This window comes from Rhododendron vialii, chromosome 4a (assembly GCF_030253575.1).
Source record: "Rhododendron vialii isolate Sample 1 chromosome 4a, ASM3025357v1".
Taxonomy (NCBI): Eukaryota; Viridiplantae; Streptophyta; class Magnoliopsida; order Ericales; family Ericaceae; genus Rhododendron; species Rhododendron vialii.
Genome location: NC_080560.1, coordinates 33574877 through 33646965, shown reverse-complemented (window position 1 = coordinate 33646965; position 72089 = coordinate 33574877). Strand labels below are relative to the sequence as shown.

At 38.2% G+C, this 72089-nt stretch overlaps 3 protein-coding genes across 4 annotated transcripts in view; 1 reads left to right on the top strand and 2 right to left on the bottom strand.

The window, feature by feature from the left end:
• LOC131324815 (uncharacterized) overlaps positions 1-3552 on the bottom strand; it is a 5295-nt gene extending 1743 nt beyond the window's left edge. The window contains exons 1-2 of the mRNA XM_058356951.1: positions 3187-3552; positions 1-1265 (exon numbers count right to left, since the gene is read on the bottom strand). The exon at positions 1-1265 is cut by the window's left edge and continues 1743 nt beyond it. Coding sequence (XP_058212934.1) covers positions 1-1254 — 1254 coding nt within the window. The 5' untranslated portion in view covers positions 1255-1265; positions 3187-3552. The remainder of the gene's footprint in view (positions 1266-3186) is intronic.
• A 10920-nt stretch (positions 3553-14472) lies between these two features.
• On the top strand, positions 14473-17264 carry LOC131324814 (uncharacterized). Of its 2 annotated transcripts, XM_058356950.1 has the most exons (4): positions 14473-14691; positions 15368-15961; positions 16127-16829; positions 16913-17078. In XM_058356950.1, exons 2-4 carry the CDS (start codon positions 15381-15383, stop codon positions 16916-16918), a joined length of 1290 nt encoding a protein of 429 aa, XP_058212933.1. In that variant the 5' UTR covers positions 14473-14691; positions 15368-15380; the 3' UTR covers positions 16919-17078. The 2 variants fall into 2 exon arrangements, with proteins under 2 accessions (XP_058212933.1, XP_058212931.1); XM_058356948.1 differs by having other exon boundaries at positions 16127-17264.
• Positions 17265-35981: 18717 nt separating this feature from the next.
• LOC131324813 (uncharacterized) lies at positions 35982-67097 on the bottom strand. Its single transcript, XM_058356947.1, has 18 exons — positions 66688-67097; positions 65957-66186; positions 62551-62686; positions 59981-60132; positions 58585-58668; positions 58429-58491; positions 54451-54582; positions 54154-54360; positions 47952-48071; positions 47246-47295; positions 45851-46013; positions 45570-45707; positions 44529-44651; positions 44342-44440; positions 43474-43563; positions 43293-43374; positions 36739-36869; positions 35982-36468 (listed from the first exon to the last, which is right to left on the bottom strand). Exons 2-18 carry the CDS (start codon positions 66077-66079, stop codon positions 36337-36339), a joined length of 2025 nt encoding a protein of 674 aa, XP_058212930.1. The 5' UTR covers positions 66080-66186; positions 66688-67097; the 3' UTR covers positions 35982-36336.
• Between the last annotated feature and the right edge of the window lie 4992 nt (positions 67098-72089).

Below are 72089 nucleotides of genomic sequence, written 5' to 3'. Positions count from 1 at the left end.
CTCCCTGTTTAGAAGTGGATGGACATGGACAACAGTCTTGTGTAGGTACCCATTTAGCTTGTCCTGATAATCGTTCCCCAACACGGATCCAAGCATTCTTCTGATCGGCTTTTGATGATCATACTTCTCTTTGATGCAAAAACCAAGCAGATTGAACTGCGCCATCGTTTTAGACCAGTACTTTTTCTCGCGGAAAAGACACGGGAATCTTTGCCTCAACCGGGTCGCCCACCTGCTTTTGTTCTCCTTCACTATCCAAAGCATCGTCCAATCGAAGGAAAAATACAGCACGATGACTGCATAAATCTCCAACGTGAGAGCTCCTCCTAGTAGTACCCCTGTGATGGCAATATCAACCACGTCCCACTTCTCTTGATGATCTTCCCTCATGAAAATAAGCCGGACGGATAATCCTAGCGACACAATCACTGTGCACGTAAAGCTGATGCTGCGCAGAATCCACCCGGCCTTGCTATAATTTATGACTGCCTTTGTGTATAACAGATCATACATGAGCCCCATTTCGACCTCCAACGCATTCCAGAAGAGTTGAATGTCGCGGTAACGATCTAGAAACTGGGCCAAAGGGAAACCATTCTCACTTATGCTGTAATACTCCATATAAGACTTAAATTCCTTGAGAAATTTATGGGCAATATATAAAACGCGCATGTATTCACCCTCCGTTGTATTATAATCGCCAAGATAACCAATCGTATTATAATCTCCAAGATAACCATAGGGTACAATGTCTCCGGATTTATCACCGCTCACCGACTTGAGAATCCACGTTCTCTCCCCATACTTGATGATTCCAGCCACCAACGCCGGAAATGACATAAACGAGAACCAGGAATGTTTCCAGGACATCATAATAACATAAACTGCCATGAAAAGTTGAACCCCCAGCCCCAAAAGGTGTCTCAACCACAACTGATTATCTTCCAAAGAGTAAGCAGTGATGGTGTCGGGACCACCGAGGTGTAGCAAAAGCAAGGGGGCCCAGATTGCCCTCAATAATCCATTGTCATTGTTTACTTGGGCTTTCGAAAGATGGCCAAGGGCATAAGTTGCCACCCAATCCGCCATCAAATAGGCTAACCAAATGAGGACACTGAACCACATTGATGATATGTACTTTCTACGGTTGCCAAAAATGGAAAGAATGAATTGTAAAATGAGACTGATGAGAACCAGAATCCGAATATCCCACAAGTCCCAAAGTCTCTGCACCTGTGCTAGAATCGGATCCATCACGCCCTTGTCTTCAACATATGGAGAAAAGTTATAAAAGAGTATGAAAAAAGAAAGGAATAAAAACTTAACGAACAAACAAAATGTGAGTTCAAATTACTTGATTTTGTAATTACATAACTAAGGTGTTTTGGAAGTTTGATCTTCATGAATATATGGACGAAACTAAACAAACTACATCCTTCTCCCAAATTAATATAAATTTTAGAGTTTATGCTAATTAAGGTGATTAATTTTTGGATATGGCCACATGGGTAATGCTCGGGCGACCAAGAATTCTTGTTAATTAAGAAACATTAAAAACTTCCCCGAAAACTCAAGATACACTTAGATCAGAACAACTTTATTTATGCATCACATTTGCGTATCATTCGATGTAGTTCCCCTGATGATATTAATATTTACTCTCTTTATATGTTATATTCCACTTTCAGTCTCCGTAATTTATCATATTTGTAGAAGAAAAATGTACACCAAAGGATAACAAAAAGTAAATGAGAGCAGAATTAGTTCCTTGCTTGGAATATATATTTTTGAAAAGTAAAAGAAAACAAATTACTTGTTTAGAAGAGAATAAGTCCTTTGCTTGGAATCGGGTTTGAATACAAAAGTTGGTTCCTTGAGAAAGAAACCTTCGAGTGGATTTTGCCTAACATGCATGGTTACCTTTTGGTTATTCTTCAAAACAGAAGAGTAGATGTGAATCTCGTGATAAAGGCTTTTAGGTTTTTTTTCTTTATTTTTTTGTCAGTCGACTCTATAACTTCTAGATTATACTAACCAAATTGGGGTGACTTAAATAAACAATGTGGGACAAATCTAATAAGTATCAAACAAACGTATGTGATACGCTCGATATAAAGTCCACTCCGATACTTAAAATTGGGTAATCAAATGGGGCCTAAAAGAATAAGCTTATTATCTAATGGTTTCATTTTCCATATTTCCTAGTTGATTGGCCATATAGTAAAAAGTTACTACCCCTTCTTTTCCTTCCTATTTTCTCCCCTGTTAAAAAAAAAAACACTGAAAGAAGCCATTTATCATCCAAAGGATCCACTCGGTCCTTTGTCAAGGGTGGTCACTTGAACACTCCAAAAAAATTCTTTTAATCGAATACAAGTACGGAGTAACATTTTTAGTATTATGTTAGTTTAGCCCTTCTTGAATACCCTGTCCAAAAATATAGACCAAGTAAACCATTGACAACCATATGCACACAAAACTTCAATTTCCCAACTGCCCAATTTAATCAACGAGCAATGCAGCTAGACTTGGCCCATGTCCATTTATTAGTTTTACCACCTTCTTTTGCTCCTCACCTCACACACAAGAATGGCCCACTAATAAATCAAGCTTATCACCTAATCATGTTTACCACTTCACAACAAAAATAAGGCCACAAATCAATCTAATATGAGAAAATCTTCTTTACGGCTGTTCCATAAAGAAGAAGTTACGGAGCTCAATCGTGACTGTCCAAAGTGTTTTTGGACAATCCGGATTGAAAACCAATTATGACCGATAATAATTGATTGTGATTACCTTTTCCCCGGAAAAGTTTTATTAAAATCTGGACCGTCCAAAACCCATATGGACGCACTCCGTGAAAAAGACACTCCCATCTAATATATACAGCCCAAGTAATAGATAAATTTTTGTGTATATATAGTTGTGGCTTTCGGAGGTAGTAGAGATTTCTGAACACCCTTCTAAAAGTTTCTGTAGCCGCCACTGTCGTCCCATTCCCTTGTATTTTCTTGGTGTAGCTTCACACACAACGATAGTCAGACACACTATTTTTCTGATGTGTCCACTTTTAAAACTTTTACATGCTTGAAAATTTTGTATGGAGATATGATTTGCAAAAGATGTAATGACTAAATTCTAATGAAGAAATGTGGTATTCAAGAATTATGGTAAATTGTATACCTTCAGCAGGAGTAGGTAAATTGCAGGAAACGCCTATAAGGCCGGCGATTCTCAGCAAGAAACGCGGTTCCGCGTTTCAGAGGAAGGAAGCTGAAGGAAATGCGTTCCTCAAAGAGATGTGAACATCGGCCCAAAAACAAATCTAAAAGTCTTCGCCTACGATTTTTTGGGGTCACCATCGTCTTTCTTGCAGTTGCCGTTGCCGTTGCCGTTGCCATCGTCGGTGCGAGTTTTGGAGCCGCGATGGATCACTTCCGACTTCAAGCGCAGGTTTCAGATCAAAAAAAAAAATGTCATGAGGATCATGCTTGTGGAAGAGATGACTGATGACAAATGGGAGGACCTGCCCTCTTGCGGGGGGGGGGGGGGGGGGGGGGGCGTAGAAGATAGAGGAGCGGCACTACAACATACTGTAGTAGTAAAAGAGAGGAACTGGTAGACTAAAAAATGACTAATAGAAGAGTACCTGGGAAAATTTCAATATCGAGCCAGTGCCACGTGATGTCCACTCGGTGCATCCGAGTCGTACATCGCGTTTTTGGATAACTCGAATTTGAAGAGGAAAAAGAGAGAGAGAGAGAGAAAATATTGAGGTGAGAGGAGAGAAAGGTTTTCAATCCGTGCTGTCCAAAAGTATATTGGACGGCCCACTCACCCCCGAAAAATTTCTCGAAGACCTGGTAGACTTTCGTCTTGCACGTTTTTCTTTGAAATTGATCTGCTATGTTTATTGGTGAGTGAAAAGAGTATTGGTTAATTACTATTGGGCAAATTTTTGTAGTCATCCCTGTAGTTTTACGGTTGTCTCACTTTCGTCCCTCTAGTTTCAAAGTGCTCTAATTTCGTCCCTGTAGTTTGTTTTACGTTCCAAATTGGTAAAATCGTTAACACCGTTAACGAAACTAACGGAAAAAAAAAGTGTTCCAATTTTCAATCCGTTTGAACCGGTGCAAATATATTATTTTTCTGATCATTTTATCTTAAATGGTCATAATGGATTTTTGACTCTAAAGCCCTGAAACTAAATAAGGAGTCTTCGGGTATTCGTTGAAAGGCCTTAGAGCTAAAAATTCATTACGACCATTTAGGATAAAATGATCAGAAAAATAAGATCTTCGTACCGGTTCAAACAGATTAAAAATTGGAACACTTTTTTTTTTCCGTTAGTTTCGTTAACAGTGTTAACGATTTTATCAATTTGGAACGTAAAACAAACTACATGGACGAAATTAGAGCACTTTGAAACTAGAGGAACGAAAGTGAGACAACCGTAAAACTATAGGGACGAGTATGAAAATTTGCCCCTATTTATATTACTTGACTTATGTAATGGAAAAAAGAAGGTTATGTTATAAGACTAGTACAAAATAAATAAGATTGCAGAAACTAAATTAAGAGGTGGACACAAATATATAGAGAGGTAAATTTTACGTAGGCACCTGATCTTTCACACAAATCACACATGAACACCTGATCTTTCTTAAATTTCATATAAACACCTAAGCTTTTTAAAAACTCATCAATTCAACACATGTCATCACCCCTCCGTCTAAAACCAAACGGAATGGTTGAGTTGGATGTACACATGGGCGTATAGTGGGACCATGGATACATGACCTGGCAGGGACTCGGGGGGCCTGTGGTGACTTGGGTCACCATAGGGTTGTAGTGACTCAAAACGCCACCGTTTCGTTTTGGGGCTGCAAGGGAAAAGACAAAAGGTCTTGTTTGGTGGAAAGCCAAGCAAAAAAAATTAAGTGCTTCAATTTTTTATTTGTTTGAATCAGTGCAAATATCTTATTTTTTTGATTATTTTATCCTAAAGAATCATAATTAATTTTTAACTCTAAAGCTCTTGTTAGTCAGCCCAAAGTCGTAGAATCAAATACTCTTAGAGCTAACTAACGATAGCTTTAGAGTCAAAAATTAATTATGACCCTTTAGAATAAAATGATCAGAGAAATAAGATCTTCGTACCGGTTTAAACGGATTGAAAATTGGAGCACTTAATTTTTTAACCATATTTTTTAATATATAAACGGTCTATACATGGTTAAAAAATTAATTGCTCCAATTTTCAATTCGTTTAAACCAATGTGAAGATCTTATTTCTCTAATCATTTTATTCTAAAGGGTCATAATTAATTTTTGACTCTAAGGCTCTCGTTAATTAGCCCTAAGAGATATTTGATTCTACGACTTTCTTAGGGTTGACTAACGAGAGCTTTACAATCAAAAATTAATTATAGTTCTTTAGGATAGAATGATTAGAAAATAAGATCTTGACACTGGTTCAAACGAATTAAAAATTAGAGCACTTAACGTTTTTTACTTGGCTTTCCACCAAACAGATCCTTTTGCCTTTTCCCTTGCAGCCCCAAAACGGTAACATTCACTACAACCCACAGGCCCCCAATCTTACAGAGGAGGGATTATTGGCGCATAAAATGAAAAAGCCCTAGTGCTAACATCTTTTAGGGTTAGAGAAGTAGGGTTAAATCGCCCCATTCGAAGAGTGAAACTGAGAGAGCAACAAATTCAGGGCTTTTGAGACTCTTCAAGCAATCAAACAAATATAGGGTTTCCCTATGCAAATTGAAACGATTTGAGGCCAGATTGAAAAATGGTGTGGTGTTTGAGGGATGGAAATGGTGGAGGCCCCCACTACGGTACCTTATTCTTCCTCCTCTTTGTCGACTTGTTCTTTATAAAACTGTAGAAGTATGACCACATTGCATTGAAGTTTTACACCTACAAACAAGAATCTTTTTCTTTCTCTTCTTTATTTCTTGCCCACTTTTTCTTTCCTGGAAGTTTTCAACTTTTCTAAGAATATTCTATCTATGACATATGCACTTTAGTTTAATCAATTGATTTGGATTTTATTTGTTTAATATTGCACTTTAGTTTAATCAATTTAATAGTTTTTACTGAGTAGATTAGAATTTTTCTTGAACAGGTTCCTCTACTGAATTCACAATTAAAATGTACCATGGTGGTACTTTGGGGTACACAGGCAGGACAAAATATGTGGGGGGAAGTGTAGGATTTGTTGACTATTGTGACTCTAATGAACTGTCTATAATTGAACTTTGTAGTATGGTGGGTGAATTTGGTCAAACATTTAGCGCCATTAACTTTTCAGAAATGCTATGTATACCGATGGAATTGTAGGGATATCGTACCGACCGGCGGCGCGGGGCCGTCTCCGGCCACCGGACGGCCGATCCGAGCCGTCCAAAAATTTTAAAAAAAAAAACCGAGGGGACCACGCGGGAATCAACGGCATCCGATGTGTGTAGGGTGCTTGATCTAAACACCTTATTTTTTGTGTATAAATATACACAAAAAATAAGGTGTTTAGATCAAGCACCCTACACACATCGGATGCCGTTGATTCCCGCGTGGTCCCCTCGGTTTTTTTTTTAAAATTTTTGGACGGCTCGGATCGGCCGTCCGGTGGCCGGAGACGGCCCCGCGCCGCCGGTCGGTACGATATCCCTACAATTCCATCGGTATACATAGCAGTTCTCGAAACTTTTACATTAGGGTTAATGGTTTCATAAAGCTTCAAACGGACTCAAATGTAATGGCCCTACATACTCTGTTGGATAAAGATAGGGTGGTGAAAGTTTATTCTGTTGAGGAAAAATTAAGTGAAGTTTATGTGGGAACCTAAGAGAGCCAAGTAGGCAGACCTATTAATGCCTATGCCACAACCCAAATGCATTGGGGCACCCAATAGGGATGTGCCACAAACCAATACCATGGGGACATGATAAGCACTCGAGAATGTAATGTAGGGTGCGCTAGTGTTTAGTTTTAATTTAATTTAATTACTAATTAGTTATTATTAACGTTGTTTGCTTGTAGAGTGTTCTAGTCTGTTTTGTAGGTGAATCGCCAAACAGGGGAGTTTTCGAGGCATAAGGCATGTCATTGCCCGAGCAGAGCCAGATTTGCCCGAGCAGAAGTTGATTTGCCCGAGCAAGAAACTGATTTGCCCGAGCAAGAGGCAGACAGCCAAGGCAGAGGCAGGCAGCCAAGCATCGAGTTATTGACCTCGGCATCGATGTCAAGGGAGAAGTTCCATCGATGCCGAGCCCCTTAGTGGTCCAGCCCCTTAATCACCTCGGCATCGATGGGATGTATTGTTTTACATCGATGCCGAGCCCCTTAGTGAAGCACTCTAAGGCCGTTGCCATCAATGCCGAAGGACTTAAGGGCGAATTTCCAGAGCATCTGGGGAATATTCCAGGCACGGACCCCCGAAGTATAAAAGCTTATGTCATTATTTTGTACAAACAGGTAGATAGATTCAAGCAGTGCAATTTCTAGATCTAGATTAGATTTCATTGCAATTCAAATTGTTATTAAGTGTTCTTCATTTTTCAGTTTTAAATACTTTAATTTCTGCCTTTAGTTGTTAGTTTTTGATATTGTTGCTTTAATTAAAGTTGTTTATTTTCTCCCGATCTATCTTAGTCTCTAATTTTCTTCTAGTCTTGTTATTTTATTATGTTAAGTAGATTTTTGCTTGCTTTTATCTCTCTAGATATGGGTGAGTAGTTTTAAGGGTTAGGTCATGGGGTGATTAGCACCTCATGGCTTGGGCGAAAATTGCATTTTGCACCCAATAGAGCTTTAAACTTTGATTTGAAAATTGATGTGGAGTTTGGGTTTGTTTGACAAATTACCGAGGTGTTAACCTCTTTGATCATGTGTAGGTGGGAGCATCGCCTACCCACCACACATGATGCTTAGAGCTCTGTCGCTCGAGGTATTTGCCAAATGAATTCTAGAGCTAGCTTGGTTCTCAAATCATTTTATCTTCCAATTTGATAACTTTAATCAAGTATCTTAAATTGTGTAATTGGGTGAAGAGTGTGATTTAGCTTGAGTCTTGAGTGTTATTGATTCCTAGACCTAGCCTATCTTTTCTCTAGTTAATTCGTTTTTAATTTAGCCCTTTTATTTTCACCGTTTAAAGTAAAACAAAGTTGGCTGTCTAAAAGCCGAAAGCCCTTACTTGCATCTACAAATCCGACCAAGCCATATAATTATTCCCTTGGGTACGATCCCGAATTTCCGGTTTATTATGCTTCAACCGATGTGTTAAACCCTACGCTTGGGGTATTATTCCACATTATCTCGGAGTATTGCGAAGCAGGACAGCCCAAAAGGGTAAGGCCAAACCTATTAGTGTTTGGAATCAGGGTAAGGGTCGACAAACCAATGTCCATGATCCTATGGTGGAGGTGCAAGTGGATGAAGAGGATGATAGTGATGATTATGATGTAGACTCAAACAGTTCTGATAAAGATGACGTATTTCATGATAGTGATTATGGGTTGACTAATGATGATGAAATGTTTGACAAAAATATTGACAAAGATGTAGAATTTGTTGGGTTGCAGAGTAGTGTGAGGTTAGATGATCATTATGCTGCAATAGTAGAGGAAATGGCTGACTTAGAAGGTGGTTTAGATGATCCTCTGATGAAACTCATTAGCTTCTCTAACTCCTCAGATGAGGAAGGTGGGTGTAGAAAGAAAGGCAAAAGGTATACAGTCTTTAATGAGAAGACTGACATGGCCAATCCTAGGTTCATGGTTGGCATGGAGTTCAAAACCCATGAGGTGTTGAGGGATGCAATTAAGGAGCACTCAATCAAAATAGAAAATATGATTAAATTTAAGAAATGTGATAGGCAAAAGGTGAATGCAGTTTATCAAACAGGTAGGATAGAGACTCGTGATGATAACGTATTATAAAACTAGCGCAAAATAAATAAAATTGCAGAAACTAAATTAAGAGGTGGACACAAATATATAGAAGGATAGTTTCTCCAGGAACTATCAAGAGCAAAGTAAATCTTCAAGACCTATTATATTATACTCAGTGTTTCTCTTTTCTGCTTTCTGCCTTTTCTTTCTCATTGATATTCATACATTTCATATCTCTCCTATTACATCTACATTTATAGGAAAATGAGGGAGAGGATGATTAATGAGAAAGAGACCCCATAGAATTAACTCTATTCCCTAACTAACAACATGTACTACTATTCCACCCATTTCCTTTAATGTGATCAGCCAACTTAGCAAGACTTTTTTGACAAGTTATAACTAAATGTAATATTTTTTGTGGGAATGTGTGTGGACTACAATTGGATTTTTTTTAAATATTTTGCAATCTAAGTGGTAGAATTAATGTTCCTTTTTAATATTTAACTATATAAACAAATAAAAATAATTATTATTTTAATAAAAAATTACTAAACGCTCTTGACGGCGCTCTCACACTCCTTGATCATCTGCTCCCCGCTCCCACTTCGTGCAACTAAGGTAAAACCAATGGTGTTTGTAGGATATCTTCAGCCAGTAGTACTTGTAATGAAGATTATATAACATGGTAATCAAGTGTTAATGTCAATATTAGCTTATGGGGAAGAAATTAGTGTTCATTTTTTTTTTTTTGGTTATAAATTATTTTCTTCCCATAAGCAAATATTAGAGAAAGGAAAGTTGAAGAGAAAATATATGAAAAATTTAATATTGAAGGGAAAATAGATTTAAAAAAATCCTTTCTCTTGTAGGAGAGGAAATAAAAAAATCAAGTTTAATTTTTCATCTATTTTCCCTTCAAGTTTCCCTCCAATTTCTCTCTTGATTATTACCCCTCTTTATTTTCACAACTTCCAAACTAACCTTTAATACAAGTAGTAAATATTGACGATAGAAAGAATGTAGAAGTTGAGAGATTATTCACTGCACTTGGGCACCATGTGGCAGTGGCCCAGGTCTCTCACCACCACACATTGTTCTAGGGTTCTTGCTCTTAATCTCAAACCTCATAGAAATGTGTGGTTGAGGAGAAGCCTGAGGCATTGCAGTTTATCTCCGCAAGTGTTTGAAGCAGTAAGTGGTGTAGGGTGAAGTATTCAGATTCAAGGTATGTGGATGAGTAATCTCGTTTCACTAACTGAAATAAGTACTTATTTTTTAAATTAAAGCTGATGTAGATCACAGCCTTCCATGAGTGGTTGAGAAGATCACAGCCGTTCCTGTAGGGCACTTTGGAGTGCAGATCACAGCCGTCCATAAGTGTTTTCAACGGTCCAAATTTAAAACAAAATTTTTCAAGAAAGATCTTCCCCAAAAAAAAATATTTTAAATTCGAACCATTAAAAACACTCGTGAACGACTAACATCTGTCCTGCAGGCCCTATAGTGCACCTCTACAGAATTTCCTTATCCGCGGGACGGGGCCTAAGCAAAACTACTCCTGTGAATCCAGAAGTATGCCTTACCTGCACATTGAGGTTTTGATCGATATTCTGACAACGAAGAAATGTGTGGGCATATATTCCGAAGTACAAAAAAAGAGAGAAAGAAATGTATGGGTGGGCATTGGTAATGTTCCTTTTGTGGTTGTGGTGGAGAATCTGATTTCTGCTTTTGAGAGAATGATGGTTTTTCACGGTAATCGATAGGAAGGAATCATTAGCAATTGTTGAGTTGAATTGAACAGGGTTGAAGAGTGGAATTTTGTTTATCCTTCTTTCTATTGGTAGAAATGGTATGAAATTTATCACAAAATAATATTATGATTACCATGCAATACACTTTTTTGGTAAGTATGATATCACTTTGTGATAAGATTCATACCATTTCAACTAACAGGAAGGAAGATAATGTTTACATTCCCTCTTTCAAAGAGGGTGAACAAAACTCAAGAAATATTCGTTTATTAAAGAATTTTTTACTTTACTTACCCAAAAAATAAATTATAGTGTGTTTTGTCATTGTGACGCTTGTGTCTATAATCAGGGCCGGCCCAGGACATTTGAGTTCCTAAGGCCTGTTCTAAGAATAATGTCCCTAAACGCTTAATAATTTTTACAGAAAAAATAAATAAATAGTTAGAGAAAGCCAAAACTATAGTATTAAATCCCCTTGACACACACACACACACACATCAAAATTTGAAATTTCCCTTCAAAACAATTTTAATTCTAATTCTAATACTTGCTACCCACGTGTTGCTTTCACATACAATCACTCTGTGAGCAAGTGGAACATGTGGAGTAGAGGGTTTTATAGGTGAGCACTTTGCCAATTAAGCATTTGCTCTGTTGATATGGGACAAACAAGTTGCAAAACAAAGCTTCTCACTTATAGCCCTACATCGCCAGTTGAAGGCAAAGAATCTTTTATAAGTAGAAAATCCTACTCCCTCAGTATCAATGCTCAAGAGACTGGGCCTTGCTTCTGAAACTTGCACTAGATCTTTCCTAAAAAAAGTCCTACTCAATTCAAATACTAAAAAAAAATTAGAGTACCCCGAAAATTGGGCATCTTAGGGATGCCCAAAGCTCATGCCTTGTAGGCCTTATGCCTGGGCCCGCAGTGTCTATAATAGTACTTGAAATTTCTCAAATATACTTTCTGGTCTCGTTAATAATTTTTCAAAAGAAATATTTGTCTATTAAAGAATTTTTTACTTTACTTACCCAAAAAAACTTAAAAATTTTACTTTCTCATATACTTTACCAGCATTGTACTTGTTCAATGCACGAGATAGAAAAATAATTTGTGCGAGCTCGACAATTTATAGTGAGAACCACACAAATATGTGACGGTGAGATGAGTTGTACCACCACATGGAAATGTCACTGGGGTATTGAGTAATTTTTTTTTCAATTACCATTTTAAAATTTAGGCCCCGTTCCACTAATAATATAAGTATTTATTTTTTACCCAATAAAAACCCATGTTCTACTAATTTTTTACTTTTTTTATTTCTACATTTCAAAATTTATACCATTTTTTGATAGCTTATATATTTCAATTTATAATGAATTTCATGATTTTGCGAACTTTGTATAATATAACTAATTGAGATCTATTAAATAAAATCAATATTGCATATTTTTTGAAATCCATATTGAAATATTTAAGCAATCAAAAATGACACACCGAACAAATACTTATTTCTTAAGAACCCTTAGTGGAACAAAGGTTCTCATTTTCCCTTCCAAAAATCCAAAATAAGTACTCATTTTCACAATTTTGTTGTTCACACAGACAAAAAGACACAGATTACGCATAGATTTTTTGTGGGGCCCACTACGGGTCCTACACAAAAAATTTGAGCCGTTCATTAGATGTAAAATATTTTTTCAAGGATCTCCGCGAAAAATCAACTCAATTCGATGTCTATAGGTACTCGATCCATTCATCTAACTTTTCATTCGGATTTTAGGATGATGAAAAGTTAGATGATTGGATTGAGCACCTATAGATATCGGATTGAGCTGATTTTTCGTGAGGGCCCTTGAAAAAATATTTTACATTTAATGAACGGCTCGAATCGTTTTTCTGAGATCCGTGATGGGCCCCAAAAAAAATCGGTGCACTGTCATTTTTTATATGTGTCAACAGACTTACTGTATTTTTTAAGAGGTGGAGCTTAAAAGAAAATTTAAAAATTATAAATAGGGGTTTGGAGTCTTGAGAGGCACAAACACATTTGTATAGAATATGTATTGATTGACATGATTGATTGATTGTTCTATCATACGTGAATGGTTCTTAATTATAATTCCTGATGCATTTGTCTAATTTCTCAAAAATAAAGGGCGCTGCTATTCGCAACCCTCTATTTTTTCTTATAACCCGTTAAAAATTTTCAATTATACTCGACAGTAAGTTACCGAAATTGAGATATATTTTCAGCATCCAATTACCGAAATACAATATTTTTTTCAACAGCTATTTACCGAAAATGTATGTTCGGCAGTTGTTTACCGAAAGTTGAACATATTTTCGACATGTAGTTACCGAAATATAATCTTGTTTTCAACAGCAATTTATCGAAATGTTATTTATGATTTTCAACAACCATTTACCGAAATGTAATGGGCTACGGGAGAAAATAAAGGGCTGCGAATAGTGGCGTCCAAAAAAAATTCTATTTGAGGATTTCTCATTCTCCAATTTTCCATTTCACAAAGTACTACGAACAGAGACCATTATATAAACACATACACAACTGAATAGGAAATCAAATCTGTTGAGAACACATTAGAGGAAAGTTTTTGGTCTTATTCTAATCGGAGGATTATTCAATTGATTTGCATCATGACAAAGGACGGTAATAAAAAAGAGATGCCATGTCAATATTATTTTCCTTAGGACAAATGTCATATCTATTTTGGGTAATTTTCAATTTGTATAATTTTAGTTTGTTGTCCGTTAGGCTCAGTTTGGATGCTCGTAATCTTTTGTAAGAATAGAAGTTTGATTATTAAGAATCAAATTCCTAGTAATTCGATACCCGGAGTAATTCTATTCCAATGTTTGGATTAATTAAGTAATCTTCCCTAGGAATCATTTATTTTGGAAATATCCTAAAGTCAAACCTTTCTTTTTTATATTGATCGAACCAAGAATCCAAGATTCCCAGAGGGGGTGGGAGGGATCAGATTTCTCCTGTATTGAGGAATGTGATTCCTCCTGAATTGAGAGATTAGTAATCTCATTCTCATCCTTCACAAACATAAGAATGTTAGAATTTCAGAATCACATTCTCATTCCCTCCATACCTATCATCCTAACACAGCCTTACGGTAATCATGCACCAAATTTTGATAAATAAAAAAAAAGAGAAGAAAATATGAGAAAATCATCCATTAAATATGGATGATCTAGATTTATTAATCATGCACCAAATTTTAATCCAAAAAAAGAGAAGAAAATATGAGAAAATCATGTATCAAATATGGATGATCTAGATTTATAGAAACTCTTAGCACACGTTAATTGGATGATTTGAAAACGAAGAGCTAAGATTTTATACTATGAACATAAGATTTAAAAAGCGATGCTCTATAAATATAAATATGGGACGGTTCAAGGGACACCCAAAAAAATACATAAAAAAATACCTCATCGTTCCCGATCAAGCCGCTCAATGTGATTAGAACTTGATTTTCAGGATACTTGCGGGAAATCAGCAAAAAAAAATGACTAGGAAGGGTTTGATCCGAACAGTTTTTTATTGAACGGTTCAAATAAAAACTGCTCAAATCAAGCATTTTTTAGTCATTGTTTTTGCTAATTTCTCGCTGGCACCCTTAAAATCACATTCTACACACATTGAACGGTTCGGATCATAAAAATTTGATCGAGAACCATGAGATTGAGATTTGGGGTATTTTTTTAGGTGTCACTTGAACCGTTCCGATATATAAATATGTGGATGTTAGTATAAGGTTTTATCATTTTGGAGAGAAGAGAGAGAGAGAGACGACGATAATTGCAATTCAATTAAGAAAGACAATGATAATTATTGAATTACAAAGTATCCATTGCTGGGTATTCAAATTTGATCTCCTTCCATACCGCACAAGCAGCAGATAGTTCATTACTCCATTGGCCAGCCTCACTGCAGCTCTGCCACACCACCACCGGCCACTCCGACAACCACCCTCCATCTCCGGTGAGCTTCAATATCCTCCTTCCTTTCATTTCTCTCTAGCCTTTCATCACCTATCATCATCATCATCACCATGAAACAGCACCACCGCCCATGGGAGGTCTTACCACCAAACCACCAGCACCTATATCACCACTGATCGGCCACCATCGGACCTCCCCCACTAGCCCAAAACGTCACACACACAAACTCTGTTTTGGGGCAGATTAATTCACCAATTTTATCGTAACTTGGCTTCGAATTGGTTCTCGGACATAAAAAGAAGTTTGTAGATCTTTTTGTTCTCTTAAATTTAGACACAAGAATCACCCGAAAAGGTTAACAATCGAGTGAGTTATGGCCATCCAAAGTAGGCCCGAAAACCAGCCTTTGCCCAGAATTTGTTTTTGGAACAGCCACTTGAGATCAACTATGTTATTAATCCCTTTGGTATTTTGTCCTCTTTTTTTCACTGTGACTACCCTTGTGTATTACCTAAATTTGGGCACTGGAATCACTCAAAAAGGTGGAGAAATCAATTTATGGTGAATTGTTTGAAGTTTGGCTGTCCCGAACACATTTTTCATTTGAAACAGCCTTCTTGTTTCATTTTCTGGTACTAATAATGAGCGCATTTTCATTCCTCCTTTTAATTGGAAAGGAATGTTGGCAATGACATCACTTTCAAATTAATTTACAGTTGAGACAAGAAAATGACAATCCCGCCGGATATTCTATTTAGAGGATGTGCAGCAAACTTCCCTCAACCTGTCAGTGAAGAAGATCGTCGTACAATTGATTGTTTGGTAGAAACTGTTCATCAAGTAAATTGCCCCCCTCTGCGTCACATCGTGTACAGAAGCGGCACCGGAGAACAAGACATCCTCCGCCATGTCTTTCGCTGGGATCTTACCCCTTATCAGGAGGTCTTTCGGAATGGATTCCAAGCAAGGCGTCCTCAACAAGGCACTCCCTACGAGGTCTTCTACAATCTGGAACACTACGTCCATCATGATGGCGGCAGGCCTCTCGATCACCGTCTGCCCGCCACCCACGCTTTCATTAGCACCACGCTTAACACCGATTGGCATCCCAGCCTCGACAATGTGACTGACACTGAGATTGAAGTATATCGATACGAGATATATGCTCCCGGTGGCATTTGGATTGCTCAGACTCTTGGTGATACTTGCGAGTACCCTGCCCAAGACGAGGTTTGCTTTGTTGTTGGCATTGCCCCTCAATACATTCGGGCTGCCCAATGCTTCAGGCTTACTGTTACTGCTGGCACGAGGTTACCCTATACATTAAAACTTCAATATTTCTTCGTATCCGTTTTAATTGACCACAATTTTTTTTTTTTGGATAAGTTTAGCATTGTGTTTGTGAGATAACAGATTCATATATTATAATGTAAAAATTGAGGGCTTACGTTGCAACAATTGTGCGATGCATGCAGGTCTACAAGACGGGTGAGAGTAGATAATATAATGGTACTAAATGGGAACTTCAATCCACAATCACATCCATCAAGGTTGCTCAACATTCATAGGCCAATATTTGATTACAAGGATCCGGCAATCAATAGGAAGGCGCATCTAACCATTCGCATTTACCGACCCCCTGCCCTTTTCGAACGAGAGAACCAACAAGTGCCCATCGACTCTACCACCACCAATTGGTATGCTGGCGATGTGGCTAACTATGAGAGCTACATAAATGCTGCATTCCGTTCGTCTCGTACAAATGAAGCATATCTATTCATGATGAACGAGTATGTGCTATTGAACTATGCTCCAGGCACGACAGATGACAAGGTGGTGAAGGGACCGCTTTTTATTTGCGATGGTTATCGATCCCTCACAGGCATGGCCTTTGCAGAACATGGAATAGACTCTGCTTTTGGTTCTCATTATGGGGATGAGGCGTTCATCTTCTCTGGGAATCTTTGTGCACAGATTAACTACGCACCAGGCACAACAAATGACAAGATAATCAAAGGACCGATGACCATCACTGCGATGTTCCCCTTGTTCAAAGGGACAGTGTTCGAAAGCGGCGTTGATGCCGCATTTGAGGCAACAAACAAAGGAGAAGCTTACCTCTTCAAAGACAACCAATATGCTCTTATAAACTACAGTTCTGATTCCAAACTCATTGAGGTCCGTTGCATCACTCAAGGCTTTCCTAGTTTGAAAAACACCATCTTTGAAAGTGGAATTGATGCAGCCTTTGCTTCGCATAGGACTAATGAGGCATACATCTACAAAGGAGATTCTTATGCACTCATCAACTTTGCTCCTGGCACCATTGACGACTACATCATTGGTGGCGTGAGGAAAATCCTTCCCAATTGGCCCTCTTTAGCTAACGTCTTGCCTCGCAAAAACCGTGGTCTAGACGATCATTATCACACTAAGCCGGACCCGACTTGTTTGAAACCACCTCAAAAGCTTTCTTGTTGTTCCCCTTGTACAATTCTGTAAACGCTTGGCTCGCTACAGAGAAGCCACAAAAATAAAACGTGAGGTTGGCTTGTCCCGGTTCTCGTTGTCGTGGTATTGGCAGTGGAATTGAAGGTTTTGTTTAGCTCAGGATGAGCCTGAAACAACACGATCCGCAGCCAATAATAAATAGTGTATGTACAAAATTACCTTAACCAATAATATATAGTATATGCACAAAATCTCAGAAATTAGAATAAATAGTGCGGTAAAAAAAACATAACCTCTATTCTAAAAAAATTAACTACGAGGAGAAATGAGAACTCAAAAATATATACAATTTTTTTTTACAAATTTTTTTTTTTTTTTTGTAAGTTATCGTATTGCGTAGTAGACTGTTTTGAGAATGGAGGGAGTAAAATTTTACAGTTGTCCTAGACGAGTTCTCATATTTTGTGTCAACATTTAACCAATATATTAATGTACTAAAACCCATTTGAAAGAAATTGTAGCGAGTATGTTGGGACTGACCTTCTCGAAAATATGTTGTGTCTTTAGAATAACATGATGAGATTTTTTATTGTAGTCTTAAATTCAAAAGAATATTATTCAAATTAATTGAGTTTTGCAACGTACTTGAATTTTCTTAGAGATTTTGTCCATAATTCTATAGTTCACTAAACAAAAATAGATAAATAAAGTAGTTATTATCATGAATACGAAATTCACACATTTAGACCTTCAATAATAAAGATGGAGAGAGAACACAGAGTATAATACTTACCCCTATAGATTTTTCTATCTCTTTCTTTTTTCATTTTTTTATTATTATTGTGAGCTTTATTTGAGATAATGTGTTAAGTGTTAGGTATTTAAATATGAATTATCTGGATTGATGGGCTGTAATTGAATTGTAATTGAGTGTTTAATTGGTTTTGGACAGAATGTTCAATTCTTTTTGGGTTAGGTGTTCGAGACTATTAGGATTGGGTATTCATTGACATTTGAGTCGGGTGTTCATTGATATTTGGGTTAGGTGTTCAAAATAAGGTTTAGCCCAAAATTTTTACATGTATTCTAAGTAAAACAAAAGTTTTTGGGTTTTCAGTTGACCATTGAACCGTCGAGGTAGAGCCGCCTCTGATTACCCTTGTAATTTGAGTTGAAGGATATAGTCGTCATTTTGCCTTGTTTGGAAGATCTAAAAGAACGTAGGATGGCAAGCCAAGCCACACCATAAAATTACCGATTTGTCCTCCTAGTTTGTCAATGGAGTTATGGGGGTTGGGGGTACTTTAGGCATTTCAATTTTAGGTCCTTTGCTTAGTCAAGAAGAAAATTAAGGAGGTACAAAAAAATCTTTTTTTCCCTAATTTAAGGGATATTATTTTTTATAGGTACAAAAAAAAAAAAAAAAACTTTCTTTTCCCTAATTTAAGGCAAGCCAAGCTACCATGTTAAAAGATAAAATTACCCTTGAAGATTTCATCTTTCAAATATCTTTTGGATGTCTTGAGTTGAGATTATTTTAGGTCCTACTTTGCTTAGTCAAGAAGAAAAAGCTTTTCGAGGGTATTTTAGATATTTTGGGTCCTCCTTTTGGGGGTATTTTAGGTCTTACTTTGCATAATCAAGAAGAAAATGCTTTTTCGATGGTATTTAAGGTCCTCTTTTGCTTAGTCAAGAAGAAAAGGCTTTTCAGAGGTATTTTAGGTCCTACTTTGCTTAGTCAAGAAGAAAAGGCTTTTCATGGGTATTTTAGGTCCTTTTCTTTGTTAAGAAGAAAAAGCTTTATACATCTTCTCAATCTAACCATAAGAAAGAAAGAAATCCCCCCCCCCCCTCCCTCTCTCTCTCTCTCTCTCTCTCTCTCTCGTATATTCTTACACGCGAAAAAATACGCACGTGGTCAGATTCTCTTGGATTTCATAATCCTAGACTATGATTTTGTTAGAACTTCTTCAAATCGTAAGTATTTTGAGTGGTCTCTTCTTTCTTGGGTTTTCTAATTATTTTACTTTTATGGTTCTGTCTTTTTCAGCATCAATGCTTGATAATTTGTTGTGTGCTCTCAACAAACCGAGCTCCAATTTTATACGATATTTGGAGAAAGGCTCTCTTGCAGTAAGGTTTTATTGTTATTTTTCAAAACACACAAACGAAAAAGCCCCATTATTTGCACAATTTTAGAATCTAATCCATGACATTATCTTGATTATTGTTGCTATTGTTTGAGAAGGAATTTATATTTTAATCCAAATACCTATTTCTTTGATCTATGTTTAGGCAATGTTTAATTTGTCCTGATGGAATCAGAAAATATTGTTCCTTATAATCCTTTTTTCGAACAAGGTTGAGCTATTTGTGACTCTCTTCAGTTTTAGTGCATATATTGGATTAAATTACTTACATGATCTATGAAATTACAATCCTTAGTTAATTATTTGAGTCTACAAAATTAAAAATATTTTGGTAATCCAAAATAGTGTTCTTTATGTTATTTTTTCCATACAATAACTCCTTTTGCATTGCTTATAAAATCCTATCTTCTTCTTCTTTTTTTCTTCTTTTTTGCAAAAATGACCTTTAATTCAATTACTCTTACGACTTCTTTATTTCCATAACTAAATCTTAATTTGAACTATCTTACATATATGAACAATTACACCAATGAGCACATAACACCGTGCAAAGCACGCGAAATTACACTAATACTATTATAAGAGAATTCATTTTGGCACTCCCATGGCCTGATAGCTCCATTCTCTAAGGGGAAGATGAAGATCCGTGCCAAGTAACTTCGTATATGTATATGTTTAGGTTTGAATATTCAGATTGATTGTTTAATTAGAACTCATTTCAGTATTATGGAATGATTTTAATTCTTTCAATCTAGCTATTTCGTATTTTTATCCACGGTTCAAATACAAAGTTATACAATGGTATTCTTTGATTGAGCTTGGGTGATTGAGATGGATTATGCTTGTAAGACGGATCGCGCCGTTAGACAGCTAGACCACGTTAATGAGATGGTATGTGCTATCGAAAGGTATTGCAAACTCTAACGACGGTCTTTAATGACTTGAATGCATGTTAAACCTAGTTTGGGCATGTCATTGTTACGTTGTCCAAGTGAATTCGAAATCCTAGATCATTTTTCTTTTGGTTTCCAAATCTTTAATTAGTACTTGCTTTCTTAATTTAATTAGTTCCTAAAACTCAAACCAATCAAATCTTTTTCCTTCGAATTAATTTAGAAATTGATCAAAATTATAGTAACTCAACCAATCTGTTCCTGCAGATTGATACTCGGTCTTAACTACTGTTTCACAGATTAATAGTCAACTCCAAAGTATTATAAATTTATTTTTGATGCAATACGACACGATCTAGAACAAATATATAAGACTCTCAACTCACGATGGTGACATAAAGTTAAAAAAAACTATCACAATTCACGATGTTAAATGGTGCCATAGTTCACCCGTTAGCTGGACCGTAAAAGAAAAATGTTAGCCTCGAGACAATACTCATGGAAACCAGAGGAAAAATAAATTGTTCCCGTTCTGTCCTTGGTCAACTGTGGCTCTTCCTCTTTACAATGCGTCCTTCAACCAAAATGCTGACACTAGTAGTTAGCGGATTTAAAAAGATACAGAATTACATGGCTGCCCTTGGATTTGTTTACGTGTCCAACCAAGTTCCACAACCTGAAAAGCATGGATACAAATACGTGATATGGATACGACACGATACCGATACGGCGGTACGAGAAAACCTAAAAAAGTAGCATACGGATACGGCTAGGATATGCCTTACGAAAGTATATATTTTTATTGCATTAAAAAAAGTATATTTTTACTACCATTGGGGATTTGCACGGGGTTATGCCGCTTTCCTGCTGGTTTTTTCTTTTCGTGCTTTGCTTGTTGTTGGTGTTGTTTGCTAGCTGTAGGCTTATTGGATTTTGGTGCGTTCTTGGGGGGGGGGGGGGGGCTTTTTTTTTTGTTGGCATCTTGCCAACTTTCTTTTCTCGGGTTTTGGCTTAGCTCTTTTGTTTAATCATCAGTTGATATGCCTTATCATTTTATGTTGTACTTTGTCCTCAAGCTAATAAAATCTTTTGTTGATAAAAAAAATATTGATACAAAAGCTGAAGAATTTTCAAGAGGTCGTATAAATATTGCATTTTAACATCACGTCTATATTGGGCATAGCGAAAGTATTGTCACGCCCTCGATTTTTAACATAATAATAACAATAACCTTTAAAAGGAAAACCACCGCGGTATACTTATAATAACCCAAAAAGACTTTCTCATATTCATTTACTGAGCACAATCAAGTTCAAAGATTACAACAATGGCACTCTGGCCCCAAAGTTTCAAAGTTTAGTCAAAAGATAAGCTAAGTGATTACCATACTTCTAAACCAAGGATTTGAATGAAAATTACAAGTTACGACTTCCCAAAAGAGTTTACAAAAGATGTCAAGTTGTTTCCTCAATGTTAACTTTCGAAGGGATGAGATGATATGCACGCCAAGTACTCCATGCTAATGCCCTTGAGTTGTACCTAAAAAAAATGATATGGTTGAGCAAAACACGTGCCCAAGAGGAAAATTTCTACAAACTTTATATGCAAATGAGAAGATTTGAACGTAAAAGAGTGAGGTCGGAGACAATGAAAGAGAATGCAACTAACGCAACATCATGAAGGGATATCAGGATTCAAGGGGCACTTCACTTGTCATTAATCGATCTATTAGCCATCTATTACGTGTCCTTATTGATCAACTCTATCTCGCACACTTCTACGGTTAATGACTTACATTCCGGGTCTTAAGGACCCTATACATCTCTTGTTGATCTCCAATAAGAGCTCAAGTAGCTCTTCCTCCATTAATATACCGCATAGTGAACTTAAGAGATTTTCCGGGTTTTAGGGCCCCATATACTCACAATACATTTTCGGGTGCTCGTAACCCCGTACATCCGTTCTACATTCCGGATGCTCATGACCCCGTACATCCGATTCAAGTTCTGGGTATCAAGACCCCGTATGCCGATTATAACTCATTTGTATTGCTTTGCATCATATGTGTTTCCAATGTTCTAATTGCACAATTGTAGATAAAGAGAGATTGATATTAAGTAAGCGGTCCACATACCAATTCATATTTCCATTTTGTTTATAAACTCGTTATCTCAACTCACTCTTTGTACTACATGACATCAAGTGTCAAGTTCTCATATTACGTTTCATGATTTGTCCATCCTCCTATCTAACATTCAACCCTATCGATCAACACCCATATTTAGCTTAAACGAGCTCACTCCGTCTATCTTAACATCTCACAATATCACTAATAGCTAGATGAACAAGACACTGACAAAGCATAAGGACGATAATTCATTCCATATAATGCTCTTTTTCGACGCAACAAGAGTCAACGAATAAGGATGTCCAAAGAATCATTGGGATGCAAACAACTATGTTTAGAAGTGGTTTAGGATAGCTAAAAGTGTGTTAGAAATGAGTTGAATGAGCTCGGAAACCAAGGCATTGAAGTCGAAGCATAATTCAACAAAACTGTTTCTAAACCAAAGGTATTGATAGGTATCGATACCTTTGGTTTACATATCATTCCAGATGGAAGGGTATCGATACCTTGAAGAATGGTATCGATACCAGAGTGCTACCTGGGTTTTTAAATACAATGGTATCGATACATTTTATGAAGGTATCAATACCAGCTCATTTCGAGCAGATTTTCTGCAGATTTCTTCTCGAAGCAAACACAACTCAAACAACAATCCAAGGCACGAATCATGTACAAAATCAACTCAAGAACATATAAAGAGAGAGAGAAATCCCTACCTCGAAGGTTAAAGCCAAAATCAAAAGATCACCCAAGTCCTAGAACTTCAAACTCTGAACCGAGCCAAATACGAATCACCGAGCTCCTATCAACGCGATTCAAGCTCTAATACGCACAAGGGTGGAAGATTGGAAGGTGTTTTGTATGGGTTTTATGTTGGTTTGATGGAATTTGAGTGAGAGAGATGTAGAGAGGGAGAGCTGAGAGAGGGGTGAGAAGTCGGGAGAGATGAGAGAGTGTGAGATTTCGGATTTTTAATCCCCTACACTTACACACACACACACCTATATATACTAGCACACACATAAATTTACACTTACACCCCTCTCCTAACAATCTTCCCACATTAAACACAAATCATATTGTAACGCCCCGAATTTTGGGTACGTTAAATAAACATTTTTATTGATAAAACCAAATGGAGCCTGGCTCTTATTACATCATAATTCTCATAAGAGTACTTTTAATACACAAGGGAGGGTATCTAAGGTTCCTAACTACAGCTCCACCTGCTCCTCCATTCTTGCCAGCTCTTCAGCTCCAAAAGCTTCTACGGTGAACTGTTCGTCTTGAACATCTACAAGGTCTGACACATTATACCAGCGTCGCCACCAATATAATATATCAGGGTCACCAAAGGTAACGCCATGAGCTACAAAAGCTCAGCAGAACAATCCCATACCCGTTAACTCATAACTTACAAACAACAGGTTATACAATCATCGATTTCCACATGATACATGTATACACAGCTAACAATGACACATCCATATTCGTTAATCAACTATCGTTGGTGTCCAAGATTTTCTGAGTTTCTCCCACGCGACTCATCGTGGACCGTGTCAACATTTTCACCTACCAATCTATCTTTCAAAATCATTTGTTTAACACACTCAACCTCGGTTCCGCCGTTTCGGATTCCCGAGTATCCTCACAATGGTTCCGCCATCCCAGGTTCCCATTGGCACACAAAACTTGCATTGGCTCCTCTCCGCGGATAACCAAGCCACATTACCAATGAGGCTACCACGTCCGGCCACATTGGCAATCTTTACAATGGGCTACCAAGTCCGGCCACATTACGAGTTTTCATACACACAACGGGCTACCAAGTCCGGCCACGTTGCGGTTTTCACAATCCACACGATGGGCTACCACGTCCGGCCACATCGCGGGTTTCCATATACACAATGGGCTACCAAGTCCGGCCACATTGCGGTTTCAAAACACATCTCATCATTATCCACACCCTAGGTGTCATGTTTCTACTTTCCCGATTTTTGTGTCTTGTATTCATGCATAGACTCCGCGGTAGGACAAAAGTAAGCATGAAACATTCTAACAAGATCATCCAACTCAATACTACTTATCATACTCAATTACCACTTATAGCATAACGCCACATGTACGGACGCCCTTGGAGTGAAATCACTTATGCTTTATCACACCACAAGTAATACAAGCAATTCATATATGCATGCTCATAATCATCTCAAAGATCAAAATACAAATACTTCTAAACAAACGATAAGTTCTATCTTTCGAAATCCGTTAAGGATAATCTACTTTCTATAATATGGTTCTATACGTAGAGTTAGGGGACAAGGGGTTCTACCTTACTTCTTGGCGGTAGGGCGGCTACGGAAAGTACGTCGGTGATCGAGCGGAGTAACTCCCTACGGTATGCCTTCGGGAGCTTCGAAAGAGAATGGTTTCTCTCGAAACTTCTTCTTGACTAACACTACTCTACTTTATGGATCGAAGGGTGGTCGGGTGGCGGTTTAGTGGCGGCTTAGGATGAGTTTCTTGAAGAACACAAGAAGAACTCAAGAACAAAGAAAAAACAAAGGAATTCTAGAGAGAGAAGTTGTAGAATGGGAGGTGTGAGTTGAATGGCATGGGAATGGCTCTATTTATAGCAAAAACTTTGGCCCTCTCTCCTCTCTCAAGGCCGGCCCCCCCTCTCTCTCCATACCTCAAATTTTGACACTTGTCAAGCACTCATGGAAGATCAAAGCCTAACCCTAGGCTTGCATGGCTAAGATTTGTACCAAGGATGAGATTTTGGAAGATTTGTTGGCACTACAACAAAAAAGGTCTATGACGACGAAAAAAATTCGTCCCCAAAAAGAAGCCAAATTCATCGCTAAAGCTTTTGGCGAAGAAAAATTTCGTCACCCCATTTCATTGTCTTTTGTTTCATGCAAAAAGGGTTGGCCCCTTCGACGACGAATTTTTTCATCGTCAAATGTACATTTCGCCAATGAAATTTATTTTCGTCGCCAAAAACACCCAAACTCAAAAAAAAAATCCACTTTGTTGTTGCACAGACTCGAACTCGAGACCCACGGGTCCTTGAACAATGATTCCAACCACTCGGCCAACCAACACTTTGTTGATAGTTATGCAAAATCAAATATATATAGACATTTTTTGAGAATTTCCAAATTAACCAATGTGTGAAATATATGTAATATACATAGAAAATAGAATTATTCATTTAAATAAATTTATTTTTTTTCTAAATTTTTTTAAGAATTGGTGACGAAAAATTAATTTCGTCGTCAAATTGTACCAATCAGCGACGAAAAATTAATTTCCTCGTCAAATTGTACTAATTGCCGACGAAAAATTAATTTCCTCGCAAAAATGCCCCATTTGACGGGGAAATTTTTTTTCGTCGCCAATAGGTATTGTTTGGCGACGAAATTCAATTTTCTCACGAAAAAAGTCCCATTTAACGACGAAATCTGATTTCCTCACCAAAAAGTACCATTTGGCGACAAATTTTGGATTTCGTCGCCAGTTTTCGTCGCGATAGACCGTTTTTGTTGTAGTGTGGAAGGAAAGGAGACAATGGTACAAGATTTGGGTATTTAAACAATCCTAGAAGTACAATGGGAGATAGATTTTGGCTAGGAAGAAGATTCACCCAAGCATTTGAAAAGATGAAGAAAGATCATGGAAGGTACAACCAAATCCCTTCTTCTTTCTTCCTTCCTCTCTCTCCCTCCCTCTCTCTCTCTCTCTCTCTCTCTCTCTCTCTCTCTCTCTCTCTCTCTCTCTCTCTCTCTCTCTCTCTCTCTCTCTCTCTCTCTCTCTCTCTCTCTCGGGTCTCTCTCTCTCTCCCCTCTCTCTCTCCCGGCCTCTCCTCTCTCTCTCTTGCAAAGGTACAGACACACACACACACACACACACACACACACACACACACATATATATATATTACAAGAAGAATAAGAAAGTACCAAGGTACTAGATTTTCAAAATCCAAAATCCCATTAAAGAAATCCAATTAGGCACATGTCCCATTAAATAAATAAACTAGTGTACTAATGTACTCTAGGAAGATCAACTCCCCAATAAATTAATCCAATTGGGTACAAAACTCCAATATAAAATAATAAAAGAGTACTTAGAAATCTTAGGTTCTTTATTTCCAAGGTACATACACACATTATAATATTGGTACTACAACTAGTTTATTAAACCCTTGTACTAGATGAAAGATTATCCCTTTTACCCATTGGGTAATAAATCCTCTAACTTTTATTGTCCAATGGACAATAGTAACTAGGAAACTTTTATTTTAAAATAATCAAAGTCCTTTAAAGCATGTGACAAAAGCCCTATATTTAAATATAGGTGTGGTACCAAGTACCCCAATTAAATAAAAAAGCTAGTATTCTCCTCATTAGATTATAATAGAGTACAAGTACTAGATTAATCAATAAAATACTTTGGAAAATCTATGGTTTAGATATACCCCAATATTTTAATGCATAAAGTACATAGGAAATCAACCCTTGAATATAAAACAGGATCCTTGTACTTAGTAGTAAGATTTGGGCTATTACCCAATGGATAATAATTTTCCTAGCGGGTAAAGACCAATGGATAAAAGAAGTACAAGTACTTTTATACTTAAAATAAGATTTTTTAAAAGACTACATGTCCTATATGTACTTTAAACAAAATATAATAATGAAAAGGTTATTAACCAATGGACAAAAGTTACACTAACTTCTATTGACCAATGGGTAAAGGCAAAAGGTTCAAAAGGTTCATCTAGTAACTATGTGAGTTTGGTTGCTCGGTTCCTCCAAATAGTCGGTTAGAAACTAACTAAATTGGTCAAGTAGGGTTTCTAGTTGAGACCAAAATCTAACTACGACGAAAATTAACAAGAAATCATATAGCCACTTAAGAGAAAATAAGTAATTCAAATAAAATTTAAATATTTAACGAAATTTTTACTGATCAAACATCGGGGTTGTTACACATATAAACCCATAAAAATTCCACATTTATTCAATATTCTAATATTAATAAAACTTTTAAATAGTTTTCGAAAATACGGGTCTCTACAAGTATGGATACTAATATGGAACACACATACGTATGTACGATAAAACAAACAAGGGTTTGTCAATTTTATATATAAAAAAAAAAAAAAGAAGAAGAAGAAGAAGATGATACTACTTTGGTCTCGTTATTATCTTCTTCTCCTAGAAGTAAACAAAGTATTGAAAAACTATTTGTATATTTATTTTTAATAATTGTACTATAATGTTCCCCATACCCACTTTTAAGGTACAATGGAGGTGAAGCATGAGAGGTTTGAGACGCATTCTCCATCTCAAAGTGTATCAGAAAGTCTATGCAAAGTTACACCACCAATCATGATTTACAGGCACTAAAATCAATTACTCGTCTCATGACCACAAGGAAGGACAATATTAAAATGGCTTATCTATTTTTTGGTCCCTATTAAATGGAAGTGGGGACCCTGTTGTCGACAACATGTGTAAAATTAGCTCAATTTGATATCTATAATTGCTTTTTCAACACTCGTTGGGACCCTACGAATTCTGAAAAAAACTTTTACCGATATCGGATTGAGCTAATTTTTGTATGAACCAATAAAAAGATACTTTAAGAATAATGAGCAAATTTGAATCATCATTGTGGGACCCAAAATGGGCCCCACAAAAATTAACCAATCAATAAATCTTAATCTAAGATTGAATAGTCCGTGAATAGTAATTTTAAAGAAGGAAGAGAGGAAGGGTTAGAGAAGGATAGACCTAGTGTCACGGACGGCCAACTTTCGTGTTACTAGAAGCTCTTAGAAATTGGTGGAGGCTCCGAGAAGATTCTAGAAGGCTCTGACAAGGTCTGGAATAGCCTAAAAGAGTCAGGAGAATTTCGGAAGAGTCCGAAACGTGCAAGATGGAGCTAGAGAAATCCGGAAGAGTCCGGAACATCCAAGAAAAAGCTAGATGTAACCAGAGTATTCCAGAGAGTTCTGGAATAGAGTGAAACTTGCTAGAGTTATGTAGGACATTCTACTTGTACTATACTTGTGTGGAATGTTCTAAGATTTGGTAGAATGGAGGAGCTCTAGATGTTTCCTACAAGGTCCTTGGAGCCTATAAATAGGTGGAGGGTCTCATTTCCATCCATAGAGAATTGGAGAGCAAGTGTGAGCTTGAGAGTACTTGAGAGAGAGAGAGTAGCCTTACAGTGTAGTGATGGCAACAGGGCAGATATTGCAATATTCGATTCCGAACTCTGAACCCTCCACTCATCCTTGAATCTGCCCCGATCTTCGACAAATATTTTTTTTGGCCCTCCATCCCCATCCCAAATGGGAAACGAAGATCTAATCGGATATCCGGAGATTCAAATTTTGAAAAAAAATATTAATAGAAACTTACCCAAATTGAAAAGAACAAAATGCCAAAGTTTTCTTCCGTTTTACAAAGTTTGATATCTTTCCTGTCCGCGACCGGCTCGGAATTCACAACATCGGCGCAAACCAATGGCTCGACAAGGTAGACGCAGACACCAAATAGGACCCACGCCGCTGGTTGCATTGTGGGGTGGATTGTGAATTTTTGTAGGGGTGTGCAAAGAAATGGCATTAAGAGTAAAGTCTTGGTAATCTCTCTACATATAAAGGAGGAGGTCCAAGATATCCATGTTAAAGGATGACGATATTGTTTGGCTTGATAATCCTGATCTTATTAAAGAGCATATGCGAAAATACTTTGTCAATTCATTCAGAGGACAAGATAGTAACCTTGGTTGCTACCAAGTTAACAATCCTCATCCCACCCTGTCTAGAGAGGACAATGACAGACTTTGCTTGCCAGTATCCCCTGTTGAAATATGGAACACTGTTAAAAGTATACCTTCATATAAGGCCCTTTGGCCAAATGGTATCCAAGTCATCTTCTATCATAAGTTCTGGCATATTGTAGGCCTTGAGGTGTGCAGGTTTGTTATCAATTGTTTTAATTTCAAAACCATACCAGATGACATGAACAAAACCCTTATGGGCGCTGCTATTCGCAGCCCTTTATTTTCTCCTATAGCCTACTATATTTCGGTAAATGGTTGTTGAAAATCATACATAACATTTCGGCAAATAGTTGTTGAAAACAATATTATATTTCGGTAACTACATGTCGAAAATATGTTCAACTTTCGGTAAACAATTGCCGAACATACATTTTCAGTAAATAGCTGTTGAAAAAAATATTATATTTCGGTAATTGAATGCTGAAAATATATCTCAATTTCGGTAACTAACTGTCGAGTATAATTGGAAATTTTTAACGGGCTACGGGAGAAAATAAAGGGCTACGAATAGCAACGCCCAACCCTTATTGCTTCGATCCCCAAAACTGACAACCCTATTAACATTAAAATGTTTAGACCTATTAGCCTTTGTAATGTGGGGTACAAAATCATTACTAAGATCATTGTAGCCAGGTTTAGACCTATGCTCAATAAAATTATAAGCCCCTTCCAAAGCAGTTTCATTTCTGGAAGAACCACTAGCGTTTACGTAATTATCACTCAAGACGTTCAGCATACTCTTAGGAGTAAAAAAGGGGGAATGGTCTTTAAAATTGATTTAGAAAAAGCGTATGATAAAGTTTCCTGGAAGTTCATCTTTGATACTCTTAATTTTTTCAACTTTAATGCTTCTTGGGTGTCCATTATCATGAGCTATGTTACCTCTGTGAAAACTGCTATCCTTTGGAATGGGGAAATCTTGGATTAATTTACTCCAGATCTTGGCTTACGTCAAGGAGATCCTCTATCTCCTTATCTCTTTGTTTTGTGCATGGAGAGAATGTCTTTAATGATTAGAAACAAAGCTGAGGAAGGAGGTTGGAAAGGGATTAAAGTTTCTATTAACACTAGCCCCTTAACCCATCTTTTCTTTGTTGATGACCTGATCCTTTTTGGTCAAGACAATATGAGCACTATTAAAGCTATGATGGATGTGTTAAATGATTTTTGCTTGAATTCTGGCCAAACCATCAATCTTAGCAAATCCAAAGTTTTTTGTCCCCCAATGTTTGTAGAAATAAGGCTAAGAGAATTAGTGATTATTGTGGGATCCAACTTACTAACAACCTGGGTAAGTACTTGAGGGTTCCTCTTTTCCATAAAAGAGCTAGCAAACAAGATTTTAACCATATCATTGAAAAGTCCAGAGTAGGCTTGTTGGTTGGGTGTCTAACACCCTTATGCTTTCTGGCAAGGCTACCTTGGTCCAATCCGTTTCCTCTACTATCCTCAGTTACTCTATGCAAACCATGCTTCTTCCTGATTCAGTGTGTGATAAGACTGGACAAGCTGAACAAAGGCTTCTTGTGGGGTGACACCCCTGAGAAAAAAGAAAATTCATTTGGTTAAGTGGGATAAAGTTTGTAAAAGCAAAGAGTGTGGTGGTCTGGGCATCAAAAAGGCCAGAAAGCAATACCTACCCCTGCTGTCTAAGCTTGGTTGGACGGTGTCTAACCAAGATGAAACCTTGTGGGCTAATATCCTCAGGGATAAGTGTCTAAGGAACCACACCATCTCCTCCTGGTCTAGAAGTAGATCAGCTTCTTATGTTTGGAGGAGTATTGTGGATACTAAACAAGTCCTTGAGCAAGGGGTGAAATGGATTATGAGGAATGGCAAGAATGTGAGCATTTGGCATGACTGGTGGTGTGGGGATAAACCCCTAGCCCTATCTCACCCTGGAGACCATACCAATAACAATCACAAAGTGGAGAACTTGATTGTTAATGGTAACTGGTGTCTAGAGGATATTGCTCAATATGTGGATGACGCTACTCTGAAAAGTATAAGGACTATCACACCTCCTATGTACACCCAAAGTTTTGACCACCCAAGTTGGGTGGGAACTGAAAATGGAGCTTTCTCCATCTCTGCTGCCTATAATGTTATTAATATGGGAGACACGGATTTGAAGGGTTGGAACTGGTTTTGGAAACTAACACCACCTGCTAAATTCAAAACTTTCATCTGGTTATCCTTCACAACAAACTTTCAACCAATCAACTCCGTGCCAAAATAGGCATTACAACCTTGGATCTTTGTCCAAGATGTAATTATTCCTCTGAAACCATTCAACATCTATTCAGGGAATGTGACAAAGCTAAGCAGCTTTGGAACCATATCCCATCCAACCACCTATTGAAAGGAAATTTGAGCACCTCCCTTTCCGAGTGAATTTCCATAAACCTGAAATCCAAGAGAATCTCTCAAGAAGGAAATAATTTACCTTGGCACACTGTTTTTATCACCACTTATGGCAGATTTGGAAGGACAGAAATAAAAAAATAAAAAAAAGTCTTGACAATATTGATATACCGCCTTCTGTTATTGCCAAGTTAATTATTTCATATGCTTACGAGATTGTGGAGGCCTTCAAAATCTCCCCTTCTAGGTGATAGTTCCATCTCTTGTATTAATGCATGGACTAAACCAATTGCAGGTATCATTAAACTTAATATAGATGGATGCTCGTATGAAGGTCAATAGAAAAGGTCGCTTTGGAGTCATATTCAGAGACAGCAACGAGGACTGGATTTTGGATTTCTACGGTAAACTTACCTTTGACTCCAGCTTGAAACTAAAGTATGGAGCATCTACAAGGGACTAGAGATAATCTTGGAGAAAAAATTATTTAGTGTGAGAATTGAATTCGATTCTCTTAATGCGGTGAATTTGATCAAAGAGGGCAACCCAGGGAATCACCCACTCAGTGTGGTCATCAATGAAGCTCACTACCTTATGAACCGCACCAACACTTCGATTGATCATATCTACAGATCGGCAAACCAGTATGGGGACCACCTTGCTCGAGTTGGGGCAGAACAAGTTGAAGATTTAGTAGTTGAAACCCAGATGCCTATCTCTCTTATGGAGTTTGTTATAAGAGATAGCCTTCCACTAAGGCAGGTACTGGATGGATTTGAGAGGCTTTCATGTTAAGTCTAGCCTTTGAATCCTTCTCGTCTGGTTTGTATGCTTACTATGTATGACACTATGTGCTCGCGCATGATGCAGAACTCTTCTTAGCGTTTTTTTATGAATTTCCGTTTGACCCAAAAAAAAAAAAAAAACAAACAAACAAACCGTGAAGCCCCCCCCTAAGTGTTTCCCACATTTTTCTCCTCCAAAAACACCCCTCAAAAAGACTCCAAATCACTCACCCAACTCAATTGAAAACCACGCTGCCTCCTCCGCCTCCGCCGTCACTGCTGCCCCCTTTCCGAACCGACGCCCACATTCAAAACCAACCAACTCCCAACCTCAACCTCCCACGCCTCCAAAACGAAACCGTCACTACAATTCCACACCAACCATTACTCCTACTCACAAAACCGTCACTTCAATTCCACACCAACCATCACTCCTACTTTCCACCGGCTTCTGCATTCCACACAGTAAGAATTTCTCTAAATGTCTACTTACGCTGCCGAATTCTAAACCCACGTAGATTTTGTAACAAAAAAAATACTCAGTGCACGTAAGATGTTTGATGAATTACTCCTATTGCCCTTCCATTCATTCCACTAGTTGATAAACTCGAGTCCCCCTTTGTCTTGTTGGTGGGTCTCATATTGTTCTTCCCTTTTTGTTAGTAATTAAATCCATCTTAACTTTGTAGTTCGGCAAATGTGTACTCGATCTCTAAGAAATGACATGTTGAAAAAACTAATATACAAAGCAGGGAATGAATAAAAGAAAATGACCAAAAACTGAGTCTAGTTAGTTAAAGAAGTTAAATGAGCTTAGTTAAGCTGTTAAGTGCTGTTAATAGTTAAGTATGCCTGGGGTTTTCCTCGCTGGGTGTTCCAGCATACTTAGTTTAGCCTTCTCTTTTGTTGCGTTTCGGTTGGGTTGAGTTTGTAAAGCTTTTTTTGGTGTTTTGCTCTTTTGTTTTCCCCTACTAGTTTTAATGCCCGTGCTTCGCATGTTTCGACATGCTCATTTGATGAATTGGTATCAGGAAGTGTTTTTGGCTTTCGTAGTGATGATAGTAGAAAAATAGCAAGAGGTTATTGAAGCACAAATTCATTTTTTTGCTTCTAAAACTATGGCAAAAACTATGGTACTCTGATCTAGCTGCAGTGAATGTTACAAGTATATTCTTTTTCAGTGGCAATGCTGGTGGATGAAGGCCAAATTGTGTGGTCAATGGAGGACAATCCTAACAAATCTAGCCCACAATTTCAAGTGTTCTTTCAACAATCTAATTGAAGCACATACATTTCGGGAGCTGGACATCTAGCATATGCTACTTAAGCAATAGGAATGTAAGTACAGCTTAAAAACCAAACTCCACCAGAGTCATATCCTATGGGAGTCCTGTATCCATTTCTACCCAAAGCCTCGTATCACCCAAGTGTAACGAGCAAGTAAAATAAGAAAACACTTGGGAATTCCAGGAACAACCATCAGATTGTTGGGATGTAGGTTATTGGTTGTGATGTCGATTCCCCGTTTCCTTTTAATCTTTGTAACTCTGTTTCTAAGATTAGTAAAATTCTTTTTACAATGAAACTCTCTCTAGTCATAAATAAACCGGGCCTAATGTACACAGTGCGTAAGATAATGTGTGAGACTGAAAGTGCAACCCAAAGTCTTCGCTCGGAGCCATTAGAACAACAGATTATACAAGCTTGAACTAAAGCATGTTTCCTCCATTTTTGGACCCTCCTGGTGGAAAATATTTCAGGAGACAAATTGTGGCTTACTTTCTAAAATATCTCTTACCTGTGACATTTGAGGCCTAGGATGAGGACCTCGTCGAATGGTACACACAGACCAATTTGCAATCTCCCCACACTGGTACACGCAGACGCAGACCAATTAAGAATATCTCAAACCGAGATTATAACCAATTTACTGAAGAACAAAATCCTAACTAACAAAACAGTGGATTGGGTTCTCTCTCACAAGATGGTTTTAAGTGGTGTGATTCAATCCCTCTAAGAAATGGTGAATATACAAGTGTAAGTTCACACACACACAATACAAAATCTACAGTGACAACTCTATCTAAAGTCTGAAGAAGAAACTCGAATGTCAGACTTTGTATTTTAACGTGTGCCTTTGAATGCTTGTAATACTTGGTGTATTTATCTCTTAGGTAAGATCTTTGATGAAGACTACTCTTTTTATAGCCCAAGGCAAATCACAATGCATCTTCTCTGTCATATATATCCAAAAAGCAGCTCAACGTTCATAATAATGAATGCTTTGTTTCTCTTTTACGGTTTAACGTTATAATCATGTTCACAAAAGTCAATATGCCAAATAGATATGTACACAACATATATCAGATCATATGCAATGTCAAAGAATCAATTAATAGCCCAAAAATAACGTTAATAGTAATAGAGATGGGCCTATATTCACTTCACCGTAGAGTTTCTTCCTCAGACTTTATAGAGAGAGTTTTCACTGTAGATTTTATATACTCTCTATGTGTGAGCTTACACTTGGGATTCACCCTTTCTTAGAGAGATTGAATCGCACCACTTAAACCCACCTTAGGAGAGAGAATCCAATCCACTGTGTTGTCAGTTAGAATTTTATTCTTCTATAATTTGGGTATATTCTGGGTTTGAGACATAGTAAACTAATCTACGTGTACCAGAGTAGTTGTTGTATAATTAGGGTGTTGGCTCTTGTGAAATCATAAGTACTGAGAACATTGTGGATACTAGTGAAGTACTAAGCATTTAGTCGAACCACTATAAAAATTCTCTATCTCATCTCTTATTTATTTTCAGTACTTCATTATTTTAATTATTCGCTTGCAAAAGAAAATTTGTTTATCACAGGATTTAAACCTATTCACCCCCTCTAGGTTGTTTTATCAACTAGATCTTACTTCTCTTTTCAGCAATGAATTTTACATCAATTAGACTAGCATGTGATAGAATCGTATCGTACTTTTTCACTTTCATTACGGATGAGCAAGAGAAATGCGTACTAGAAGCAGAAGTGGTTGCAGGAAGCGGTGCTAGGTGGAGGAACTACGGGTGGTGGTGATTGTGTGCATTAGTTCTTGGAGGTTGATGGTCTCTGAGTTTTAGTGGGATTATTCTAAGATCATTCCAACATTTCCAAGGTAGGCTTGGTTTACTTGAAACAAAAACATGGGTTTGTACAGGGACACATTTGGTATACATTGACAAAACTCCCCATTGGGAAAAAAAATAAAAAAATAAAAATGGGGTGTTCTTCGATTTCCTTGGCATGCAAGTTTTTGTCCAGAATTCAATTCGGCTTTTCAGCTAATAATAAATGAGAAATGCTAAGTGCAAAGAAAATAGGCAAAGAAAATACCCTTAAAGTGTACACGAATGTCTCAGATGCACTGTACAGTGAATCTAAGTCGTTCATATACACTTTAAGCGTCCTTTCTTTGCCAATTTTCTTTGTCCCTAGCACTCCTATTGCCTTTCACTTCTTTCCAATCGCTCTTCACAAAGGTTACCCGTATGCAGCATCGCTTGATAGCAGATGTTAACACCTAACTGAATGAAGAATAAAATTGATCCAATAGGTATAAAACCTTCTACTTTCTTGGTTACAAGAATTAGTCTTCGAATGAAAGGAACCGAACCAAACCGAATTCTACAGAGACATCGCCGAAGTCCAGTTTTGGTGGAATTTTCACACCTTCATGTGTAAGCAAAACAAATTATACAAATCAGGATGTACAACCAAGTAAAAGAAGGAAAATTTGACAACGGTAATGTACATTATGATCCTAGTTCTATCAGAAAGTCAAGTCCCAGGCCCGATGTCAAAGACTGTTAATGATAAGAGGCTATTGTCAAAGGTAGCTAATTACACGCTACTCTCGGTGACCCTTCACGCTAATATACCTTTGAAATACTCTACTTTAGACAAGATTAAAAAAAAATGGGAAAAACATCGAGCGATTACTTTCAGCCGTAAGCAGTAAAGGGTACACCTCGTTGGGGGTTGTTCTTGACTTCCTTCTTCACTCCTCACCTACGTCGTGCTGAATTTGCTTTGCTATCACTACGTATCCTATCAGCATACATGGGAAGCCGAATAATCTCATGAATCTCAGTCAACAATACTTCCTCTGTGATATTGTCCCGTATGCTTCGCAACACCTATTTCAAACCAGAGCACTTGATTCAGTTCAAATACTGCTACAATCATTCAGGAAACAGACCAGAACACGATGGCAATGGTCAATGAGGAACAACCATGAGTATGTTCTCTTTGCTTTTTGGCTTTTTAGTTTTGGTTTGTACTTTGTAACCTCTATGTTGGAACTCTAGTTAACTTGGATGTTTTCTGGTTTAATGTTCGTATATAAAGCTGAAGTGTTAATTTTTCCACAACATAAAAAAAAAAAACTGATGGCAGTGAGGAAAAACCTTCTTGTAGGTATTGAAATCGTTTGGAGTTGCTTTATCTACCCTGATTCGCATGCAGATCCATACATTTTCCTCTTTTTCCCAAGAACACTCGATGATCTTCCCTGAGTACGAGGCCGGATCCGAATCATCTGCAAGTCAGGAACTACATAAATCAAGGGAAACATTTGACAAAATAGACCCTAAAGGCAAACAAAAAAAAAAAGAATGCTTGTGGAAATGAAGCGATCAAGCTCCAAATAATCCATATAGAATCAATATCCCAAAAATTATATTGCAAACCTAATTGTAAATGTAGGTTTTGAAGTCCTGAAGTGGTTTTGCTAAAAAAGTCATCAAATAAACAAAGCAACCGAACTGTAAATCAGATTCAGGCAGACATCTAAAAGGAAGAGCTCCTTTCCCCTAAAATTAGCAGGTGTGCAGAACATAATTCCTAAAATGCTTTTAGGAATGCTTTACAAACGTGTTTCAACCACGAACTACAAGTAAAATTACAATCATCTTAAAAGAAACTCCCACTGCAAGTACGCATGATGAGCCAACAAGGAAGATAATCCAGTCATATTTCCAATATGAGATTAAATTCTCTACACCGCCGGTGTAAACATTTGTTTCCTCCAAATCAATTATATTTCACGTCGGCATGTTTTATTGATTGGAACCATTGTTTTGCAACGTGGCGCAATATAATTGATTTGGAGGAAACAAATGTTTACACCGGCGGTGGATTTATACGTTTGTTGATTAACTATTATAACACACTCTTGGATTCCTCTCCAACAAAATAACCCGCAACACTACACAGGCCACGCATTTCCAAAGAAACCTAGCTTTAAAAAAGTAATCAAGGGGATGCTGATGACCGAACAACTAAAAGGCAAGGCCAAAAGAGGGGAATATGAAAAACACTTAAGTCCACAAGGAGGCAAAGTGGCAAGACTCGACAAAATTAGCAATTTGATCCAAGCTAGGGAAACTACACCAATGTCCCAAGTGTATAAGTACAAAGAAAGAGTTATTCTACTAGTGCAACAGAGTCTAAGACTCTAATGTTGTGTTAGGATGAGTTTTTGAGAAATTTTGTAGGGTTATGAGTGGAGAAAGAAATGAGAGTAATGATTAGAGTAGAGGTAATGATTGGAGAGAGATAGAGAGAAATGAAAATATTGGAGATAGGGGTGAGTAATGATTGGAATTAGGGGTAACGAGTGTTTTTTGAGTTGAGAATTTTTTTCAAAAAGCAATCCAAACAAAGCATAAATACCCTGAAAAGACCTCCTATTGTGTTCCAGTTGAAGCATCCACACCAAACAAAGAGAAGCCAACAACCAAGCCTTATGGCCTTTCTTCCCGACCCTAACCCACTACCTTGCACAGCACACCTACAACATCCCTCAGAAACACCCAGCGTATCGTGAAAGAAACAAGAACAAGTCAACAAATCGTATCATCAGCAAACTCGAGTTGTGTAAATGAAAAACGAGCCCTTCCAACCAGAAGAAACCAGAAAACCCTCCTCCCAGGCTTATCAACAGTATCCACACTAATTTGTTAAGAGTCCAAATCCATCAAAGAGTCCAAATCCATCAAAAGGCCTTCCCTTGATTCCTCGTGATACAGCCAGCAAGATAGAATGAAAGACGGAACCCGGACAAAAAAACAAATATGTCAATAAGTCAACTAATTGCAGTTATTCCAACATTATTTTTTGTCGGCAGCAACACCACATTCAAGAAACTAGGAAAAACTAGAGGCTATTGGCACCATATGCCACGGGCGGACTTCTGAGTTAATGAACAAAATCTAATGGAAGAGAGCTATCTTATTAGAGCTGTTAGAATAAGAGTTTAGACTTAGTCCCACATTGGTTGGTTACGTTATGTAATTAGCTCTCACATATAATATAAATAAAGCTCTCTTGTGTTAGGGTTGATTAACACCCTAAAAACACTTTTCTCTTTCTCAATCTACATGGTATCAAAGCGTAACCCACCATAGAGCATAACCCTAACCTAACATCATCACCCACCACTCTAGCAGCCGTGAACAGTAACCACGCAGCCGTGAACAGTGTTTTCTGCAAACCCTAGCCACAAATCCGTCATCTTTACATCCGTCATCTTTACATCTCAGAACCCAAACCCAGTCACTGGCGACCCTCGCCGGCCGTCGCCCAGTCAACGGCGACCATCGCCGGCCATCGCCGGCCACTGGTGACCCTCCGGCGACTCTCGCCCGACTCCAGCGACCCTTGTCTGTGCCAGATCTGTAGTCCTATGACCCCAAAAACCCTTGAAATCCCTCGAAATTACTGAACCAGTCTCCGTTGGTGCTCAAAAATCATTAAAATCCCTTACCCAATGCTCGAAAATCATTACAAGTCCTTACCCAATGGAAATCAGTCTCTGTTGGTGTTCGAAAAGTCTTCTTGTCTACCACCCAGCATCACCGAACATCGTCGGACATCAGTCTGCCTGCTACAAGTGTTTTGATGACCTATTTGTGGCTTTACAGTGACCTGTGTCTTTCTGGTTCTCAGTTCATAACTTTTGTGACGGTTTCCTCACTTCGGTAAAGTGTTTCTATGCCTGGTTCTTGTCGGATTGATATAGTCTATGGTTTATGGGTTGTTGTTTTGACGTGGATAGTATAATCACTTGCATAAGTTGGTATATGTTGGCGATGTTCCGGATCTGTCGTGTTTGGTACTTAGTTGGTTGTTGACGCTGTTGGTTGAGTATTGGTTCTTAATTAGTTATTTTTTGTTGATTCTTATTGATAGTTGCCTAGTCATTATACGGTAAAATGTTTGCAGAGGAGATTACTTTGTCGATGACATCTATCCTACGTCTGCTGCCCTTCGGTCATCAATATCACCATATCAACAACATTGTCGTCTGGGTCATCCTTCTCTTTCAAATTTGAAGCGTCTAGTTCCATCATGTAGCAATATTAAGGATTTGCAATGTGAGGTCTGTGAGTTTAGTAAACACCGTCGAGTGTCTTTTTATCCTAGGATTGAGCGTCGTGTGTCACGTCCTTTTCAATTAGTCCATTCGGATATTTGGGGTCCTATTCATGTTCCCACTATCGCTGGTTTTCAGTATTATGTTATTTTTGTAGACGATTTCTCTCGTGTTACATATCTTTATCTTATGAAAACGAGATTAGAATTGTCTTCTGTTTTTAAGACATTTTATAACGATATAAAGACTCAGTTTGATACTTGCATTCGTATACTTCGTTCAGATAATGCACGCGAATATTTTCATAATGCTCTTTCTCGCTTTTTTGATGATCATGGGATACTTCATTAGTCTTCTTGCGCTCGAACTCCACAACAAAATGGGGTTGCTGAACGTAAGATCAAACACATATCTGAGATTATGCGTGCCATGTTAATACAGATGCAGGTCCCTAAATCTTATTGGAGTGATGCTGTTCTTACAGCCTGTTACTTGATTAACCGTATGCCCTCCACTGTTCTTAGTAGTCAGATACCTCACCAAGTTTTATTTCCTAGTCGCCCTCTCCACTCATTACCCCCTCGGGTATTCGGGTGCACATGTTATGTTCATGCGCTTGATCCTGACCGAGACAACTTGACCCCCGGTCGATCCGGTGTGTCTTTCTTGGTTATTCACGCACTCAAAAAGGGTATAAGTGTTACTCACCCTCTCTTCGTCGTCACTTTGTGTGTGCTGATGTCACCTTTAATGAGTCATTGCCTTTCTTCTCGGGTACACCTGAGTCTAAGTATGTTCTTTCTGAATCTGAGTATGTTATTCCTGTAGATGTTTCTCCTATTCCTGTAGATGTTTCTCCTATTCCTATGCCACCCATGCAGGTATATGTTCGTCGGCAACATGTATTAATAGCCCCACCGGTGCCACCACTGCACCTCCTCCGTCCCAAGATCCGGTTCCTCCATCACCACCACCACCATCACCTCCTATCGCTCTTCGTAAAGGTATTCGGTCTTGCACTTCTCATCCTATTGCTCGGTTTGTTTCCTATGATCATCTGTCTCCGTCTCTTCGTGCTTTTACAACTTCTGTTTTGTCCATTTCTGTTCCTAACACTGTTCAGGAGGCCTTATCTATTTCTGAGTGGCGGACAGCTATGAAGGTTGAGATGTCTGCTCTTCATGATAATGGCACTTGGGACTTGGTTCCTCTTCCGCCAGGGAAGTCTCCCGTTGGATGTCGGTGGGTATTTACAGTAAAGTATAATCCGGATGGCACAGTCGAACGGTAGAAGGCCCGTCTTGTGGCTAAAGGCTATACCCAGACGTATGGCGTTGATTATGCAGAGACTCTCTCCGGTGGCCAAAATTACCTATGTTCGGGTTCTTATTTCTATGGCCGCTAATCTTGGTTGGCCCTTATTCCAGTTGGATGTCAAGAATGCGTTTCTACATGGTGATATGCTCGAGGAGGTATATATGGAGCAACCTCCTGGATTTGTTGCTCAAGGGGAGCGTTCTCAGGTGTGTCACCTTCGCAAAGCTCTTTATGGTCTTAAGCAGTCACCTCGCGCTTGGTTTGGCAGGTTTAGTGACGCTGTGTTGCAGTTTGGTATGCGTCGCTCTCATCTGATCATTCGGTCTTTTCTATTCAGTCCGATCGGGGAAAAGTAGTGTTGATTGTGTATGTGGATGATATCATTATTACTGGGGATGATCAGAAAGGTATTGATGAGCTAAAACACTTTCTACAACGTCAGTTCCACACCAAAGATTTGGGTAAACTGCGATATTTCTTGGGTATTGCGGTAGCAAGATCCAAGAAGGGGATTAGTCTATCCCAAAGAAAGTATACGCTGGATATTCTAGAAGAGACTGGTTTATTGGGAGCAAAACCTGTGGAGATTCCTATGGATCCAAACGTCAAACTGTGTGTTGATCAGGGGGAGATATTTCCTCATCCAGACCGTTATTGTCGCTTGGTAGGCAAATTGAATTATCTCACCAATACAAGGCCTGATATCTCATTTGCTGTCAGTATGATAAGTCAGTTCATGTCAGCCCCTCGTCTTCCCCATTGGGAAGCTTGTCTTCGTGTTGTGAAGTATCTTAAGGCTAATCCTGGACGTGGTCTATTCTATTGTTCAAATGGTCATTTGCGTGTTGAGGCCTTTACCGATGCTGATTGGGCAGGATCACCACCAAATAGACGGTCAACAACTGGATACTGTACTTTTGTTGGTGGAAATCTAGTTACCTGGAAGAGCAAGAAACAAACTGTTGTTGCTCGGTCCAGTGCTGAAGCAGAATATCGTGCCATGGCTCATACTACATGCGAGGTTGTATGGTTGAAAGCTTTGCTCGAGGAGTTGGGGTTTGGCGTACAATTACCTATTCCTATGTATTGTGATAATCAGGCAGCAATACATATCGCTTCGAATCCGGTATTTCATGAGAGAACCAAACATATTGAAGTAGATTGTCATATTGTTCGGGAGAAGATAGATAGTGGCGTGTTGGCTACCCCTTTCTTGTCTACAGGAGCTCAGTTAGCAGATATCTTTCACCAAACCGTTATTTAAACCACGTTTAGAGTTATTATGTAACAAGCTGGGATTTTGTGATATATATTCTCCAGCTATATTCTCCAGCTTGAGGGGGAGTGTTAGAATAAGAGTTTAGACTTAGTCACACATTGGTTGGTTACGTAATGTAATTAGCTCACATAATATAAATAAAGCTCTCTTGTGTTAGGGTTGATTAACACCCTAAAAACACTTTTCTCTTTCTCAATCAACAAGAGCCTCCAGCTCCTAAGACTGATTCTCAAGCAACATCGCTGAGAAGTGCAATCTTCTACAGCAACTGAACTCAATTAAATTTCAAATTTATTTTAACTGGACTATTCTTTGGTTGTACTCTTCTACCAAGACAAGTAAAGAACGCATATTTGTATACTATTAGAAAAGCAACAAAAAGTTATAAGAAATTTTCTCCAATTCAAAATTTCCAACAGTGTAACAGTGCTAAATGCAGGTCTTTTGTTCACACGAAACAAGGTTAACACACACACACACACACACACACACACACACACATGGGGGCGGTTCCGGGGACACAAGTTTCGACACAAACTATAAACAGAGCCCCACAGTAATAATCAGAGCCGGTTAATTAGTCTAAAACAAGTTTTTAAGAGTTCCCATAAAAAATCAACTCATTCGGATATCGGTAAGGGCTTGATCGATTCATTTAGTTATTATCCTATCAAATTTAGGGACAAGCCCCTACCAATATCCGAATGAGTTGATTTTTAACGGGAACTCTTGATAACATGTTTTAAAAAAATTTGTTTATAACGACTCCGATCATTTGCATGGGACTCCAAAATGGGTCCCACACAAGGTAGTTTATAATTTGTGTCAAAACTTGTGTCCCCGGAAATGCGCCTAATAGATGTACTATATGTATAAATATATTCATATGTATGTATGTATGCACGCACGCATATCAAATAGTGTGTGTATGTATGTATGTATGTGTACACACACATATCAAATAGAGAAGAAGTCCACCAAATACCAACCATTAAAAACAACCCTATTCCCTTCCATTAGCTTCTTCTTTCCTCGTTCATGCAAAAAAAGTAGCTGGCGATCATCAACCATCTGTTGATAGAAGCAGGCATAGACAGTGAATTGTAGTGGAAGGAAATTGGGATAAATAGGCTACTAAAAGATGTCGTTCTAAGAGGTTGAGTGGGCAACCTCGAATAGAAAATCAACCGAGTTCATATTAGCATATTTCCACTTCAAGAGGCCCTCATGTGTTCGGGGAACATAAGGATCATCCCAGCCCTGAAACACAAAAGTACTTGGTTGCTGAGAAAAAGCGTAATGAGTAAACCAAAGATGTGTTCCCAGAACTATATAGGTTTGCACTACATAGACAAAACACACCCCCATAACCAAACAAGCTTCTTAGAAAATCTAAGACCCGAATACCAGCCGAGAGCAGCAGCATATCCAAGTTACATATTCAGTTCAATCACTCACTACTGAGACCCTCAAAGGAATCATTGCATTGACAACACATTTTGTACGCAAACAGAAACTTTGTTAAATAAATAAGGTCCACCAACACGGAACCTCAGACTTCATGGTGGAGCAGATGCATAGACCTAGGGACGGAACCAGAATTTCGTAGACGCGGGGGCCGAACTATGAACAATAAAATTTGAAATTTCAAGGTTTGGTAATCTAATAGTTTGTTTCGTTTAGGTTTTGATGGAGGTTTTTTGGATAATGAGTGGAGAGAGATAGAAAGATAAATGAGATTAATAATTGAAGAAAAAACTTATGGGAGACCATGCACAGAGAGAGATTGGGTTTGGGACCCAAAACGAACACATTCTTAAAGCATTTAAACGTTTAGATAACATCCTATACAAAATACAATATCTAGGTGTTCTTAACAAACGGAAAACAACTAATATTAATATCGAAATTTAAAATAATAAAAAAAACCGAAACAACGCAAGGGCCATGGCCCCCATAAGCCCCAACTTGGTTCCTTCCAATAAAAACTAATATATTTGGAAAGTTTATTCATGTATGCAACATAAATTTTCAGCACCTGAAAAATGAGACCATCTGCTTCATGTGAAAGCTTTGGAATGAACTCCTTCAAAAGTTTGGTAACAGTAGAGAGCAACCAAAAATCCTTCCTCCTCACCTGATAAACTTCTCAAGCAAATCAGTAACGAGTCGCAATTGAGAAATCAAATTGGTTGTAGCTAATTATCTGAGACTTCAGAACATACCCTAAACGGTTCTAAATCATATCTATAATATGGATTTCTACTCTGGTATACATGTTGTCGTTCATAGTTCCGTGGATCAATCACTTCTTTCTCCAGCATTTTCCACCTTTCATAAAAGGGCCGCTGCAAATATTTGCAGTTATCACAGAGTTACCAACCAGAACAGTAGAAGAATCGAAGAGGAAGATCCTCTTAAACCAATAATCCTAAAAATATAATAATAATTCCCAGAAATGGTTTTAGTTTTCTTCTAACAAATCTTCCAAAATTTGAACGACCACGGAAAGAGCATGCACAAAGCTTTTGAAAAATTCTCCAACTCAACAATCATGGTCTACAAATTGCCAGTCAACGATGGCTTCCACCGTGATAAATATTAAATTAGAGCCGGTTTTCTCTCTGACAAGTTAGCCAGTATATCATCTCACACTTTCACATATGACCCACCTTCATTTTCAATGTCAGCAAAAAGAGTAACATTTTGCCAGTACATTATGTCATAATGAATGCAAATGGACACACAATTAACGGCAGTGATTGTCAAAGTTAAAGCGCACTAGGGCTTCCACCTCTCTCTGATCGGCCTATTGATGGGGATCGCATAAGACCCAGATCACCCGCGCGTACAAGAGGCATGGAAGAAAGAATCAATAACTATTGGTCTTTGATTTATTTTAATTTTAGGAAGAGAATATGTTATCTAGGAATTTATTGCTTATTTTTATTTTGGAAACATGTTTATTTCAAATTTGGAAACATTGTGACTAGCCTATAAATACTAGGCTTGTTACCTTCATAAGGTACTTTTGATATTGAGAATAAAGATTGAGTAAAGAATTAGGGTTTTCTTTTCTTTGGCTTCTTTTCCTTTATCTTGTGGGTTCAATCTCGCCGGCCGTCCGGCATCACCTACCCACCAGAGCCTCATCAGAAAGAAACTTAGTTAGGTAACTACAGCAATACGACTTGTAAAGCATCGTTGGATCCTTGATTGGGTCCATTTAGGAGCAGGTTCTAGGAGCAGGTTCTTGGTTTTCTAACCTCAACGATGGAGACTTGATTAATTGCCATCATATCGTAGATCAGGTATCTTCTTTCCTGTTTCTGTGAGTCTGGCAAAGTATCAATTACCATCTCCCCATCAAGTAATGTATAGTGGTGAGTCTTCTCAGCTAAAGCCTTGCAGGAAAAATCAGAAAATTACGTCAGATTGCAGGTCATCATAGCTGAGAATACAACTGAAGAGGTTTTAAAGCAACAAATTTCCATGAAAGCAAAGTATAATTTTCTTTTCCCAAGAACTAAAGCAGACTATCACGTACATCATTAGTGCTTTTGCAAGGAAATCTCATCTGAACCCTTCGGAAATTAAAATTTCTATCGATCAAGAAACAACCATCCATTGTGATTAGCATCATATATCGTGTTCCATCTGCTTTCCAGGTGGCATAATAATAACGTTGCCTTAACAACTGCAAATTGTCCCTGCAAGCCAAAAACATTGGTCGCATGAATATAACCCATGAGCGCATATTCAAGAATAAATGCTCCATAGGAAGGATCCCACATCACTATCCATGATTCAAATTGCATCAGTAACCCAACTAAAACATGGTATTTTACAGGCTAACATATCTAGACCAATTATCAAACTTAGCAAAGGCCTTCACAGATGTGCATGGTACATGTCACACAATCATATAAAATTCCGGGTGAACTTTCTTTACAGAATGGAGGCGTTAGTGACCATAATACCACACATTGTTTTTACAATAGTTCAAATAGCCAAGCGAAAACCTTTGACATAAAGCACCTCGAGCCCCACAGAGTGAATGGATGATAGGACTTTAGAGCTATCTAACACACAAAGTTCTTGAGCGGCCTTTTAACTGGCCTCAACAAGCAAAAAATGATGAAGACAATATGATGTACATCCACCAGTACGCATCCCCATTCAAGTATACATTCCAGGACATGTATATCGGAAGAGAAAATTGCACGCACATGTCAAGGATCAGAGAACTCCTAGGCTAAGACCTGTGATGTAAGGCATGGAATTTCCGAGTGGATTTCCACAACTGATACAACTATCTACAGCAGTATTTACCTGAAGCACATGAAATATACACATTCCAATCCACTTTAAGGAGACCATACTCGGCCGGAGAATGTCATATAACACTTTAGAGAAAAGTACATTTTCCCCACTATTTGCTCCAGTAGCATGGTATCACTATCATCAATACAAGGTGCTTATCACTTATCAGACCGGATGCACCATCACACATAATCAAAGCGAAGCTCTATTTAACATAGAAATACGAAAATTGGGGAATTCAAATTTATTGACGAAACCAAATGCAGTTAACAGAATAACTGTCCCCTCAGATTCAGTAACAAACAACCATGAACTGAAAAAACAAGACCAATAGTTCTTATCTTTATATACATGTTGTATGTGAGTATGACTTACAGCAAGAGTGATGCCACAAGCTGGCAACACTATTTTAACGACGTTTAGTGGCTAGATTAAACTGCTAATGTCGAAAAACAGTCAAAGCCACCAGAACTTCACGTGACAAGGATGTATCTTAAAGAAAGTTCAATTGAAATAAAGATCATCATATACTACTGAACTTCGACACAACCACAGCTAATATGAAATGAAACACTCATCCCCCATCACCATTACTGATACAGACAAGATCAAGTTGAACCTGTTAAGTGAAACTGGGTGCGACCCTGGGAATTGCGAGTTTCCTCTTACCTAAAAAAAGAAAAAGACAAAAGTATCACACACATGACAAGAAACTTGCATTTCATCTTTACACAATTAAAAAGAACTAGAATATAACTTTGATTCGAATGTAGTATGCAGAGCTTGCATGCATCTGTTTCATACTGTTTCCATTTTTCATCATTTTTGTGTTCCTTGAAATAGTAACAGTACCTGTTTCAAAAAAAGAAATAGTAACAGTACAAAGTCTTGAAACTCTCATTTATAACATCTTTGTTTCCTATTTTTCTTTTTCTTTTTAAAAACCCGAAGAAACTGTTTTGTTTTCATAATTATGGTGACAATTCACACTTGTTTTCGAAACAGATTCTCATTCTCCATTTCTGCCATAGGTCCATAACCCCACCCTCATAACTCTTTCCAAAACATCTGCTGCCACTCCACTCTGTCCACTTGGTGCAAAACATTTATCAAATAACCAGAAAATGTCTTACGAATGTTCCCTAAGAAATGGGAAGTTTTCATATGACTTTTCAAAAAAGTTGGTGGAAATAGTTTGCCGAACAAGTTTTCCACACCAGTTCCCTTTTGTCCTATATGTATATGTATATAAATGCAAAGCGCAATCAGGAGGTCTGGATGAACCCAGACATAAATAATGGAACATATGCCATTGAAATTCGTACCCCTGCACCCAACTTCAGTGCTTGATAGCAGAACTGCCTCAGTGTATCTTGCTGGTTGAAGGGTATACTATCTCCCAGAACGTCATCATTTGACATTAGTGTCTCTGTCCCATGATTCTCCTGAGTAAAAGACATGTTAAAAACTTAAAACTGCAACAAAAACTAATACCTCCAATAGACATTTTGCAAAACTTTTGATACATGCTAGCTCAACAGCATGAAAAGGGCAGGAATTTTGAAATTCAGTATTAAATCAGAAAAAGACCAGATAAGGCATGTCAAACCATTAGTCAATTACAGATAGCATGGCACAAGTATGCCAATGTTGTACATCTCAACTAAAATGCAATTTCTATTCCAACCCCCACCCCCCCCCCCCCCCCCCCCCCCCCCCCCCCCCCCCAAAAAAAAAAAAAATTAATAATAATGATAGTAAAAAAAAACAGGACAGCGAAAAATAGTGCAGGAATGAAAGAGAAGGAAGACCACTCTCCAAAAGAAGAGAGTTCAAAGGCATGAGTTTACATAAGACAGCACAATAGTTTGTCTTAGAATTTTCACAATATCCGAACCCCTCCCCAGACAAGGAAGAAGTAAAAACAGGGAAGGAGGTAAACAATACGGAAACAAAATAGTCTAAATCCAACTAAATGAAGCTTCATACCATTGCCAAATTATAAACCAAATATACACTTAAGTGAAAGGAGCTCTAACCATGTTGGAACATTACTATGGAAAGAGATAAGACAAACAAGAGAATGTGGGCATAGGTAACACAAGGTACAATGTTCCAATTAGAACACCAAAAAAGAACAAGTATGACTCAAACCTTGAAAAGAGGTAGTTAAGAAAAAACTGGAAGTATTTACCACACCAAAAAGAGGATTTCAGATGGATAAGGGACAACATAATATGTTAACAACTACGTTGGAATTGAGAGGTGACTCCAACTGATACAAAATAAGAGGTGCGCGAGACGGCTTGACTAAATGCAAAATGAACAATAACTATACCACTAACCCTTGATCTTATTGGAATAAAGGCACTACAAGAGCCAAAAAATGGTGCATATGCAGACAAGTTGTTGACTTATCCTAGATATGGCTTTACCTAGAGCAAGCTAGAGTAGATAGATGAACATAGCCAACCCCAGAGAAAGGATTCAGGATAGTTCTTTTGAGTAGAGTCTACGTTTTCAGGCTTAACCATATGGTGCCCTAACTTCTTAAAACTCCTCATATCATACACATCAGCAGCTTCTCACCTTAGTATCGCATAGCATTTGTGCAACAAGAAGAATGCAATTTTGCATTCAGTTTATCTATGACAATAAAAACCATTACTGCACAAGGCCACATATTCCTAACCCACATGCTACCATAAATTTGTCAACTGCCAGGCAAACTCTTTTATAATCATCCCCTTGTCCTTCGAAGATTCAACCTGAACCACATCACTCCAATTCCTAATTTCTGTTGTTGTTCCACTCCGTTTCACTATATAACCCCACCTTCACCTCATCTGGTGCATTCAAATTCTTAACTTTATACACTAGGCTATCAATTATTCAGCCCAACGTCCATTTTTGCAACTCTTATTTTTGTGAACAATGTGTCTCCTTGCTGTTCAAAAACAAAACCAATATGTCTCCTTAATTCCCCGAAGTCAATAGCAGATAGCTGGTGAATTCTCTTGAGGTCTTCAATCAATTCAATATAGATAATCTATGTTTATATTACCCTAATGAAACTGCACACAATGAAAGAATCATTTAGAAAGAGATAACTGAATTATTTACCAAGAAAACCAAGCTGGAAAAATCTGAGACCTCCAAAGACAAAGTAGATAAAAACTTCAGGGTTACTCGTGGCTGAGAAAAAATATTGTCATAAGTGCAAATCATTCTTCTGGTGTAGTTGTGATGGGTTATGGACTATTCATTCATCCAGTGTTTTCTTTCTTGCAAGTCCTTTTTTGAGAAGTTTATTGATGATCTTAATGTCCCTTTGTTTGGCCCTCATAAGATGATTTGGGCCCCCAAAAAGAAGAGACGGAGAGAATTTGGGGTTTGTTTGTGCCGCATAAAGTGAAGTATTTGTTTGGTCTATGACTCGTAAGAAACACAACACTGATGACTTGTCTATAAAATAGAAGACCTAAAAGCTTTTTACATCCACAGGAGCAATTCATACATTGGATGGAGGACAAGAGACTGGATCATTTGGTGACGCATTGCCTCCTAGACCATTACGCTAGGGTGGAAGTTGTTTTGGTTGGTATAGCTGGATCGGGTATTACCTTCCTCGTGTTCAGATGCTCTTAGCATTCTCAAAATAGAAGACCTATAAGCTATTTACATCCACAGGGGTGACTCATGTGTAGCAGGGAGGACAAGAGACTTGATCATTTGGTCATGCATTGCCTCCAAAACCTTCACCTAGGGTGGAAGTTGTTTTGATTGGTATAGCAGGATTGGCTATAACCTTTCTCGTGTTCAGATGCTCATGAATGCTACACACTGCAGAGGTTTCGGTCTTAATTATAAGATTATAAGGTTCAAGTTCTTCAGAAGAGTGTAGTTTGCATTTTCTTTGGGGTTATTGGAAAAGAAGGCAGGAATGTTTAAAAGGGGATTGATTCCTTCCGTTTTAATGTGTAAAGATTGGAGTCCTTGGACCGCAACATGTGACACCTAGTTTTGTCTTTTACTTCTCTTGATTGGTGGACTTTGTGTGCTATTTACTAATTTGTAAATTTTTCTTTGGGCAAAGTTCACTTTTACCCCCTGTGGTTATCGCCATGTGCGGATACCCCCTTATGGTTCAAAACTGACCACATAACCTACCTGTAGTTTTGAAAATGTGCGGATAACCCTCTGCCATCATGTTTTCCATCCATATTAACGGAGATGTATCTCACACACCTCTAAAATGTAATCTGAGTCGTTCATATTTCATAATGTATTAGATAAAGAATAGAGTATCTCTATAAAAAATCATCTTGATCAGGCATCAATAACCCAAAGATCTAATTTTTAGTAAATTCAAATTTGAAATTTTAATTTCATAACAAAATCGATTCGACCATGAGCTTTTCATTTTTTGATTGACTTGAATTTTGGCATAAATATAGTACTCGTCAAAATTTACAATATCAACGGTTTGGATTCAATTTTTGGTACAGGGGATGGTATGGTTAGATTTAAAAAAAAAAGAATCAAGGGACATGATGAGGGTATATCGGTCTTTTAATGTTGTGTCCATTAATATAGATGGAAAACATGACGGCATGGGGTCTATCCGCACATTTTGAAAACCACAGGTAGGTTATGTGGTCAATTTTCATATCCGCACATGGCGATAACCACAGGGGGTCAAAGTGGACTTTGCCATTTTTCTTTCCTTTATGAAGCCATCAAGTTTGTAGATAAAACTCTTAAAGCTATCCAATTTGCTCCTACTATTCATGCTCTTCCTACTAAATATTTTTGCACTATGATCCCACCAAGCATCTTCCAAGCAGTTCATGGGATCATAACGCCAAAATATTAAGCACTTTTCACTTATCCCTCAGCACTTTTACAAATGGTGGATACTAGTATTGGAAGTGTACCCAAGGTGGCCCTCTTGGAATACGAAGAACACTACAATGGCTCTAGAGCACCAGAAGTAGAGAATGAGAGAGCTCAAGACTGCCGTAGAGAGGGGAGGGATAACAGTGGAGAGTGTCAGCCAGAGTTTGATGTACCAGAGTTGAAGTCAATTACTCTGTTTGTGCTTAGCCTTCTTTTATATAGGAGGGTAAGAGGAGAGAGGACATGTGGCCTCTCCTTGTTGGCTTAGTAGGTAGTAGTTTGAGGTGATAGAACCTCCTCTGCTAACCATAGGGCAAGACTTGAGCTCCCTAAGCTGTTGGGCGGTACTTGGTAGGTATGATACGTGCTACTTCAAGGGGAAATTATTCAGCAGTCCCGGACTACCATGTCATCATGCCGAAGTGGTAGTCCAAGCCAATGGAAACATGCCGGATAAGGACAATAGTGGGACATAAGCTTTCTTGCCACGTGTTCTTAACGTCTGTTAACTCCATTCCAAGAAACCCACTGATCAATACAGATTTTGGGTTCCACGAAAACCACTCAATACCAAATTGGGCGGGATCTTGAAAATTTTTGAAGACCCTCAAATTGTTCTTTATCCTACCCACTCATTCTTTCTCCTCGTTTTTTTCTTTATCTCACCCTCAACATTCTTCAGAGAACACATAAATGGGATATTCCAAATCCAAACATTCAACCTCCAAATGGAATGGATATTCAACCTTCAATCCCTTAAAACTTATCCAAAAAAAAAAAACTTCAATCTCTTATCTTTTTGACGGCTTCAACCATGGCCGGAGATCCTTTTTGTTCGATTTGATTTCAGGGCATTGTACGTAAGCTCAACAGGAATATGCACTCAAATGGAATTTATTTATGGTATTTCTTTTTTTCTTTTTTTAGGGTAAATTCAGATATTTTGAACCAGTTAAAGAAAAATTCTATAAATGAGAGAGAGAGAGAGCCGGGCAGCGGGAGGTGGGGTACTGCTGTACTGTGATGGTGGTCGATGAGACGGCCGGCAAGTCGGCGACAGCCACTTGAACTCTGTGAAAGTAGAAAGATCCATGGCAGGAGAAACGGAGAAAGGAGAGCAAAATAAAGATGGATTTTTAGAAATCAGATTGAAATCTATTCAAAATGTGAACTTAGCCACATCAAGGAGAGAGAAATCATCATCGATGGCTGTCAATGTGTTCAACAGCCATTTGCTTCCGTCAATATCAACTTGGTTAGCTCGGCTAGGCTGAATTGGCAAATCTCAAGTACTAGTGTGTCACGCTGTGATTGGGTTCGACTACCACTTCAGCATGATGACGTGGTAGTCCGGGACTACTGAATAATTTTCCTACTTCAAGATGTCAGCCGTATTGATCGGCGGGCTCAACCTTCTTGACAAAACTTTAGCCTCCAAACCACATGCCTGCTCTGGTCCCGAGCGAGGCACCCAAACCCTGCTCCCGGCCTAAGGTGGTGTTAGAATCGCTTCAATAGGAGTGGCTCCAGTTAACTCCATAGGAGCGAGGTACCCAAGCCCTCCAAGCTCTTCGAACTCATATAACTCCATAGGAGGTGCCTCTCAAGGAGGTAGACAAGGCCTATGGGATAAGATATCCTTAGAGGTAAGGTACCCAGTGGCTTGTTAGGAGATTGCCCTTGGAAATTGAGGCACCTGGCAGCTCATTGGAAGTTTGCTCCTTGGGACGAAAGGCACCGGGAGGCAACCTCGTTTATTCAGTAGCGGAAAGCCCAGAGGTTGGTTGGCTTGGAGACAGGAGTCCATTAGTGGTATGATAGAGTTGCTTAGGAACATGCATTGTGGCAGAGGCCTTTTTAATACCCACGCAAGTATCTATACAATGTACACTTCTACAAATTTACCAAGGTTATCCCCCACCAATTGAAGAGGAAGAGGAGAAGAAGAGGGGCAAACACTGGCACAAGGGTCAAAGTAGATGATAACAAGATCCACCAATTCATCATATTTTTATAAAAGAATGCCTAATTGATTACGGATCTGTGCCTATGCAAATTATAGATAATTCCAATGGTAACCAAAAATTATCTACATCCCAGTAAATTTAGAAAACTATACCCGAGTCCTAAACATCCAAAAGCCTACCTTGGAATTACTCTTACGCTACCGATTATCCCAAAAGCTCATATTGTTGGGAAATGGACCAATATTCCTCACAATGTGTATTAAACTATTCAACACCCTCCCTCACATGGGATCTTGTCTTGCACGTGGGGAGGCAACATTCATAGATAGAACAAAAAAGAACATGAAAGGGAAGAAGCAAAATACAAATGAGGAACAAATGCAAACGGAATGACTTGAACCCTAAACCTCTCCCATACTCAGCTCCGATAGCATATTACGTTACCAGTTATTCCAAAAGCTTAAGTTGTTAGGAAATTGGCCCAACGATGTATATCAACCTATTCAACAATTACATCAAGGCTTCTGCAATGTAACACGCATAAAAAGGACACTTTTTATACAGGGCTGCATTTTCATCACCTTAGCTATACTAATTGCCAAAGAATGTGTGAAACGAAATTAGGACAAAACGCAAAATAAAGCTTCCAAAAAATTCTTACAAGCAAAGGAGCAGCAGAGCCTCCATCATCATCATCATCTGGCACCACATCACCATTAAGATCTAGATCTGAAGGTCTTTTCCACTCTGGAGTTGGAGGGCAGACAACCATTTCGGGCTTTCTTTCATGATAGAAGTTATACAAGGCATCAATATAGTCTGGTTTGTAGATTCCAGGAGGGCGTACATCAGCAAATAACTTAATTGCCTGCATGCCAAAAAATTCCAAAATACAAAAATTCTTATATTCAATCAAGCAACAAGCGAAGCAACACCAAATGAAGAGAAAAAAACTAACCTGTGTGACAGATATGGATAGTGTGCGCATCAGATAATGAACGATCATATAACCTGTTCGGTTATGCCCATGAGTGCAGTGAACAAGTATATACCTCTTTGACTGCTTTTGAGAGAAGAGAAATTGCAAAACCTGATAAAAATGCAAATGCATATCAACATCAAAAGCAAGTTTCACGATATAGCACATAGCTCAAGTTTCTAACTTTACACATCCATGATACAATACGCAAGGCCCTCTATTACCATTAAATCACACTACTAAGATATATTTATGACATTTTAATATACAAAGGGAGAGCCCTTTAAGGTGTCCACATTTTTTGAGGTTGTGTACTCTTTTCAGCTGTCCAGATTACCTTGAACCGAAAATATACTGACCAACCATAAGCTTTGAGCCCAATTTAACCGAAAGCACAAAACCAATAAGCATTTTACTTGTGAAATCTACAGTCTGAAAACTGCTCAACACTGTTTTAATGTTAGGCCTCTGCAATCAAACATAGATATAACTGCATCAGCTTTTAACTTCCCACATCCGGCGTGGAATGGAGAGAGTTTCCATGTGCTTGTACTGATGCAATTACCCCTTCAAACTTCTCTCCCAATTGCAAAAGGTCCACTAATTTGAATTCATGAAGTGTAAGACCACACTTAGCATCATGTTCGTACTTTTTCCAATTAGAAAAATGAAGCGAGCCCAGCACTTTGATCTTTGCAACCTGAATCTCTCTCAGTCTCCATGACAACTCACAAGAAAGTTATGACTTCAAATCACTATTGTGTTTGCTCCTATTTTTCTTATCCTCTTTTTGTGCTAATGGGGTCTTTGGTTTTCTCTTAGATCTATGCATCTATAAAAACATGTGTATACATGCCAAATCGACTATTTTATTTTCGGATCATGATAAATGTTTTCCCTTCGTTCCAACTATGATGAGCATGTCCTTTATGATGTCTTTTCTGTTAGTCATTATTGCAGTTTTTTCTATGCAACATGGCTGGTCGATGCAGTATGAACGATTTCATTTACCTGGTGGTACCCAGTGGTCTGATCTTTATCCTCATGTTGTGTTGGTTGCCAAGAAAAACGAAGTAAACAACAGTCACTCAATGAAAAGTAAAAAGCTAAAAATCAAATGGTTCCCTGGTTTATTATTGAAGTTTTGCTATTGGCCTCTGCACTTTTTCCACTGTTGGATAAAAATTGAATTTGCACACTATTTGAAGTTTTGGTCTTGGTTTTTGTTTATGCATTTATAATGTATTTATTTGTCAAATAAATAAGAGTATTCGCACGCACATCGCTTGTGTTACCTCTTCTAGTAATAATAAACGAGGAGGAGGTGGTGTGAACGTAGTATATAGGGTTTTGGTTTCTGTTATTTTATATTGCTATCAAGGGTAGTTTAGTCATTTTATTAATTAGGGTTTTCCAGCATTTATCTATTTAATCTCTTGTACATAATAAAATGTTTCTTCTCCCTTTGCAAAGCTCTCGTGGTATCAGAGCTCAGATTGCAAGAGATCTTGGGTTCAAGTCTCTATTTGCATTTGTTCCCCTTTTGCACTATGTTTCTCCCCTTTGCATTCTTTCGCATTATGTATGAATATTTACTTCTCCACGTGCAAGACGGGGTTGCACGTGAGGGAGGGTGACAAATAGCTTGATATACATTGTTGGGCCCATTTCCTAAGAGCTTAAGCTTTTGGGACTACTAGTAACTTAACATGGTACTAGCCCAGAATGCGCTAGTTCGTTTGAAGACCCAGTTGCAACGCAGCACCGTAGCAACATACCGATGACCACTGCCAACCATCTCCTGACCTCCGGCGACCACCGCCGACCACCAACGACCATCACCGACCACCACCACTTGTTTTCCGGCCACCGAAGACCTCAGCTTGAACTCAAAATTGACTGGGCTCTCTCAATTGAATCCAAAACTGACTGGGTCTCTTCTGATTGAAGTTGAAATCGACTGGTTTCGAACTTTAGAGGTATTTCAGACTCCATCTATTGCATTCAGTATTGTTTGATGGGTTTGTGCCTCTGTTTTGTTCCCTAGTTCTCTGATGAATCTCTAATCAAGCAGTAAACACTATCTATGTCGATATATTTCGCACATGTTGCACTTGTTTGGACTGGGTCAGAATAGCTCAGCACTTTCGAAGTATTTCGGCTTCAGATTTTTTTTGGTATTCTGCACTGTTAAAGCTCTATTCGGCACTCACAGAAATCTGTAGAGGTTCCTTTGGTCTTATCAATTCTGTTTCCATAACTGGCTGTGAGTTAATCACCATGGTTGACGATAAAACTCAAGCGATCAGCGCATGTTTAACTGGTAATAACTATTCTTATTGGGCATATGTGATGAAAAAATTTATTGTGAGTAAGGGAGTATGGGGACACGTAGATGGTTAAGTACAACCCCCAATCTGATCCAAAATCCGAAGGGTATGCTACTGAACTTAGCAAATGGAACATTGAAAATGCACAGATACTTACTTGGCTTCACAACTACGTTGAACCAAGTATTGGTATGAATTTTTCGAAATATGACGCATCAACGAAAGTGTGGGATTATTTGAAACCTATGTATCTTGAGTCGAACTTTGCTAAACAATATGAGCTTGAGATGTCTATTCGTAGCGCCAGAATCAGATGACTAATCAATTCAGGAATTCTACAATCAGATGACCAATTATTGGGATCAGTTGGCTATATTATGGAACCCTCATTGCAATCACTTGATAGTTATTTGTACCATGAGAAAAACCGACTTGGACAATTTCTCATGGCTCTTCGGGGTGAATTTGAGTCCCTTCGTGGGGCCATCTTGCATTGATCTCCCTTACCTACAGTGAATGGTGTAGTTCGTGAGATATCGCAGAAGAAACTAGGTTCAAAGTGTCTTATATTCCCTCTCCAGCTCAGTCTATCTTTGCCACTTTAGCTGCTCCACCTACTCAGCATTTGGCACCTCTCCTACCTACTCTAGCTTCACATCTAATACAGGTTAGAGGTACGCCCAAGCCTCAGGTTGCCATGGATGAGTGTAATTTTTGCCGTCAGAAGGGACATTGTTAGCATGCATGTCCTAAACTTTTGATGATGAGCGGGCATAATCCTTCTCGTTCAACTGCACCTTCATCTTCTCGGCCTTCACCACATGTCTCTCACCCTTCAGCAGCTCTTGCAGTTCCTCCCGCTGGTGGAGCTCCTCCTTCTCCCTTATTTGAACAGTTTCAACAGTTCGATAAGGTGACAAGGGTTTCTTTACGTTTAGATGAACAAAGACAGAAGAGATCGAAAGACGAGAAGATACATAGAAGACGATTGAGAAATACTTCCGGCAGCAGCGGTTTATGCATAAGGTGGCTCTGATACCGTGTTAAGTTACCAATAGTCCCAAAAGCTTAAGCTGTTAGGAAATGGGCCCGACAATATATATCAACCTATTCAACATCCTCCCTCGCTTCCAACCCCGTCTTGCATGTGGAGATGCACATTTTCATAGATAGAGCAAAACAGAATGCGAAGGGGAGAAGCAGAATGCACAAGGGGAACAAATGCAAACAGAGAGACTTGACCCAAGACCTCTTACAACTTGAGCTCTAATACCATGATAGAGTGCAAAGAGAACCAACGTGATGGTTATTCCAGAATCAAAAGAGTTACGATGAATACAAAACTACCTAGGATAAATAGAAAAGCCTTAATTAACTCTGTGACAAAACTACCCTTAGAAACACTATAAAATAACAGAAACACTAAATTATGCATGCAGAATAAGAACCCTAATCCGTATTTTCCCTCAAGCTTAAGAATATACCAAGTTCAGAACTCGTAGAATCTTTAGTATGCTGCTTGTATTAGTATTATCAAGGGTCACAAAAGGCAAACTTCTACAGAAATGCAGCAGAAGCAATGCACAAACCATGTACTTATTAAAGACACGTTTAACAAAAAACTAACCTCATAGACAAAACAATTTACAGCCTCATTCTCAGGTACGGAATCACGCCCCCTGCATTGAATCTTTATACACACAAAAAAAAAATTTCAATAAGGGCCAGAAAAATTCAATTGCCATGTCACAAAAGGATTAAACCACCAGAATTCAACTCCCACCTTAACATGCTTGATACCTTCTTTCTTCCAGTCTGATGCTTGATAGTAACGGCTAGTATTTGTAAGATCGATCACTAAACCAAGCTGGAAACACCAGTGATGAAACTTTTAAATGTTTAACGTCCCATTAAGCAACAAAAGCAAACATTCAATGTTTAACGTCCCATTAAGCAACAAAAGCAAACATTCTCGATGCAAAATTGGCAAGAAAGATGTTTCCCATTGTACGGTAAACAATAAGTCAATCTGTGTTCTGTGCGCTTTACCAAATACCATGATAGGCCTTCAAGATTTTCATGGATCTTGTATGGTAATCCAGATTCAACAATGCAGGGAGCTACAAGACATGTACCAGCTCCTCATGGATCATTCATTTAGCTTCCCTTTAAACACCATGTTTTACCTTATGTACACCAATTGGTTCTTTGTTGCTCCAAGTTCCAACACACAACCTACTTCTTGACCGACCTTAGAATAGAGATGCAAGACTGAATTCTTTCACATATATCTTGGAGTGTTAAAGGAGACATTGCCATAACTACAATCTTGTTATGCTCTTTAATCCTCTAGCCTTATTGTTTGGAGTGTCAATGCACACTTCTAGTTAGCAAATATAGTCGCAAACTAGAAGCACGAATGTGGCCACGGGAGACATGGTTTTGAACTTCATGTTTTGCCTATGTAGACCAGCAGTGTCTTTGTTGATCCAAATTTCCAAAACAAGCCTCATTTCTTAACCGACCGCATACTAGAGATTCTTTCACACATATGTTGAAGTGTTAATGGAGATCCAAAACCGTGATCTTCTTAAGGACTTTACTCCTGTACCTTTTATATTTTCAAGTACTGGTGCATATGTCTAGTGCGCTAACACTGTGGCAAGCTAAGAAGCAAAGGTTTGGGCATCAGTACAAACAGGGGATAGGACAAACCAATATACGCGATGTTATTTGTTATTGGTAGGAATATTCTATCCACAAACAACCAAAATTAATGAAAAGAGGTACTAATTCTACTTAATTACCCCTCTAATTTTCAAACATAATACTTTGATAATGTGAATGGACTATCACTATACATGACTTACATGAGACACGCCTGTCCCAACATATCCCCCACTGAAAAACTCATAAAACTCGTGGGATGCTAATATATTTGGGGAGTCTCACATAACCCGCTGTGCGGCAACCTCTTAGGCATGTCAGTATTCGTAGGGGGCTGGTGAGTGGTGGCAAGTGGCAACCAATGTTAAAGTAAACGTGCACTAAACCTTCTCTTAATGGAAGTACTATAACTCATTAAACATGTAATGAGGGAGCACTTCCCTCGTTAAGAAGTCCCAAGGTAAAAGAATTTCAATGAAAATAGAAACAAGACGGAAGTGTAGCGTACATACTCTTCTCCCTAAAACCCTTTGTTGATGAACCACTTGCTTGGAAGAGTATCTTTTACCAGGAGGTACATAGGCATTGAAGGATTCACAAAGAGGAACTTTAGAAGGAATAATACAATTTATTTCCTGACCAGATGCAGGACAATCCAACCAACCTGTAAAATGAAGAATGAAAAAAGTAAACAATGGAAAAATTGGTAATCAATTGAATGACGAGCAATTTTAAATCTAGAAACTAAAGATACAAAATATTAAACTTCAAACTTGCATGTTTTCGAGCAGTTTACTTCCCAAAAATAACAAGAGACAAAGTCATATGCCTACAGCACTTTATATTTCTAAACAAGATAAATTCCAGACGACAAGAAAGAGAGGGAGAGTAGCTATATTCCCTGCCTTCATCACATGAAATCCTCAGAAGTCAGCATATTGTGTATACAGTAGGGGCACCACTCCTAGGACATGCAGTTCCAAAAGTTATCTTTTAGTTAAATTCCCAAAAGGGAAATGGTTGGATTAAACTTGATCTTTTAGATTCATAATTCAGCTTCATCAACAGATATTCCCAATGAATAGTGACTTAAAGTTGAGCACATGTTGCAATTGGATAACAATTAGTCAACCAAACAAATACGACAATTACCGTCACACACTTCAGTTCCACACAATCTCAATACAGTTGCAAACTTGCAACAGAAGACTTATGTCGGTTTTGTGTCATTCTCTCTGTTGCAGTATCATTTACTTCCACCAATCCAGTACTTGATCTCCCTCCGTCCCACTTTAAATGTCCCCTACGGAGATTCGTGCATTTTGAAACCCAAAAAAAATATTTCATAGTTTTTTATTTTTTACACCAAATCAAAGTATTCAATGCGTACTTTAATTTGGTGTAAAAAAATAATATATAGAAATATAAATTTTGGGGGGTATGAAAATGCACGAATACCCGTAGCCCGTAGGGGACATTTAAAGTGGGACAGAGGAAGGTTGTGTTTGGTTGGGAGTTTAGTTTAGTTTAGTTTAGTTTTGGTAGTAGGTGGAGAGAGAAATAGAGTAATGATTGAAGATAGGGGTAATGATTGGAGAGAGATAGAGAGAGATGAGAGTAATAATTGGAAAAATAGGGTAATGATTGGAGAAAGAAATAGGTAATGATTGAAAACTAAACTAAAACTAAACGGTGAACCGAACAAAGCCTGAAGTAATTGTTCTTAAGAGGTTTGCTACTGACACAACAATGTGCACAACATGCTTGTGTTATTATTTCCTAATTTATTGCATGTAATGTTACTTTACAACAACCAATGAACTGATGACAACACAACATGTTGTGCAAAGTGTTGTGTGTGATGTTCTGTTCATAGACTATCCCTATTCTGAAAGACAGTTGGTATTATAGCTGTGCAGTGAACTTTTTCAGTTTTGTCCTCTACATTATTGGGATAAAAAATTTGCTCGAGCAGAGGAATAGGAAAAATGTAAAAGAACAGACTGAAGTTGAAAAAAGTTTAGATAAGAAGAAAAAGACGATGAAACTGTTTTATTCAAACTTCCTTCGTCTTTAGTGAATTTTTTTCTACTTGTGGTCATAATTTTTTACCTTTTAGATTCCGATCGTCAAGATGAATAATTAATCAAAAAATTCCACCCGAAACTGACAAAAATTAATAAAAGACCAAAAAGACCAAGGCAAAATTTTTCCTCAACCCAGCTCTAAAGGTGTCAGAAAATAGTTCAGTCAACTCATACCCCTCATTAGCATACAGAGCAATAATGTTATAGGACTAATAGGAGCAAGAGTGCTTTTCTCTCAACCAATAGATAGTGTGAAGGTTAGCACCATTGAAATGCATGACTTGTCCATTTATTTTGGAACACAATTTGCAATTATTATTCACAAGAAGCAAACAAACTACATCCATTTCACGACAAGTTCATCATGCACAGTCACCCTTTTGTTATATGCTTCTCAAAATTTGAAAAGAAGAAATATCCTTTTCGCAATGTAAAAGGTAAACTATGGGAGAATACAAAACAGCTATCTTGTTCCCAAATTCCACATTCTCAAGAGTTTTTCATGATCACTTATATGGACAGAATGACTAATAGTGTACACCAATGTGACATTGGTGTATACAATGTAATATCCCCAGTTAAGGAAATCAGAAGTAGTCTCTAGTAAAGCAGAGTGTTCTGAGGAATGCACATCAAGTGGTTGATACAGTGACCAAAAGTTCAATGTCAAGAAGAATTGTAATGCACGAATCCTGACTATAAGCAATGCACCAAATACAAAAGCCCCCTCCCAAAGCTGGATCCAAATAAAGCACATGCTACATCTTAAAACTTATTTCAGATCATAACTTGGTATAAAAGAACATTACATGTGCATGAATCAAAAAGCCACCATACTTCAAAACCGTGTTCTGTTTTCAGCAATTAATGTTCACCAGTTCCAATAACTAAAGTCCTAGAAATCAAAATCATGACACTAATGAGCAGAATTCAACTATCTTTAACATGAAATCAAAGTCCACGGAACGAGGCCACAGCAAGCAGCCAGAACTTACCAGGGGGGAGCTTGCTTTTATCATATGTTCTATGGTTTTTCTGATACAACTGATCATGGATAGGTGGCTGAGATGCATGTGTCGGTCTGTCATCTGGGCGTTCTCTTTTCAGCCGTTGACGTCTTTCTTCCCGTTCCTAATTCAAGAAGCTAAGAAATCAACAATCACAGACCACACCGGCTGATTGAGATGTTTAAATTCAAAATGGCACCTATTCCTCTTCGATGTCAAAAGTTCAAGTGACAAGGTCAATATAGAGATAGAAGTACCTTGATGTGCGTCCAATAGCCAGATAGATAAGCAGAAAAGAAAGTAGGTAAAGAGAATTCAATTGTCCAACTACCAATAGGAAATAACTGATAGAACCACAAATGACCATACATTATTCAAAAGGGCAAGGGGGATCTTGCTTCAATCATACTTATAAGGAAAATGCTAGAAACAGCCCACTAGTTGTCAATGAAGTTGAAAACGTGTGTTTGGGAAAAGGGTACAAGAGTACGTGAAAGTGCATTCAAATGTGTACAAACTGAGGGGAATCCTATCATGTTGGCCTTGTTGTTATCTTATTGACATGGGCGGTCAATACCAGGACTATCTTAAAAATGATGAAATATGAAACCACCTAAGGTCAATAAAAGAAGGGCTACCCATTGCATGAGGCTCCCATTACTGAGGGTCTAGGAAAGGGTTGGATGTACGCAGGCTTAACCCCCACAAGCGAAGAGCCCATTACCGTTGAAGCCAAGTAACATTATCAAGTAGGAGAACCTCATCTCCCTTGGACAACATACCAATGCATGAGCAATAAATTGTGGGGAAGCAGCTGGGCTCATCACAGCAGCCAATTCCCAGTTGTACAGTTATGGTGAGTTTTACTCTAATGAGTAACAAGTCACAAGGCAATGTAGCAAGTCAAGTGGATTTATAAGCTGCTCAAAAAGGATCAACATTGCCTTTTCTCTTTGTAGGACCGATAAGCTGCAAATATGACTCCAAAAGGCTGGTTTCAGTGTCATGTATTATTCCATCTGTCAAATAGTATAATAGTAATACTTCTGCAGAAAACCCTACAACCCCAACATAATTTGTTCCCACTTCAACAATTCTTGTTATCATTGTTGAATTCTCTAGATTATTGTAGCAGGCTTGCAGCAATCAGGTTGCAGGATTCGCGCTGTTGCTGCACCACATACCCACTTGGAGGACTTAGGTTGGTGATATTATATCAAAGTCGAGCTCAATTCCTGGGTCAGACCCAACAGAGATGGTGTAAGCTTTTTCCAATCAACGTTGGTTACATTTCCATCCCCTTCTGTAATAGGAACTCCCTACGGGCGCTAAGCTAGGTCTAAGGGCTTAGATATACTAAACCGTTAGGAGCGCGTTCACATGTTGCTCCAGAGTGCCCTCCTGGGCAGCAATCAAGAACAAGGGCGGTGGATGGTGTAAAGAATAAAGATGCTCTTTTCATATTTCAACCCCATATTGGTCTACAATAGTGTACCATGCAGCAAGCCAGCAACTCTACTCAAGTCTCACTTCAAGAACCAACTGACTTGGCTGACTGGGACCCAAAACTGCCAACTCAGGACTTTGGAGGATGTAAAAAGACAATTGCGAAGAAGACTGAAATGGAGTCAACTAACCAGGACGAAACAAAAATTAGGCATTGGAATCTAGGGTAGGATGCTTCTCGCTCTTGGGTGCAACATCATTCCTGGGTGGTGAGAATGCCACCGATGTAATTTTAACGATTACATGCACCAAATAATATGATAGTTTTACCCATCTATAGCTGTCTCCTCCGCTAATAGTCCTCTCCATCAAACTCATGCTCAAGTCTAAAACACATTCATATCAGGCAAAGAATTCCACACTGATGTTTAGATGTGTCTGGCTAAAGAATGTCGGCAAAATTGGGTGATTGCTTTAAGTTTAGATCGCCCCAGTGTTGCTCTCATAGCGGGAAGTCGCCATCAAACTTGTAAGCGTCTCCAGAGAATTGCTTCCATCTCTGGTGACGTCACATAATGGAGAAAGACCACCTACCGGACAAGAAGATTGTCCTCTCCATAGTCACGTGACTCATGTCTACAGTAAGTCTCTGCCAACAACTCATCCCCTTGAAGTATAATAACCTTCAACAAAACACAAAGGCTTTGTTTGGTAACTTTGGTTTGGGTTTTGAGGATTATCCAAGGTTCTAAAAGTCGCTAGGTGATAGTTGGACGGCCAGGCACCGCCCAGCGCCTAGCGATTAATCGCCTTTTAATCGGCGCCTAGATAGTAGGTGGATTTTGCATTTTTTATTTTTTTTAAATATTTGCCTTCCCCCTCCCAATTTTCGATCATGTTAGAGAACTGGGTAGAGTGGAAATGTATATATAACATCGTAAAACTACACCATAGCCCCTTATATTATTACCACAACACTGAAGCCCTTAATTTTTTAAAATCACATCACCTACCTGCGTAATCGTCTGCCTAGCCCCGCATTGCCGCGTAATCCCGCTGAATCTGCCTAGCCACCTAGCCCACCTAGCTGAATAGTTGCCGATTAATCCTGCCTAGCGGCCAATTAATCGGCCCGGCAGCCGGCACCTAGACAAACGCCTAGGCCCCTAGGCACGGTGGCAGGGTACTCCCTAGTGCCTAGGCGACTGATTTTTTGAACACTGAGATTATCTTCACTGTGGAGAGTTTTTCAAGTGGCTAGGGTGATTGGGTAATCCTTCTGTTTGCGAGCACTTGTTGCACATTGCGTTCGAAGACTTCAGAACCAATGAAGAAGTGTGGATGCTTTTGCAGAGTGCAGTCCTTCCGACTATTTGGCTTGAAAGGAACTCAAGAAATTATTGACTAGTATCTTAATTAACCACTTCAAAGACCTTTTAACTAATCAAAACATGTATCCAGGCCTTTAGCATCAATTTCCTCCAAACTTCCAATTGCCCTTTTTAAAACATTTCTATTTTAGTCTTTTACATCTAGAACCCCAACTTCTCTTCTACTCCGTATAACTTTTTTACTTCAACCCATAACCTTTTCATTACAAAAACAAACAAAAAGATCCAGCAACAAGAAACGTTAGTTGAAATTTCCAAACCCCAATACCAATTTTAAACACAACAAGAAACATAACACTATATTTGTTCCAAAATGCGACAGAACTGAAAAAGAACAAGGACACACCATTCAAATTCAATGAGAGCACAATGAATTTTCTATTTTCCAAAATTTCATAGAATGTCCTAAAACACCTTAAACTGCCACGTGCAAAGGAGTACCTTACCAAACACAAAGATAGGAACCTCAACGAGAAGTTCAGGAGTAAACCCTTATAGTAATAAATGTGACCCTCTTATGGAATGCACAGAGTACATAAGAGGAGAAAGTGAAGTACCCGGCGGAGAATTTCAACTGCAGACTCCACATGTTCAGTATGTTCTGGTGCAGCGCTTTCATCAAAGTGTGACTCAAACGCCTCGTCGTCGTCTTCTGGCTGAGGCGAGGCATTCAAGTCCATGCTGGCAACTATTCAACATATGCAAAGCAATATTTGCAAGTGCTTTGCTAGCCTCTTTATTCTTGAAATCTCGACCATGCTGGCAACTGTGACATTTATTTCCTAATCTGACCAACAAATAATCATATCAGTAAGTACACTACACTCGATAACCCAACATCGCCGAATATTTTATTCATCTATAACTGAATGCGAAGGTACACAAAGCAATAAATAAATATAAACTCATCATATGACGGCACTATCCCTCCGTTTCGATGATATGGTCTAATGGGAATCCACGTGACCATAAAATCAAACGAATCGACCGAAGTAGAATACCAACAATTTTTCCAATACAGTCGACTCCATAAGTGAGAAGGTAGCCTGGACAGAGCTCAATGGAAATACAGGATTCATGAGGCCGACCCCAATTGATTGGGACACAAGGCTCAGTTTGGTTTGGACACACGAAAAATTAGAAGTATTAGAGGATATAACTCAATAACACTAATTCGAATGAACAAAACCACAGTGCAGTACACCAATTCGAATAATAATAAAAAAATGGCACATAAAATTACTACTAAAAATTTGAAAATTTGAAAGCAATGAATGGGAGTTCGAACCTTGATGAATAAAGCAACCGACGACGAATTGCCCAAAGACTTTAACGTGCGTGGTATCACGTATAAGATCAGAACAAGAAAGAAAGAAAGACAGAAACAAAAAACTTGTTCTTTTTTAGGCTAACTAGGGCTGGAAACGAGTAATTAGGGGGAACATATAAGTATGTGTGTATCTATATGTTAGACTGTGGGGGAGCGAGCAGGGCTGCAGAGCAACAACTAGGAACCCTAGACAGAGAGAGAGAGAGAGAGAGAGAGAGAGCGCGCGGTCCAGACTCCGCCGTTATGTGTGAGAGAGAGAGAGAGAGAGAATTTATTTGGTTAAGAGATCCATGACGCAAACTGGTTTTACGAGAATCGGGAGTGGGAGAAGGAAGAACATAGATTCGAATCTAATGAATCAAATTTGAGAGACAAAGAAAGAGAAAAGGAAAATATATAAAGGGAAAAAATTCAGTTTGACCCCTCATGGTTTGGTCCCTATGGTTTGGTCCCTATGGTTTGGTCCATGTGCGACTTTACCCCTCACGTTTGATTAATAACAGTACACCCCCATATGTACAGGAGAAAGGGCAACGGGAATGGGGATTTTTTTGAACGGTCGGATGAGACGGAGGACATTTCAATGGTTAAGATTTATGGAGGTCCTTTAGCCAATAGGAGGCTGCCACATACACTTTTTTTTTTTAAAACAATGATGCTGTGTTTGAATGGGTTTTTAAAAATTTTTGAGTTTGATTTTTTGAGTAATGAATGGAAAGAGAAATAGGGTAATGATTAGAGATTGAAAAAATGAGTGAAAAAAGATAGAGAGAAAAAAGAGAAAAATGATTAGAGGGTAGAAAGAGAAATGAAAGTAATAATTGGAAATATGGCTAATGAGTGTTTTTTGAGTTGGAATTTTTTTTTCAAAAACGAAACTAAACAAACCATGAACTTCCTAAGAGGACTGGAGGAGCATGTTGTACAGCCCCGTGCAGCACAGCATGCTGTGCACGGCAAATTGTTGTCGTTCCAGTCTTGCTCTGATGATCGGAATTGTTCACTTTTCGTCGAGTAGAATAAATGTACTAAAAATCAACTCAATCAAATATTATTAAGTGTCTTATCCGAACATTATTATCTTGAAACGAATGGATCCAAAACACTAGATAAAATCCACTGTTTTTTTGGTACACTTAATAATTTCAAGAAAATAATGTTCAGATGAGACACTTAATGATATCTAATCGAGCTGATTTTTGGTACACTTTTTCTACATGACGAACTCTACGAAGTGAACGATTCTAATCATCGAAGCGAGACCAGAGCGACGGCAATTTGCCGTGCACAGCACGCTGTGCAACGGAGCTGCATAGCGTGCTCTTCTGGTCCTTCCTGAGACTAGCAATTGTCCATGCCTAAAGACATAACGTATTGAATTCAATTAAATTGGATTACCCTTCTTATTAATAATTGACCATCCCGCCAACCAACCTAACTTCTCCAAGAAGTCGTTTTTCGAATAATCTTCAAATTGGGTCTGTCTAACTATTCAGTACAGGCGGATCAAAACAAAAAAAAAAAAACTATTCAGTACAGGAACTTAAATATCGTACGACATCTTACAACAACAAAATTATCTACATTCAATAAGTACATTTAATAGTGTATACCTCCATCAACTAAAGAACCGTAACTGAAAAATAGGAATATATAATTAAATCGGGACGGTTCCGGAGACACCCAAAAAAACACCTCATAGTTTCCGATCAAATTTTGATGATCCGAGCCGCTCAATGCGATTAGAACGTGATTTTAAGGGTATTCACGAGAAATCAACAAAAAAAATGACCGGGAAGGGCTTGATCCGAACAGTTTCAAACAGTTTTTTATTGAACGGTTCAAATAAAACTGCTCAAATCAAGTCTTTCCCAATCATTTTTTTTGCTAATTTCTGCATGGCACCCTTAAAATCACATTCTGCACACATTGAACGGTTCGGATCATAAAATTTTGATCGGGAACTATGAGTTTGAGATTTTGGGTGTTTTTTTGGATGTTCCTTGAACCGTCCCGTAATTAAATAAAATTTGTAATCAAATTCTCATACCGCCAACCACCAATGACCGATCAACAAGTACTCGCATCATATGTGCCCATATATAATAGTAGTGTTTCACCCAATACCTAACCAAGCAAAAGATAGAGCAACAATTAATCAGAACTGTTGGCATAAGAAAATTATGTTCATCTTCATTCTCAATGATGTTCCAAAACGCTCAATCATTGCCTCACAAGTCACAACATCACTTCAACTGATCATTATTTGAAAAAATCTTGTGCTTTAAAACTAATCGTTCGGACCTCTTTTCTTCTCCATATTTGACCAAAAAGAAAAATATCATACTGATCAAATCTCTTGCAATATTAAAAAGGAAAAGGTGCAGTCAAAAAAAAAAAATTTTAAAGAAAAAGGAACTATGTAAAAGTTTATAGTTCCTTGTTAGAAGTGAATTTCACACGGTATGTTATTGATATCTCATTGAAAGATCACCGAAGAAAACATGGTAAAAGTTTAAGTTATTACGACTATATAAAATAGTACCCGAAAATGATTAAGATTGGGGAAAAAACAATGCTACAAAAAGGCTTGAAATTTCACATTTTCTCCCATTGGGAATGTGAAGATGAGAGGAGAGGACAAAAAGGAGAAAGTAGAGAGGTTGTAATTATAAAATTTCCAAGAAAATAATCAAACAAAGGGGTAATGAATGGAAATAAAAATGGTAATGATGAAAGTAATCAACCCACTTTCAATGAAATCAACTTAAGAAGGGAAATTATTAAACGGGAATCAATTTAAAAGGAAAGTGTTTATACTCAGGTGGAACAGGTAAATCCATAAAATGTATACATTAATGTAGGTTTATAAATAAGGAAATATTCTCTTATATATTGTTAAAAAAGAAGAAATTATAGAGATTGAGGAGCATAGCATGGAGAGACGCGGGTACAAAGGAGAGCTGATACCCACTCAGAATTAATGCATGTGGGATAACTTGTCTTTGAAAAACCGATAAGTTTGACACTGCCTACCAGTTGGTTGGAATCGATCACGTTGTTAAATGGACTGTTCAGTGTGGGTCTCAAAACCCTTGTGCACGTTACACAATAAATTTTCTTTATATATCTCTCTTTACTCATTACTCTCGAACAAAACCACCCCTCAAATCCAAATCCAAACCCGAACCCAATCCGAATAGGGTTTGAGGGATCATGGACCAATTTGAGGGAGATTATTGATGTTTCTTGAGCATGATCCAACACAATCTCACGGTTGTACGAGAGGGGTGGAAACCTGCTCTGGAGTCTGGACCATTCCCACTTCTGAATAATTTGCAAGTGTAAAGAATTGTACTTCGATGTTGGTGTACTTTCCCTGAAACATAATACTCTAACGGATTTGCTTCCGATCCATTTTTTTCAGACAGTTTAAAGTGTACGGGCCGGCTCATGTGCACTTCGGCTATTCCCCTCCTGATCTGGTCGAAGACAGACCATTCAAGTCGAGACTAGGGGTTCGTTTGATTAGCGAGATAATGGTAGAAAATGAAAGAAACAGGAACAAAAACATATCTTTTTTTGTGTTCAATTAACAAGAATATCCTAAAAAGTGAACTTTTCTGTACAATCCCAAACTTAAGAGCTTGCCTCATTTTTTCTCACAGAATATGAAAGAAAATTTGATTTTCTCGAGAAAATCAACAATAATTACTCTAACTTCCCTCTTTACCCTCTTTCCTCCATTTTTTCTCTTCTACTCTGAGCAACTTTCCTCATTTTCAAACAATGATATTTTTTTTTCTTTTCTTTCACTTCACTTTCTATCATTTTCACTTTCTATTATATTTTTCTTGCTAATCAAACGGACCCTAGGAGATTTACGAGAGATTTCTCTCTTGCGGTCTGGCTCCAAGAGGTTGCCAAGTTTCGAACCAATCCATTTTATCGAAAGCATGCAAATTGCTTCCACTAGTAACATTATCACAATGAAACCTTATAGTTATAGCTTCCTCAAGGCTCAAAGGTGAGCGGGGAGTCGAAAAATGCAAAACTAAAAGACGGTTTGAAGCTCAAACCGATGCAATTCAAAGGCCTGCAGTTGTTTTCATATGGAAATTGATATATAAGAGAACTTGCCAAAAGCAATTAGAAAAACAAATGTTTTCAGATAGGGGTGAGAAAAAAACCGTCAGACCCGGGAATCCGATCCAAATCATATAGTTTGGTTTGATTTTTTAGTAGTGTGGTTTGGCTCCGGTTTCTAAAAATTATAAACCGTGTCCAATGGTTTGGTCTGTGGATTTATGTCAACGGTTCCGCTTCCAATACGATCCAAACCATATGTATGTGTGCATATGTGTGTATATATGCATATGTATTTATATATACACGATTTAGATACACCAAATAATAGCCTAAGCCATAGTCAATTAATTTCCTAATCTAATACTCTAAATTTGTATGATGAAAATATATTCATATTCTATCTAAACCTAACGTAATAAACATAAATTGGCAAATTGCATTCATCTCTTTCTTTCCCGGTCAATAATAGACACTCTTTGTTTTTTGTTTTTTTTTGTTAATCATAGACACTCTTTGTTAACCACTAGTATTTTCTTTCTTAATAGTTCTTTCTTTACTATATTCCTTACATAAGAAAATAATTAGTTTTAATACTAATAATGATGAATTTAATGTCTCTCACTACTCAATTTAAAAATTTATGAAGATAGATATCTCAATTTCATGCGATCCGTGGTCAAAACCGGAATTGAACCGTATTTTTATTGTTTGGATTGGTTTGGTTCTATGCATTCTATGGATTGATTTGATTCTCTAAATTCACAATCCATAGGTATTGGTTTGATTTTTGGGTTCTTCCAAGCCGGCCCACTTTTTTCTTTTTTCTTTTTTTTTTTTGATTCGAAAACTATGTCTCAAAGGCTTTCATTAGAACAGGAAAAAGCCCAAAGACTGAACAAAAACTGAGTTCGGAGCCCTAAATTGGGTAGAAACCTCAACAGAAGGGGTATCCAAGGGGACTGGATAGAAATCTCAGAAATACAGTAGACCAAACCCTTAGCCCAAACCCTTAGCAGGCAATTGAACGGTTTGCGCAGGGACCAACAAACAACACCAAACCAATACACAACCTGTTAATACAATTAAAATTGAAAAAATAGCTAAAAGCCCGAGGGCCCGAAGCACCGCCGTACACCAACTACAAATCTTGCTGACGGAATCCAAAGGTTTCCGAGGGCGGCAAAAGGCCCAGATTTGAAGTCGCGAGGAGGCTTACGAATAACAAGTCGATGAGAGGTGAGAGGCGATCCAAGGCTGCAGCGGAGAGTGTA

Excerpts from the sequence above, each read along its gene's own strand:
- LOC131324814 (XM_058356948.1), top strand. The coding sequence starts at position 15,381 with ATGACAATCCCGCCGGATATTCTATTTAGAGGATGTGCAGCAAACTTC. Across the intron at positions 15,962-16,126 it reads ACTGTTACTGCTGGCACGAG|GTCTACAAGACGGGTGAGAG; the intron begins GTTACCCTATAC and ends CGATGCATGCAG.
- LOC131324813 (XM_058356947.1), bottom strand. The coding sequence starts at position 66,079 with ATGGACTTGAATGCCTCGCCTCAGCCAGAAGACGACGACGAGGCGTTT. Across the intron at positions 48,072-54,153 it reads GCTCTGCTGCTCCTTTGCTT|GAGAATCATGGGACAGAGAC; the intron begins GTAAGAATTTTT and ends TCTTTTACTCAG. Across the intron at positions 45,708-45,850 it reads CTTGCAAAAGCACTAATGAT|GCTTTAGCTGAGAAGACTCA; the intron begins GTACGTGATAGT and ends TTTTCCTGCAAG.